The following is a 72089-nucleotide window of genomic DNA, read 5'->3' as shown; positions in this document are numbered from 1 at the left end:
ACAATAAACTTAGTTCCAACTTTCGCATCATTTCATGCATCAAAGCCCAAAAGCTCCTGCGAAAGGAGTTCCATGCATTCCTATCTCATGTAATTAATGAGAAACAGGAAGTTAAAGATCTCGAGAGCATCCCCGAAGTCTGCAACTTTCTTGATGTCTTTCCCGAAGAGCTCCCAGGAATTCCCCCCGAACGCCAAGTCGAGTTTTGCATCGACCTAATTCCCAGAGCTACCCCCGTAGCCAAGTCTCCATATCGCTTAGCACCAGCAGAAATGAAGGAGTTATCCAGTCAGCTTAATGATCTACTCAACAAAGTGTTCATCAGACCGAGTTCCTCACCCTGGGGAGCCCCGGTGTTATTCGTGAAGAAGAAAGACGGATCCTTTCAGATGTGTATAGACTACCGTGAGCTGAACAAGCTGACCGTTAAAAACCATTATCCTCTTCCTCGAATAGATGACCTCTTCGATCAACTGCAGGGAGCCAGTTACTTCTCGAAAATAGACCTAAGATCAGGGTACCATCAGCTACGAGTTCATGAGAGTGATGTTTCCAAGACATCATTCAGGACTCGATATGGACACTACAAATTTGTAGCGATGCCCTTTGGTCTAACCAACGCACCGGCAGTGTTCATGGAGCTGATGAACCAGGTGTGTTGTCCTTTTCTGGACAAGTTCGTTATTGTGTTCATTGACGATATACTTGTCTATTCCAAAAGTGAGGAAGATCACAAACAACACTTGAGATTAGTGTTGGAAACACTTAGATCGGAGAAGTTGTACACAAAATTCTCCAAGTGTGAATTCTGGACTCAGAAGGTAACTTTTCTAGGTCACGTGGTAAGCGAGGAAGGCATACATGTGGACCCTTCCAAAATCAAGGCGATAGAGAATTGGTCGGCACCAAAGACGCCCATAGAAATCCGTTAATTCTTGGGTCTCGCTGGCTACTATAGCAGATTCATCCAGAATTTCTCCCGAAGGGATGGAGGATTTCGTTGTCTACTGTGATGCATCCAATCAGGGCATAGGCTGTGTACTCATGCAACGGGGAAAAGTCATTGCTTATGCCTCAGGACAATTGAAAGCACACGAAATTAATTATGCAACTCACGACCTAGAATTGGGAGCAGTTGTCTTCGCATTAAAGATTTGGAGACATTACCTCTACGGAACCAAATGCACGATCTTCACCGACCATATAATCCTACAACACATCTTCGACCAGAAGGACTTAAACATGAGACAACGGAGATGGGTAGAGTTGCTTAGTGATTATGAGTGAAAAATCCGCTACCATCCCGGCAAGGCCAATGGGGTGGCAGATGCCCTGAGCCGGAAGGAAAGCTCAGGCAACAAGGCGAAGACACTGACAATGACCATCCATTCCCACTTATCCGCCCAAATCCGATAGGCTCAGTTGGAAGCCCTAAAACCAGAGAACGTGTTGAATGAAGCCCTGAGGGGAATGGATATGAATCTCGAGATTAGAGGTGACGGAGTCTATTGTTTCGTGAATCGAATCTGGACCCCAAAGTTCGGAGGTTTCAGGGAGGTTGTCATGAACGAAGCTCACAAGACTAGATACTCCGTGCACCCAAGTTCGGATAAGATGTACCTGGATCTCAAGAAACTATACTGGTGGCCAAACATGAAATCCGAAATCGCTACCTTCGTGGGCAAGTGTCTGACTTGCGCCAAGGTGAAGGTCGAATATCAGAAGCCCTCGACCCTGCTCCAGCAGCCCGAGATACCTGAGTGGAAGTGGGAGATGATTTATATGGATTTCATTACCAAATTACCCAAATCTCCGAGTGGGTACGATACCATCTGGGTAATTATCGATCGACTAACTAAATCCGCCCACTTCCTGCCAATCAAAGAAACTTTCAAAATGGAGAGACTCACTCGAATCTACATCCAAGAGATAGTCTGACTGCATGGTGTGCCTGCATCCATTATTTCCGATCGAGACAGCAGGTTCACTTCGAGATTGTGGCAGTCCCTTCAGAAAGCTCTTGGAACTAAGTTGGATATGAGTACAGCTTATCATCCTCAGATAGATGGATAGAGTGAAAGAACTATCCGGACCTTGGAAGACATGTTGAGAGCATGTGTCATCGATTGTGGAAAGTCGTGGGACACTCATTTACCCTTGATTGAGTTCTCTCCTATAACAACAGTTACCTCACCAATATCAAGGATGCCCCGTTCGAGGCCCTCTACGGTCGCAAATGCAGATCCCCATTGTGCTGGGTCGAGGTAGGAGACACGCAGCTAGCCAAGGGACAAGTCCCCGACAGTACTCTCACTGGTCCTGAAATCATCCGCGAAACCACGGAAAAGATCATTCAAATCCGGGAACGACTGAAAGCTTCACAAGACAGACAAAAGAGCTACGTCGATAAACGACGAAAACCCATGGAATTCCATGTTGGAGATCGTGTCATGTTGATGGTCTCGCCCTGGAAAGGCATGATACGCTTTGGAAAGTGCGGGAAATTAAACCCAAGGTACATAGGACCTTTTGAGATCCTTGCTAGAATCGGTCCCGTAGCCTACAAACTCCGATTTCCTCAAGAGCTTAGCAACATCCACCCTGTCTTCAACGTTTCTAATCTTAAAAAGTGTCTATCCGATGAAAACCTTGTGATCCATCTTGATGAGATCGAGATCAATAAAAATATGAACTTTGTGGAAGAACCAATCGAAATCATGGATCAGGAGATCAAACGAACGAAAAAAAGCCGCATCCCGATAGTGAAGGTTCGCTGGAATGCCAAGTGGGGACCCGAATTCACTTGGGAGCGCGAAGATCAGATGAAACAGAAGTACCCTCATCTTTTTCCAAATCCATGATTTGTATCCATATTTCTGAATTTCGGGACGAAATTCCCTCTAACGAGGGGATGATGTGACAACCCGAAACTTTTTATCATGGACAATTGATTCGTGTGTCAATATTTATCTCGAACTTATCATCGTCCGTATGAGTGATTTAGACTTGGAATATCATAGATATGAGTCTTAAAAAGGGTTAGAAAGTGTGTAGCATCACAAAAATCGAGCCAATACAACCAAGGAAGGTGTGTGCGGCCAGCCAGCTGCACACCCCAGCCGTACACACCCTCTAGCCTCACACCTAACCCGATATATTGGAGGAGACCCCCCCCCCCCCTTCATTCATTCTTTCCTCCTTTGGCTGCACTCTACTTTCTCTCTCTACTTTCTCTCTCTAAAAACTTCATCCAAGAACATCATTAAGGACTCAAAAACGTGAACCGCATCATCATTCAGCTTGATATAGTGGTAAGACACTTGAATCTAAGCCTAAAACTCATAGTGTTCTTCATGTTCTTCATCCTTTGAAGGAGTGCGGCCGCACACCTTCATAAGGTGGCCGCACACACTCAAATACCCTCCAAAGTGAGAGTATGGTCTCTATAATCGACATTTCAGGATCAAATAAGGAGTGTACGGCCGCACACTCCTATGTATGGCCGCACACGCCCTCTGTACGGCCGCACACTCCTGTATGCAGCCGCACACACAAGTCTGACCACACTCCCTAGCCGCACACTCACTTTTATGGCCATACACCCACTCTAATGCTCATATTTGTCCTTAAACTTGCAAGGATTACTACATAGGGATCCTAGAACACTTAGTTCAAAGAATTCAAAGACCTTAGGATGGTTTCCCATCATGATTAGTCATGAAATACCCTAATCTAATACATATATGTGTTACCATATGATTAATAGGGTCCATTTGCGTTAAGAACATCCGTTGACACACCGCATTCATATCGATCGTACTCTCGAATCCTACGTTAAACTGTGAGTTCATACCCATACACCTGTTTCTGAGTTTTTACATGCTCAGCATGCTTTTAACACAGAAAAACCGATTTACCAACCGATTAAGAAATTAACTTGTAGAGTTAGTTTTCAAAAATAAAACAACGATACTTGTAAATTTCATCATAAAATGTTATATTTTATGTTATATTTCATAATTTACAAAGCATTCACGCCAATCATAAAACGGGATTTTCCATATTATTACTTGTAAATTCGTTATTCTTAAGATTGGAGACATGTCCTCGGTAACACTCCACAGAGATACGCGAGTAGAGGACCGACCCTATAACCAAAATCTCCTGGAGGGAGAACGTGACTTTTTTGTATAGATCTATACGGGACTGACTACCCCGCACCTTGCTGCTGGCTACAGTGGGACCGACAGGTCTACGGGTGACAAAGTCATAAAATGATACGGGCCCCGTTACGAGCCATATCTAGTTTATTGTATGGTTATAGAACTCGCAACTTAGTTAATGGAGATTTACCTTCAGTAATAATGAACCTAATGAACTAACCTCAAAGTAATAACTGTTTTGATTACTAGAGGGTATTAGCAATACCCTTAGGAACTAGTTCACTACCTACTTATTAGTTTTATGTGTGTATTAAAATTAATGTACCACATCGAGAGTAACTGAACTTTCAAGGAAACTTCACCTAACGATACAAGTATGGCAGATACTTGTACACTTCATTTCTGGATCGATCACCAACCATTGATTTTTAAGGAAAATATGGGTTTTTCCTGGGATAACTTAACTTTTCATAAACAGGTTGTTTAACAAATGGATAACCAACTTCCTATATAAGAAAATATGGGATTTTCTTGGTTAACAACTTTTCATGAAATCAAAGGAACGTTTTCTTTTACCAGAACTCAACCACTTATGAACTCACCAGCTTTATGCTGATATTTCTAAAATTGCTTGTATTCTCAGGTTAACATTAGACAGGTATCTCGCTTACTTTTGGAGAAGACGGTGCATATAGAAGTCTCGTCTATACTTTTGTTATATATATATATATATATATATATATATATATATATATGTATGTATGTGTATATATATATGTATGTATATATATATATATATATATATATATATATATATATATATATATATATATATATAACTATGTATTTCTCCTCTTTCAAACAAATGTAAATATTCTTATGTAATGTAATGGTTGTGTTTACTATGCTTACTATGTACAATGGTTGTGATACTACGCATGACGTCCTCCGCCCGGAACGTTTCCGTTGTCGGTTTCGGGCTGTGACAATAGTGTCTTTCTATTTCACTCTACGAAGCTTTTTCCTATTTCTTTAAATCTTTGTATGGTCTTTACTCTGTGATTTTTTCACTTATGTTATGAACGTTATGTGATTATAGATTTCTCCATCAAACATCGACTATAGCTTTTTCTGCTAGTTTTTTTTGTTTTACACTACATTCTGATTTTTGTTTTACATTATAATTTGATTAATGTTAAAGAAGTTGGAGAAAGATAATAGACGATTTAGAATGATCAATGTTATGTTATGTTTGGTCAATATTTAACTGATGAATGTTATGTTTCGTGTCTTGCAATTACAGTTATGCAAAAATCGACCTTGCTATGCAAATATCATGAATCTTATGTTTCCTGTCATGGTCATTGTTTAACTAGTTGGTAACATATGGTACACTTTTGGGTTTTTATGTTTCCATTTTTAATGTTAATGTAACTTTCTTATCTCTTGGTCACTGTTTAACTGATGAAGCTTATTCACTGAAATATAATGTTATTTTGTTTATATATCAGTTGTGTAAGCGATTGATGAAGCTCTCGGGTCTAATGATATTCAAGCACCCCGTCAAACTACAAGAATGAGAGAACTTTTTGATGAAGATTTGGAGTCAGAGAATGATGGGCAAGTATTTGTAGAAGGTGAATATGAGTTGGATGGAGTTCAAATATTGGAAGAACTCAGAGAAGATTAGGAAAAAAAAATGAAGATTTGAATATATGAAAATATGTGTTTTTTTAGATTATATAACTTATTATGGACTAATAGTATGGTTCATTACTTAAATGTTTAAATACTAGATTATGACTTTTCTTTATATATATATATATATATATATATATATATATATATATATATATATATATATATATATAGAGAGAGAGAGAGAGAGAGAGAGAGAGAGAGAGAGTGAAGACAGAGAGAGAGAGAGAGATAGAGAGAGAGAGAGAAGAGGGTTCAACTGAGAAAAAAAGATTGACAATTGCTTAATCAATCTTAATCACACATTTATTTTGCCGCAAAATACTTGGTCGTACTAGCAGAAATAGGCAAAGATATACACATGTGTTTTGAAACAAAACATGTTTCCTTAAACTATGCTAATAATTACCCTAATATATATAAAAGCATAGTTTTTTTCCTAATTTTTAAGTAGCTGTTTTTATTGACAAATGAATTTAAATATATCAAACTTTAGAAATTTTTTATTCTCTATATATAGACATCCATATTTATATAGTTTTAAGATAAAACAAAAACTTTTTATATTTTCAGCTCTCACTATTCATACGTGAATAAAACTGCATCAAATTTTATTACAACACATTTGTTATTCAGTTATGGATAAAACATATGCTTAATTTTTTTATTATTACAGTTTAAGTATCATTTATATATGAATATAACGTATAATAAAGTTTTTCATACCTGGAATACATTTTTTGCCTCAACTTTCGCATATGCTATATTTATATATGAATAAAACGTGTATTATCTCATCATATGTTATATTTATATGTGAATACAGTTTTTATCTAATTTTTGTAATAGTTTATTTGTTATTGATATATGAATAAGTAGTATGTTAATAAAAAACAAAGTGTTTTGAAATTTTGAACTAAGTATTCATATGTGAATAACAAATGAACTATAACAAAATTTAAAAAAATATTTTATTCACATATAAATATAACATATGAGGAGAGCTAAGACACGTTTTATTTATATATTAATATAAAATGTGATTATTCATATATAAAAGATACTCAAGCGATTTATTTATAAGCGAATAACGAATGTACTGTAATAAAAATATGATACACTTTTAGTCACATATGAATAAACACATATTTTATGTGAGAAAAAACGTTGTTACATGTTATATTCATATATGAAGACACTTAAACTGTAAAAAGTTAAGCATATTTTTATTCATAAGTGAATAACGAATGTATTGTAATAATAAAAATCCGATGCACTATTATTCATTTATGAATAATGAGAGCCAAAACTAATATATATATATATATATATATATATATATATATATATATATATATATATATATATATAAATAATGAATTTTGATATATTTAAAATCAACTTAAGTTAAAAATAGCTTATTAAAATTTTAAAAAGCAAAAAATGAGTTGATTGAATATATTAAGGTAATTATTAATATAGTTTAAGTAAAGATATTGCAACTTTCAAAAGCGTACATGTATTTCTTTCCCCTTTCAATCAGTATGATGGAAGGTTTGTGACAAAAATAAATGATTAGTTAAGAATGATCCCCTCATTCTCAACCTTCTCTCTCTCTCTCTCTCTCTCTCTCTCTCTCTCTTTCTGTGTGTGTGTGTGTGTATCACATGTCTCATGTATGAGTTAATTTTTAATTTTTAAACTTTCATGTTAGGTGGCCATGACTGGTGGAGTTTCACCATGTAGACCATAAGAAGGACCAGATCTGAGCTTTGGAGCTCTTAAAATCAAAGGAAAAGAGATTAACCAATTAAGTTGTTAGGAAATCCTAATGCCCATGTCGTGGCCTTAGGTCGCCATGGTGTGGGGTGAGGAAAATCCCCATATACAATGTCGTTTATGGGCCACAACTTGGTCATGGATGGCCACTACCTGGCGGTCGACTCAAGACAACTTTGACTATTAACTTTTGAATTGAGTTGATTGTTGGTCAAACTTCTGGTTTTGGAAGGAGGGCTAAGAGGTTACCATGTGTGGCTATATAAGGGGTGAATAACATCTGCATTTGGGTTAAGAGAGTAGTAGCAGCTGTTTATCGTCTAAGAGGTGATTCTATTCACCATACTCCTGGGTTAAAGGCATCAATGCCGGCCCATTGGATTATGTTTGTAGGATGATAGTTGTCTTTGTGACACTTGCTGATATGCACGTATATGCTTTTGTCTTTGTGACTACCAAATATGCCTGTATGATTTATGTATGTGGGGTAAAATAGACCCGTTCGGTTGAAAAATATCAATTAAGTTCAAATAGCCTTAGGGGTGAAATAGACTCATTCGGTTGAAAAATACTAAGTTAAAACACACTCGGGTGAAGTACACCCGGAGGTGAAATAAACATGTTATAGCTTCAAGCTTATATGTATGTATGGTATGCGGTATTTTAGGGAAACACACTAAGCTTTGTGCTTACGGGTTTGTTGTTTTTTTTTCAGGTACTTCTGGTTTGAAAGGGTAGGGCCCAACAAGATCGCACGACATCCACGAGTGTTCCACATCCTATTATTTGTTTTGTACTCTCATGACTTTTGATATATTTTCCTTATACTTTGATTGAGTTTTAGAATGAACGAATGGTTGTTTTGGTTGTCTTAAAGAAAATTTTTACTTAGTATTTTTGGAATGTTACTCTCCCTCCCTCCCTCTCTCTATCTCTTTATCTCTTTATCTCTCTCTCTCTCTCTCTATATATATATATATATATATATATATATATACACACACACACACACACACACATTAATTTATGAGTCGGGCCATAATTCAACATAAATTGAATTATTTCCTAAATAAAGGGTAAATATATTGTTTTCCTAAGGCAAACAATATATAATATTTGCAAGTGATGTCCAGCCTTGTTGGGTTGATGCATTGGTTTTTATATCAATGTGGGGCATGAGGTTGAGAGTTCAATTCCATTAAACTACCTCTTGTGGTGCCACATGTGTGGTAATATTCCCTGGAAATCCTATGAGGGCTGAGTTTGCCCTGTATAGGAACTTGAACCCGACGTGCTCGCTAAAAGATTGCAAGTAGGTTTCCACTTAATTCGTTTGCCATTTCCAAAAAAACAATATATAATATTTTTTCTTCTATACAACAATTTATACTAGAATTTTTTTAAGCTTGAAATATCCTTCAAAATACTGTGTTAAGCCAAGTGCGTATGCCATATAATGGACACAAACTGGATAACCTTCAATTTAAGGCAAAAGAATACAACTTTGATAAAAACATAGGATAAAGCATTCACATGTTGTTTTGGATTTAAAAAATTAAAATTATTATTCATAAGTATCTTTTTTTAGAAAAACGCACAAATGGTTACTATGGTTTGCATAGAATTGTCACTTTGGTCCAAAAAGGTTTATACTAGCACCAGAAGTCCAAATGTAACATCCTAACGATGAGGTACTTCTAATTTTTTTACCCTAAATTTTAATTATATTTAATTTAGGTACCTAAGTATAAGAAAGAGTGCAAATGGGCCCATAGTGGCACTTTGGTAAATTCAAACTGTTGGGAGTATGTTGAGCGTATGTGTGTACGCTAAGCGTACAATGGCACGCCTTAGTACGCTAGGCGTACACCTCTTACACAGGGCGTACGTGAAGATCATGCAAACCATAATTTTTAGTGTTTTGGCCCTATATAAATGTAACCTGATGTCCCATTCCTTCTTCAGCTACCCTCTGTGAGAACGACCCCCCAAGCAAACCCTAAGTGTAATAGTGCCTTTTTGGAGCCCATTAGAGTGTTTAGAGGAGTTTTTGAAGGTGAAGAGTGAAGTGTGAAGAGTTTGGATTTGAGAAGCACCTTGGATCTGTGATTTCTACCTTGATTGCAACCTCTAGGAGGTATAAAGCTTGCAACTTTACCACTCCATCTTGTAGATCAAGATTTTTGTTCTTTTAAGACATTTTTTGGTCCCAAAATGACAATTCTTGAGAATGGCATGATCTTGGCCCTTTAAGTTGTCCTTTCACACATTAGGAAGGATCTTGAGTCTTAAAAATGGGGTCTTAATGGTTGGTTTTGCTCCATGCATTCTTAAAAGTTCTTAATGTATTAACACGTTGAGTTAAGCACTCAATGGGAATGCAATGTCATAAAGTTAGAAACTTTATGACTCTTGAGGATGATTTAGCCTTGGTTCTGAAAGTTGGATGTAAGAGCTTAAGGAATTAAGCTTTTAATGAAGTTTTGGGAAGTTTGGGTGTACACCCCGCGTAACTTCAGTATGTAGTGCATATGAGGTCAACTCTCCCATATGTGGTCAACGTTTGGTTACGCCCCTCGTACCTTCAGAGTACGCCCCGCGTAAGCGTTTTGTGTTGACTCGGCTGAGTGGACTTATTTGGGTTGACTCAGTTGACTTATTTATTTTGACCAATTTGTCTTTGACTTTGACCAAGTTTGATTTAAGGGTATTTTGGATTGTAGTTGAGAATTGGTCATTTTGTTGGATAGGTGACAGTTAGAGTTGAGATTCAGAGTCGAGACCTCATCAACTATTGTTCAGACTGTGAGGCGACTCTTCCTCACTATACTTACGGGTCGAAGGCACCAAGGCCGGCCCATTAGATTCATCTCGTGGTTTACCATATGTTGCTATGTTGTAGTGTTCTGTTAGATCTGTATCCTAGTTTCTAGGGTGTTTCTATGTTGTAGTGTTCTGTTAGATCTGTATCCTAGTTTCTAGGGTGTTGTTATGTGGTAGTTACCTGTAGATCTGCCAGTTTGTCTGTTGGCTAATTATATGTCTATCTGTGATATATATGTCGACATATTTTGAGTTGTGGTTGAGGCTTTACTGCTTTGTGCTTACATTTTGTTAGTTGTTGTTTCAGGTACTTCTGATGATCGCGGGAAGGCGAAGGCGTAACCGTACACATCCTCGGTTTATTGCATTATGATTTTGGGATACGCTGATATGGATAAATAATTTGGAAACAATGATTTTGTAAGCATTTTATGAATATGGGTTGTTTGTAGAAGATTTAATTTGTTGTGATTTTTATGGATGTTGCAAGTTAGTATCAGAGCCTTGGTTTGAGTGAATTGGAGGAACACCCACGTGAATCCAGTCTCAAACTAAGGAAATGAAAAGATATTAAAATTGATTTTCAAAATTGTCTTCAAAATAATCAAAAGATGATGCAATGTGTACGATCATCCAGAGCCAGTAAGTAGACCCCAAACTACCACACTGTAATTTGATATTATGATATGTTAGAACAACATGCTAGTGATAGGCTAGGGATCTTCAGGAATCGCATGATAGAATTGCCTGATTATATGATACCTGATAGCCTAGGGTTTTCCTTATATAAAATTGACATCATTGTTGTATTTGCTTAGTTTATGCATCAAAATTGTACATAACTAAGATTTTATAGCCTAAGAATGTTTGGTTTAGCCTTATTTCTTGTTCCTTGTTTGGTTGTGGGCTTAGGATAGAATCAAGTATTTGACTATCTATAGGATCGAATGTTATGTATGATTAACATACACGAGTTTCATGGATGAGTTATGTGGGGTCAGTCGAACAGTCGAGGGATGTCAATCCTTTCTCTAGGAAGTGAGAATAGGGCATATGCATATTTTTAGGGTTATTGTGATGATCTTCTGAGACAAATACGGGTAGGTGTGGAAGGTAGTATAGCTGTATGGTCATGTACTATCGGAAGAACATGACCAGTATGTGTACCAGGGAAGTAACAACCCATAGGTTTTTGTTTGGAATTGGTATCTATGGTATTATGTGCATTTATCTGATATCTCCTTTGTTTATTTTCAGTATGGCAGTTACGATGCGATTTCAGACATGATTTGGATTAGGATCGGGAGCGGGTGGCCAGGATAGGCCAGATTTGACAGAGGACCGATTTAGAGAGATCATTCTAGAGGAGGTCGTTTCTATCATCCATGGTCAGATACTGAAGTTGTTTGGGTTTATTAAGACCGCTATGATTGAGTTCTTTGATGATCGATGCGCTGCACTTTCTGAGACTGTTGCTATTGCAGCCACCAAAACCATTGTTGTTGTGGGGATTGGCAATGGGAGGGCTTTCTAATACTAGGTCCTTGATAATACGAAGCCCCCAGTGTTTGAAAAACTTCAAGATCTGATCATAGCAATGAGGTGGTTGTCTGTTGTTGATGGATGTTCCTTTACGTGCTCTTGACTAGTTGCCCAGAAGGTCAACTGCATGCTGAACCTTCTTTAGTCTAGAGTGAAGGATTGGTGGAGGCTACTAGATGGTATTCTCTAGAGCATAGGGCTTTCGTTACATGGGAGAAGTTCTCAGATATGTTATGTTCTCGACATGTTCCACTGGTGGAGCGAGAGAGGTTAGGCCAGGAGTACTTGGATTTGAGGCAGGGGACTGAGTCAGTAACGGAGATCACCAAGATGCTTACGGAGCGAGCTATTTTTTGCCCTAAGATTGTTGCTTCTAAGCAAGCTCATATGACTCAAAACTTGAGCATTCTTAACATGGACATCCGACAGTTTGTGACCACACAATGTAATGGTTCATTGATAGATTTGCAGGATGACGCTAGGTGACATGAAATTGAGATGGAGCTCCAGGAGAAGGACCATAGGCAGGCCCTGGCGCAATTGCGGCCTGTGCCAAAGCGATTCCAGGCCACTGATGTTAGATCTAGGAGTTATAGGGGCCGCACTTGTGGGAATTGCGGCAAGGTTCATGATAGGGTTTGTCGAACTTATTTGGGATGCCACAAATGTAGAAATCAGGGCGACATTATGAGTTATTGTCAACAGCAGGCTCCAGTATCTAGCATTAGGATTTGCTATCATTGTGATCAGGTGGGCCACATAACGGCCCAGTGCCCTTGCTTGCTTCTACACCGATGCAGGGTCCAGCACCGGCTACTCTGAGGATCACGAAGGGGAGCCAAGATTGGGCAGAGTCCCTGAGGGATCACGGTCATGCTTTTCATCTTACTGTCAAGGAAGCCAGAGAAGCACCACACATTGTGACCAGTATGTTTCTATTTATTGTTCTATCTATTATTTTATGGACTATTTATGTTTTTGATAGGTATGTTCTTAGTGAACTCTTTTCCTGCTCCAGTGTTATTTGACTCGTGCGCGAGTTGGTCTATGTATCGAGATCTTTCAATAGGGATTTTGGTGTGCCTCTTTGTGAGTTAGAGTGTCTGTTATGGGTTTCTATCGACAACAAACACGGGGTTTCTACATGCAGTCTATATCAGGGTTGTGTTTTGGAGATCTTAGGGATGCCTTATCCAAATGATTTGGTCCTTATCCCCATGGGGGATGTGTGTGTGATAGTGGGCATGGATTCACAGAGCAGGTTTGATGCCATGATCGATTGTGAGGGCTAGTCGGTAGCGGTTCAATCTCCAAGTGAGGGAGAACTGGTGATCTATGGTGAGGGTACCAGGGTTGGTTCATCGTTTTGTTCGGCAGCTAGGGATTAACAGTATATTCAGCATGGGTATATGGGTTATCTGGCTTATGTGGTTAATACTCGGGTTAGAGAGCATACTTCAGTTTCAGAGGTACCAATTGTCAGGGAGTTTGTCGATGTTTTCCTGGAGGAGTTACCTGGTGTGCCTTTCGAGAGGCAGGTTGAGTTCAGGATTGATCTAGTGCCAGGTGCAACTCTAATTTCCAAGGCGATGTACCGCTTGGCACCGCCTGAGATATGTTGTCCTCTTAGCTTCAAGAGCTGTTAGTCAAACATTTCATCAGACCGAGCAGTTCACCATGGGGAGCGTCGATACTATTCATCAAGAAGAAGGATGGTTCATAGCGGATGCGAATTGATTACCTGGAGTTGAACAAGTTAACCGTGAAGAACCGCTACCCTTTCCGCGGATTGATGACCTCTTTGATCAGTTGCAAGGTACATCTTGGTTCTCCAAGATCAATTTGAGGTGCGAGTATCATCAGGTGAGATTGAGAGTGGATAACGTGGAGAACACCGCGTTATAGACTCGTTATGTTGATTCCAGAATTCTATGATCAATGGGTTGATCGTATGGAAGATTATCTAAATCGCATCGATGAAGATATCTGGAAGTGTATCGTTGATGAAGTCTGTTCTCCGACTATGGTGCAATACGTCGGAACTTCTGCTACAAATCAAGATGTTGTTCAACAAGCAGAAAAACAAAAGAATAACGAGAAAAGATGCTTGCGTGAACTCCGTGGGGCTCCTCCATCGGTAGTTTACAACTATGTGCGTAGTTGCAAGACTTCAAAGGAAATATAGGATACATTAATATTAAGGTAGTGAGAAGACATATATAAGCTCTGTTAATTCAAGTAGAAAGAATGTGAATGCATTGAGCTCTATTACGATCGTATGAATGAACTAATCTACAAGTGCAATAGATATGGTGTCACAAGTTCAATAATGGAGCTCAACTTAACTTTCATCATGGGGCTTCGAAAGGAATGGCGAAATGTCAGCTTAATGATAAAAACTCAACACAACTTCGACTATTTTCTCTCAATGATCTCTATAATGTGTAGAAGGCACATGAAAGCGAAGTAAATGAGATAGCTGAAGAAACAAGAATTGGTTTGGGTGGTCCCTTGGCAATGATGTCGAAGGTTGCTGGTAGATAAGCTGAGAAAGAGACTGCTGAGAATGTGGGCTCGGAAGATAAAGGATTGATTGTCAATTCTGATGACGAAGTAGTTGCATTCTATTCGAACAACCGAGTGAAGAAATTCTTCAAAAAGCCATTTAATCCAAAGTCAAGAACGAGTGAGATGAAAGGTAGTTCATCTGGGAAGAATATGAATGAGGAGAAGAGAGCTGAGAAGAAGGAAGTCAAGACTAAGGAAGCAAAGATCAAAATGAAGCTCAAGGAAGATTCTGGATTTGACTGCAATTATTGTAATTGAGCGAATCACATGGCGAGTGATTGCATGCTGAGAAAGAGAGATGAGAAGATGAGTAGAGTCAAGGACAAAGCCTACTACCTGGAGAGGCTTGAGGAAGTGAGAGAAAAGACTAAGGGTAGTTGCGAAGGAAATGTATGATGAGGAGGGGACGTAGAAAATGTGGTCGTCAGGATCATATGATGAGGAGATGCGAAACCCGACTCATGGAGAGATTTTTGCAAGGTTTGAAGAAGAGGATAAGGAGAATATTACAAGGAAATGCTTTATTTTGACCACTTCCCATTAGTCTCCCATGACTTCACAGGTATGTTATCTTTTTCAATCCTTTAATATTCCTTCTAGTGCATATAATTCAACTTTATATGAGTTTGATGAAGCTATTACATATGTTAATGATCTGCTTATTTCTACTAGTAGTGATGCTGAGAGGACTAAGACTTTACTGCTAAAAACTCATAGGAATTTAGAGTTCAAGAAGTCTAGGATAGACAATTACCCAATATTATGTGTGATAGATATTGTCTTATAACTAATAACAGTATTTTGCTTAAACAACAAAATATATACCATAATTTGGCTAAACATTTTTATGGAAAATTAACTGCATTGCATCATTCATCACACATTAGCAAAGAACAGGGTAGGAAGCTTTTGCCCTTTTTGGCTTTCGAAAGTGAGAAAATTGATTCTACTTCCTATGACTGTGAAAAGAAAATATCTGAGTTTGATAAGGTCCCAAAAGATTCATATGCATATGGTGTGATTAGAATTGATGAATGTTTAGATGCAAATGATGTTGTTGATATTGTGAATGAGACATTGACCAAAAACGAACAAATAAAAAATTATAAAGAACTGAGAATTCAACATCTAAGTCTCAAAACAATATTGCTGACATTAAAGATGATTCTAATGATATTAGTGAAATTGAGGAGGAAGAACTTGTTGATTGTTCGCAGTTATCTGTCATTAATGTCACTTCAATGGCTAAGGGTAAAGAAATATGTAATGATTCTTTGGTTATAGTTGACACTGACCTATCCTCATTTTCGAAAGTTCATGATCTTGACCATGTGATTGTTGAAGATAGTCAAACAGTCAATGATGATGCTCCAAAAGAAAAAACTATATTTAGGGTTGTAGTTGATCAGGTTTATGGTGAAACTGAGAAGTTTGACAGTGTAATGAAGGAAAAAGGTCCTCATTATCTGGAATCAAATTCTATAGTTTATCCCAACTTCACCTGCACAGATGATGTTATTTTCCCAAAATCAAGTTTTTGTTACCTCAGGGAATAGAGATAAAGTTAAACCTGAAATCAACAAAATTGTTGAAGAGGATAACAAGAAAGTTTCGAAAGAAGGATTTTTCTCAAACCAAAGCACAGTCGAAAATAATCTCAACAAGAACTCGTCCACTTTCTAAAGACAAAAACCAAAAAGAAGTTGGGTTGTTAAAACTGAAAAACCAAACAAGCAAATGACAATGTTTTTCAAAAATCCAATCAAAATGCTCAAAGTTTCAAAGAACAAATTCAAAAGATTTCAAGAGAAAATGGAATTTCGATGACCAAAGCTCGAAAGAAAGTTAATTGGTAGAATTTTGAGTGTAAAAAGAAACAACATGTTTCATCAACAAAAATGTCTGAAAAAGAAAATATTGAAAATGTTCATACCAAGTCTCAAATCAAACTTTTGTTGCAAACAAACCTATTTCAAAACCTACTCTACAACAAAATGATTTTTCAAAAAGGAATGACTCAAAAACTCCACCAAAACATTGTGTTCAAAAACCACAAAGTAAAAATTTTGGTAAAAATCAACACACAAGGAATCATGTTCCTAATCAACATTCAAGGTTTTCATAGAAACATTCTCAAAGAAAAGGGTTACAATCCAATGAACCAAGTAATTTTACTCAAATCCAAAGTCAAACAATTTTTTAATACACCACAAATTTTTCATAAATCAAATGTTGGTTATCAAAAACGTTTTCAATCACAAAACAAAACAGTGCTTTCAAAACAATATTTTGAAAAGCTAAATGTAAGTGCAAAGAGATATATGGAATTCAAACCCAAAGAGCCTAATTTTCCCAATCCATCTTCGAAACAAAAATCTAAAGCTTCGTATGCCAAAGGGAAAACTGATGTGAAGAATATCAATCACTGGTTGGAGGGAAAAGGAAAGTCCTTTCAACCAGGGAAATTTTCCCAAGAACAAATCAAGCATGCTTACGAGAAATATTTGAATGAGTCTTCGAATGTTAGTTCTTCATCAAAAGAGTCAAATCCTTCATTTCGACAATAGAGGGTTGTTCCGAAAGTGAAAGTTGATTTGAAACGAACTGAGGAGAAAAAGGCGAAAGTCATTGTTGACCCTAAACCAATGAATGATTTCATTTCAATACCTGAATTAATTGATAGTTTGAAATCAAAAGTTCGTAATTGGGTCTTAGGATCTTCTTTTCATAGTGTTTTTAACTCTAATCACTAACGACTCAAAAAGCCTTGGGGACCTAAATTTTTTCACCGTTTGCAGGTTTTATGTGATGAGCAATATGATGACAAATTTGGCCACAATCAAAAATGTCAAGCGAAAGGTTATGGGAAAGTCACGAATGGCAAGCTTACTATTAACATGGTTGCATATGTCGAAGGTCTTCAACACAAATTGATTAACGTTTCACAAGTTGTTGTGGGCACTAGTAATTAGGTTGTTTTTGATGAAGAAGGAAGCGTGATTTCAAACACGGAAACAAAAAAAGTTTTGCTCAAATCCAAACAAAAAGGCGATATGTTTACCCTTGATATCAAACCAATTTTTTGTGTTCCTTCTGTGTGCTTACTTTTGAAAGCTTCATTTGAAATAAGTTGGTTGTGGCATCGAAGATTGTCTCACCTGAATTTTAGGAATATGAACAAATTGGTGGTAAATGATTTTGTTCGTAGATTACCTGTCTTAAAGTTTGATAATTATACTTTATGTGCAACTTGCAAACAAGGGAAGCAACATAGACAAGGTCATCCAATAGTCATTGATTCAAAGATCGTTGAACCTTTGGAACTTCTTCACATTGACCTTTGTGGGCCTTCGATTGTTGAAACTCTCAACAAGAAGAGGTGTATATTGGTCATTGTTGACGGTTTTTCACGGTTTACTTGGGTATATTTTCTTCGACTAAAATCATAAACAGCTCAAGTGATGATGGATTTCATCAAACACATTAAATTGAGTTTGAAGAAAAAGGTTCGTAAGATCAAGAGTGATAATGGCTCAGAGTTCAAAAATAAGGTTTTTGATTCGTTCGTAACTAACAAAGGAATTTTGCATAATTTTTCCTCTCCTTACACACCTAAACAAAATGAGGTACTCAATGTTCATCAAGAATTTTGTATGTTCAACGCATTTATTTCTAAAATTCAACCAAAGTCAGTAAAGGCTGCTATGGAAGATCCGTATTGGATTGTTTCCATGCAATCTGAATTGACTGAATTCGAACGACATAAAGTTTGGAGACTTGTTCCGAAACCTAAAGATGTATCGGTTATAGGTTTAAAATGGATTTTCAAATATAAAATTGATAAAGAAGGGAATATAGTGCGAAATAATGCTAGACTAGTTGTAAAAGGATATTCGCAACAAGAAGGTATTGATTATAAAGAAACATTTACCCCTATCGCAAGAATTGAGGCCGTTCGAATACTTTTAGCGTATGCAGCACACGGGGACTTCGATGTATATCAAATAGATGTGAAGTGTGCTTTTCTCAATGGAGTTTTGGAAGAAACAGTGTATGTTGAACAACCACCAAGTTTTATAAATTCTCAATACCCTAATCATTGTTTTGTTTTAGACAAGTTTGTTTATGGACTTAAACAAACACCACGTGCCTGGTATGCCACTCTTACTAATTTCTTAAAATCATTGAAATTTAAACAAGGATCTGTTGATGCCACTCTCTTTCGAAAGAAAGTTGGGAATCATCTTATGCTTGTTCAAATTTATGTTGATGATCTTATTTTTGGCTCAACTGACCCCAAATTGTCGAATGAGTTTGAAAATATGATGAAGAGTTAGTTTGAGATGAGCATGATGGGGGAGATCAATAATTTTATGGGATTGATCATTCGTCAAAGAAGAGAAGGTATTTTTATCAACCAGGAGAAGTATTCTCGCAATATGCTTGAAAGTTTTGGAATGACAAATAGCTCAAAGTTGTGAGTACCGATGGCAGTTGGAACAAGACTTGGTCCTTCGTTAGATAAATCCGTTGTCGATCTCACATTGTACAGGAGCGCGATTGGTTCGTTACTATACCTAAAAACTAGTCGACCTGATATCATGTTTTTTGTTTTCAATTGTACTACATACCAATCCAATCCTAGGGAACCTCATCTAACAATTGTCAATAATATTTTTTGCTATCTTATAGGAACAGTTTCATTGGGCTTGTGTCACCCTTCGAAAAATGGGTTTTTCATTCAAGCGTTTTTCGGATGCAGACTTGGGTGGTTGTCAAGTTGATCATAAAATCACAAGTGGCAGATGTCAACTATTGGATGGAAAGCTTGTGAGATGGAAATCAAAGAAACAAACCTATGTTTTTATTTCCACAACAGAAGCAGGATATGTTGTTGTTGCAGCTTGCTCTTCTTAATTCATTTTGATTCAAAGTCAGCTTCGTGACTGTGCAATAAACATGAATAAGATTTCTTTATATTGGGATTCCGAGAGTGCTATTTGAATTTGTCACAATCGTCTACAACATTCGAAGACCAAACATATTGCACTTCGCTATCTATAAGGGTAGTTTGGTTGTAATGAGTCGAAGCCTATTTTGTACTCTTCGTATAGTCTGTAATGTATTTTACTAGGGCTCTTTTGATTCGAAGCTTAAGTGTTTTAGCCTTAGTATGTTTTTTGTATGCTTTATGGATCCTATAAATAGTTTCATTTAATAGAGTTAGATAACGAGAACAGGATTGTCTATGCTCACTGTAAAAACTCTTAAAGCGTAATTGAGCTGAAGTGAAGATCTTATTTACATCGTGTGTTCAATTACTAATTGATTCTTAAACATTTACTCTGATTCTTTTCATACTCAATTCTTTGTTCCAACAATTGGTATCAGAGCAGGAATCATTTCTATGATCTGATTTTCAATTGTTCACAAAGTTTTTGAATCAACTTTTTGGTTCAAAAGTTTCTGCACTTTTTGAAATTGAAAAATTCTTTCAGATCTAAGATTGTGATTAGATTCTGCATTTGGATTGTGGAATAGAGTGATTTACTAAAATTTCTGAATCATTTCCGATTATCGTTTTTCAAATTCTCGTTGTAAATTCAAAAATCTCGAAAAACTTCATCTGTTCATCAATGGTGAATTTCAATATCAATTCAATGACTTCTTTTTCTCATCTGCTTGGATCATCAACCAAAATTCCTATGTTAATTCCTGAATACTATGATCAGTGGGCTGATCGTATGCAGGATTATCTCAATGGGATTGGTGAAGAGTTATGGACTTGCATCAATGGATTAGTTCAACCACCTGCAAATGTTCAAACTTTAGGATCGTCTGGAACTACTTCTACTGTTGGAGATCAACAAGCAAGACTAGACAACAAAGAAAAGAAATGCATGAGAGAGTTGAGAGGTGCTTTGCCACCTGTTGTTTACAACTACATTCGTGGTTGTAAAACAGCTAAGGAGATTTGGAATACTCTTAAAGAGAAGTATCAAGGAAGTGAAAAGACAAAGATCAATTATGTAAAGCAATGTTTGGTTGAACTGAAGGCGTTCAGACAGAAGGAAACAGAATCAATTGAAAGCTATTACGGCCGTCTGAATGAGTTGATCTACAGATGCAATCACTACGGAATAACAAGGTCCTTAATGTATTATAATCTTACTTTTGTGATGGTACTGAGGAAGGAGTGGAGAAGTGTAAGCATGATGATCAAAAATCAGCAGAGCTTCGATTTTTCGTCTTTAAATGATGTTTACAATCAGCTAAAGACACATGAAAGTGAAGTTTCTGAAATAGCTGAAGAGTCGAAGATGAGTCTTGGAGGACCACTGGCATTAGTTTCGAAGGTGTCTGAAGTGGAGGCTGCTGAAAAAGAAAATTCGGATGAAGAAGGTTTTTTGTTGAATTCTGATGATGAAGTTGTGGCTTTTTACTCGAATAATCGAGTTAAAAAGTTTTTCAAAAATCCGTTTAATCCTAAAGGGAAGAAGAATGAGTTGAAGGGAAACTCTACATAGTCTGGTGAAGAAGAGAAAAAGAAGTTTGAAAAATCTGAGAAGAAGGATGAAAAGATGAAGGAGTTTAAAGGTGAAAAGAGGTTGAAAGGGGATTCTAGCATCGACTGTCATTACTGCAATGGTTCGAATCATTTTGCAATTGACTGTATGCTTCGTAAGAAAGAAGAAAAGAAGAACAAAAACAAGGACGAAACGTATTATGTGGAGAAGTTGGAAGAAGTTCATGAGAAGGCGAAAAGTTTGTCTCTAGTGGCAAGAAGGGAGAGTGAAGATGAAGAAAGCGGCACGTATCAAATCTGGTCATCCAGTTCTGATGATGAAGAGATGAGGCTTCCGACTCATGGTGCCACGTTCGCAAGTTTTGAGAAGGAAGAAGAGGAAGAGATAAATGGACGTTGTTTTGTTATGAAGACAAGTGACAAATCTCCGATGACAACCAAGGTACATTCAATACTTGAATCTTTTAATATTTCGTTACATGCATATGATTCTGAAATAATTGCATTTGATAATATTGTTGCTTACTTTGATGCTATTGTTGTGTCTGCTAGTAACGAGGCCAAGAAACTTAATAATCAATTGCTAAAGACACGAAAGTTGTTAGACACGAAAAGTAGCAGAGTAGAATATCTAGAATTGCAATTACAAAATGTCAATAAAGATAGGGAAGATCTAGACAAAGATGTCAGGTTGTTGAAACAACGAAACATTTACTATAATTCAACCAAACGTTTATATGCAAAATTAACCACTTTACATCATTCTTCTTACATTAGCAAATAACAACATCGTAAATTCCTACCTTTTCTAGCATTCGAAAGAGAAAAGGTTGATGTCATGACATATAATTGTGAACATACAATAGCTGATTTTGACAAAATACCAGATGATAGGTTTGCATATGGCATTGTTAAGATAGATGAGTTTTTAAATGCAGATGAATTGGTTAGTATTGTTAATGAAATTTTAACAAAAGATGAACAAGTGAAAATTCTAAAACGAACTGAACATTCGAAACTTGATTCCCAAAACAATTTTGCTGATGTCGATGAGACTTCAGATATTCTTAGCGAAATCAGTGAAATTGAAGAAGAAGAAAGTATTGATTGTTCTCAGTTATCTATCATTAATATCACATCTAAGGTCAAAGGTAAAGAAATTGTTAATGATTCGATGGTTGAGGATGACATTGGAAAACCCTCTACTTCAATTTTTTTTGACTTTGATGATGTGGAGGTCCGAGACAGTCAGACTGATAGTAGCGATGATGAGGAGGACGAAGATATAGCTTCGAATGTTTGTAAGGAAGATAAGAAAGTTTTAAACGAAACTTTAATTCCTAGATTTGTTGTTGAATAAGTGTATGGAGACACTGAAAAGTTTGACAAAGTGATTAGTGACAAAGGAGCACATTTTTTGGAAACTAACACAGTTGTATATCCAAATTTTTCATGCACTGATAATGTAGTGTTTCCAAATCAAGTCTTCGTCACCACTGGAAATTCAAAGAATATAAAGCCATAATTCAAAAAATTGGTCGAAGAGAACAACAAACGTTCAACAGACGAAGGATTCTATGCAAATCAGAATATTGTTGAAAACAACCTCACTAAAAATTCATATGTTTTACAACAACAGAAACCAAAACAAAAATGGGTTTTTAAATCTGAAAAGGAAAAGGAAGTTGTTACAAAAGAAGTTGTTGATTCAACTCCAATTGTGAAACTTAATTCAAATGAATTCAAAGACCTTGTTGATAAGTTTTCGAAAAATCATAAAGTTTCAAAGAGAAAAGCACGAAAGGTAATTTTTTGGCAAGTTGTGTCTAATGAAAAATTTTCTTTAACCAAATCCAAAGATCCAAATAAGAAAAACAGTGTTTCAAAAACCAACTCAAAATAAATTGCAAAATCAACGAGTGTTCAACAAACATTATTCAAAGAAAAAACAAGAAACACATCTTTTCATCAACCAATGAATGTAATAGACACTTTTCCAATTAATCAAAAGGTTGAATATGCTCGAAAATCTAAAAACATTCGAAAGTATAAGACTTCACAATACGTTGTGAATGATCGAAAACTTAACAATGTTCGAAAATCATCGAATAGTCAACCACCTTTGCACGAAGCTTTCAAATCATCCACAAAATTTACTCCACAAAAGCCAAAATTTCCAGATCCTTCAATCACAAAACCAACAAAAGTTTCAAGCACAAAAGGAAAATCAGAAGTTCATACAGTTAATCATTGGCTTGAGGGACAAGGAAAACGGTTTCAGTCTGGAAAGTTTACTCAAGGTCAAATCAAATCAGCCTATGAAAAGTATTTGAATGAGTCCTCAACTGGAATTTTATCTTCTCAAGATTCGAATACTCCAATTTAGAGATGGAAACCAATCAACAAAGTAACAAAAACTGAGAATCCCGAGGTACAATCTAGTGAAAATCCGAAACTATCGAAAAATTACATTTCAATATCTTTAGAAAATGATGTTGATTTAATTGACAAGATCAAAACACAAGTTCAAACATAGGCTTTCATTTCTAAAAGTCATTCTCTGTTTCAAGCTAATAACCAAGGACCCAAAAAGCCTTGGGTACCTAAATTTTTTCAATTATTGCATGTACTTTGTGACGAGCAATACAATAACAAATGGTATATTGATAGTGGTTGCTCTCGTCACATGACTGGAAAGAAGGAGAACTTGAGAGATTTTCGAAGCTTGAAGAATGCTGGAGTGGTTAAGTTTGGAAACAATCAAAAGTGTCAAGTCAACGGATATGGGAAAATAACGAATGGTCAATTTATAGTGAATCAGGTTGCTTATGTAGAAGGTCTTCAACACAACTTGATAAGTGTATCACAACTTGTGGTGGGCACTGGTAATCAAGTACTTTTCAACGAAGAAGGAAGTATTATTTTGAACATCAACACAAACGAAGTTTTGCTTAAATCTAAAAGAAAAGGTGACATGTTTACATTATACATCAATCCAATTGTAGGTAAACCAGTTGTATGTCTACTTTTGAAGGCTACATCGGATCTAAGCTGGCTTTGGCATCGAAGACTTTCTCATCTCAACTTTCGAAATATCAACAAACTTGTTGTGCAAGATTTGGTAAGAGATTTACCGGTACTTAAATTTGATAATGATTCTTTATGTGCAGCTTGTGAAGTTGGTAAACAACATACGCAAGGTCATCCAATCACAATTGATTCGAAGATTGTTGAACCTCTGGAGCTTTTACCTATTGATTTGTGTAGACCATCGACTCTATCTACTCTCAACAAGAAACGGTACATTTTAGTAATTGTTGATGATTTTTTAAGATTCACGTTGGTTTATTTTCTCAAGCTTAAATCCGAAGTTGCACAAATCATGATTGACTTTATCAAGAAAATGGAAACGACGCTGAAGAAGATGGTTCGAAAGATAAACAGTGATCATGGAACTGAATTTAAGAATAATGTTCTTGATTCATTTTTGGTGTATAAAGGAATTTCGCATAATTTTTCATCTCCATATACACCATAACAAAATAGTGTTGTTGAACGAAGAAATAGATCTCTATGCGAAGCCGCAAGAACAATGTTGACATATGCGAATCTTCCACAATATCTTTGGGCTGAAGTTGTATTCACTGCATGTTTTACTCAAAACAGATCTTTTATTTATCGTCGATTTAATATCACTCCATATGAAATAATCAATAATAGAATACCTAATGTGAAAATTTTCCATGTGTTCGGATGCAGGTGCTTTATTTTGAATCTTAAGGAAAACCTTTCGAAATTTCAAGGAAAAGCTGATGAAGGGATTTTCCTTGGATATTCACATAATTCAGTAGCCTATCGCATGCTAAACAAAAGAACACGAAAAGTGGAAGAAACATTCAATCTTACATTTGATGATTATTATATCAAACAAACTGAAAAACATTTTGAAAATCATCCTATTTTGAAAGAAATTCCTGACGAATATGTACCTTTAGAACCCTTGGATATTAATTATGATTTGAAATTTGGTATTTCAGATCAGGCTATTGATGTTGAAGTTAATGCCAATGACAATCACATTCTTGAATCATCAAAGTTCAATGATCGTTCAACATCACATCATCAACCAATGGACGAAAGTATGCATATTAATCCAGTGGAGGGGGAGCACTTGGATTCGAACACTATTATTGAGGGGGAGCATTCTTTCGAGGGGGAGAATGAGAGAGTGAATGCTGATGTTGAGGGGGAGAAAATTGAACAAAATGAAGATTTTCATGATCTTAATGATGCATGTTCAATTGCGGGTTCAGAACATGATGATTTGTACGAAGATGCACCCTTGGAATTTGATTCAACTTATCCACCAATGGAAAAATGGACAAAAGATCATCCAAATGAGCAAATAATTGGTAATCCACAAGAGGGAGTCTTAACAAGAGCTCAAATTAGTGCGAAGAATGAGGTATTAAATACTCATCAAGAATTTTGCATGTTCAATGTCTTTATCTCTAAAATTGAACCAAAAACAGTTAAGATTGCAATGGAACTCTCAGATTGGATTGTTGCAATGCAATCTAAATTGTCTGAATTTGAATGAAATAAGGTTTGGAGATTAATTCCTAAGCCAAATGATGTTTCGATTGTCGGGTTAAAATTGATTTTCAAAAATAAAACCGACAAAGATGGAAACATTGTTAGAAACAAATCCAGGCTTGTTGTTAAGGGATATTCTCAACAAGAAGGAATAGATTATGAAGAAACTTTTGCCTCTGTCGCAAGACTCGAGGCTGTTCGTATATTTTTGGCTTATGCAGCTCATAAAGACTTTGATGTTTATCAAATGGATGTGAAGTGTGCATTTTTAAATGGAGAGCTTGAAGAAACTATTTATGTTGAACAACCCCCAGGTTTTGTTAATGAAGAACATCCTGATCATGTTTATATCTTAGATAAGGCAGTTTATGGTTTGAAACAAACACCACGAGCATGGTATGCAACGCTGACTTCGGTTAGCTGATATTTTCACAAAACCATTAGATGAAAAATCGTTCGTGAGAATTTTGGAAGGACCTAGAATGATCAATGGAAATCGAAAAAGGAGACTGATGGTCAGAAAGAATTGATTCAGAGACACGTCATCAAAGAAAAAGGTTACTGTTCATAGTCAACTCTTCGAATCCTTCGAATTCGTATAATTGTCATTTTCTTGAGTGTTTTAAATTTCGTATGTTTGCAACAAATACAATTTTTTTCGAAAAATATAAAAATACCAAAAAGATTTTTTTTTTTTGTTTTCAAAAATTCAAAAACAACAAAAATATTTTTGTTCTTTCTTTCTTTTTAGTTGTTTGTTGCAAAGTTTCATACTCAATTTCTTGGAGCAGTGCTTGCATTTCTAGGGTTAGGTATTTTTATCACACACTGAACTAGTTAAGATGTCCCTAGAAGCATGTTGCAGCATGTTGACTAAATCCTCTAATTGACTCAATGTTCGAAAGCCTTAATGAAATTTTCATAGGAAGATTTCTTCCCAAGTAGGCTTGCATTCACATTAGTCTTCTGAGCTACCTGACTGTTCTCACATGAGTTAAGAGTTTACTGTTTGGTCCAAAATAACAGAGGTACATGTTCTTTCTTATACCAATCTTTTTCATCTCAAAATTCTTACACTATCACACATGAAGACATATGTCCAAGAGGTTTCTGATCAAACCAATCGAAACTTAGATATATCACAAATTTGTGTTTATGATCAGACGTCATGAGACCGTGATGAAAGTGAAACCCAAATCAATCAACCTTTAAGGAATTGACGGGGAACTATGTTCCAGGCTTTAACGAAACATTTTTTTTTGTACCTTCATTCGAAACTCCAAATAATATTCATTTCTTATGAGTGGTCTTGATCAAACATTCGAAACCCACGATGTTTGTTACCCAACAGGATCCAGAATACAATTTTTTCTTGAATATGATTTCAGTGTGAGTTTTATCAGAAATTCCATGTAACTTAAAAGTTTTTCAAAGCAAACTTGTCATAGACTACACTGGTCATACAAGTGATTTCTGTTACACTTACTCGCATTATGTTTAGATTGATATGTAACGGAATTCATTAAACCACCTCAAAAGCTTTTTTAAAAGAAGCCCTTCGATACTTCTTCACAAGTATTCGATTGTAATTCACGGGAACATACAAAAGCTGTTGATTATCTCTCTTGATAATTAACGAAGCAATCTTTGCCCGGGGTTTTAACTGCCTTCGTGTCAAATTGAATTTTTGACATCACTGAATATCCAAAAAAAAATTGCTTCTCATCTATATTCTTTGAAACACTACACACACGAAATCCTTGAGGTTCTGAGTAACACCAACTTAGGCTGATGATTTCAAGAATCTGGAAAATGACTTTACTTTGAAACCCTAAAGTAAAAGAGCCTTACTTCCATCCGAAGGGTCCCGACGGTTACTATTCCTTTGGGGCAAACAATCCAGCCTGTTTAAGGGGACTGTTTGTATTCTGTGCGGGTTTTGAGGAGACGTGATAGTTACTTTATCACGCATGGTTACTTTTTCATCATCATGACGCGGTTTTCTTGGTGACACGTCACAGATCATTAAATGCTTATCCCGCTTTGATTTCAAAATCAAGAGTTACATATAAAAAGGGATTCAAGGGTTCATTATCAGTTTACACTTTCATATTCCCAAATACTCCCTGATAAAAATCCAGCTCTTAAACCCTAACAATGGCGACTGCTAATCCTGATGCAACTCTTTCTCACACCACATATGATGTTACCTTGTTGCCCATTATGAAGATTCAGGGAACAAATTACCAAGTTGAGGCGAATGTCTCTCTATATCCTGAAGAACTTAAGTTGCTCTTCGTTGCTCTGAAAAGCTCTGTATTGTCTAAATCCATGTTCAACTCATTCTCTGTTCCTCTTTCATGGCTCTCTCAAGCTGGATCAACAGCTACTTATTTGAAAGCTTTGGATGCAGTTCTGTTTAATCTGGTGACTGATAAAAAGGTTGGACTCTCAAAGAAGCTTTTTTGTCAGATTCTCGATATCCCTAATTCTCCACCATATGTTAATTTTACCTTCCCACAAATTGTACATATGTTCAATGAAATGGGTCATCAACCCCAACTGTCAAAGATAAGTGATTTTAATAAGTCAGGTCTTCTAGGTGTTTGGAATTTTTTGTTTGGCATTTTCCTAAAGTGTTTAACTGGAAGAACCGATGGGTTGGACAAGGAGATAATGGAGGTTTACACTAGGGTCGCAGGCTTATATTATGATCTTCAAGTCAAATACTCTACTCAGTTATGGAAAGAATTCTTGAAGAGTATTGAAAACATGAATGCTCTTCATGGCATTTCGTGTGTCGGATACTGGAGCTTAATTCTACAATATTTCTATGAGAAGGAGGGGATTCTGGTTCTTGCAGATGAAGAAAAAGTTGTGTTACATATTTATAGTTGTCTGAAGGATGCAACTGATGATACTGAAGAGTTTCCAGTTGTTGCTCGTATTCCCGATGTCATGCTTAAACGAGTTGATCCTACCAATACAGTTTTGGTGACTTACTTGCAGACAATCGATACCACTGTTGAAACTGGAATTCTTTTGCCAAGAGAAGAAGAGAAAAAGTCTAAATGTTCGAAGAAGACTGTTGCTGGTTCTTCTGAGAAACAAGTCAAGGAGTCTAAATCTACAAAGAGTCCGAAGAAGTTACCGATTATAGAAGCAGAGCTAACAAAACCCGAAGTTCCCGTTGCTAATACACCATCAACTCAAAAGGAAATCATTCCTTCGAAGACTGGTGTCTTTCGCAGAATAAAAATGAAATCCAAACATAAGAGTCGATCTTCACTCACAAATGTTGTCCGAAAACCACAAGTTTCTCATCAAGGACTTCTATTTCGTGAAATTCCTACACCTGCTTCACCATCTTCGAAGAAACGAAAGGAAACTGATGTGGCCAAACATATTTCTAAGAAGAAAAAGAAAAGCAAAATGATCATTTCCTCTGAGTCAACTACTGATGAAAATGAAACAATTCCAGAAACTCCAGAAGCCGATCTTCACAAAGAATCTTCTACTCTTGCACCAACAGATGTTATACCCACCCGAAGATTCGGTTGCCAAGTCAGTTTCTGAGGAGGCATGAGCTTCTGACATTCTTGTAAACGTATCTAATACGGATGCAAATGTCATCATGGGTGAGGATGCTTCGCATAAAGATGGCCAAGCTAAGACTTCGGATGTTACCTCAGATGTTGTTGTTTCTTTACCTCCACAACTCACACCTATCATTTATACTACATCCACCACTGATTCTCCTACCTTTGAAAACATAATCAAACAACCAATTACATCTCTTTCTTCTTCACAATCCACTGATCCACCCACCACAACTTCACCAATTTAAGATTCTTCTTTTATGGAAACTGAGCATGAGTCAGAAGGATTTGGAGGGACGTTTGAAAATTTGGAGTTTGATGAAGAAGAAACTGATATCCCAGATCACATGCTAATGACCATGAAGCAGTTCAAGATATTGAATATGAAGCTCAATTCAATTCTTCAATCACAGGCAGATCTTGGGGAGGAAATTCTGTGACCAGTCTAGAAGTTGATGGTCTGTTAAAATTGCTTGAAGGGAGGATTACTTCAAAAGTTTTGGGAATGATAAAAGATTCTGAGTCTCGTCTCCTGGAGAAAATTGATATTTGTGATCATAGCAATGAGATGAGGGTAAATTCTCAGATATCAACTTTTGAAGGTGATTTGAAAGAATTAAAATTGGTGGCAAAGGAACGTCATGTCTTATTTGTTCAAGATGTTAAGAAGGTGCGAGAAGATGTGAATTTTAAGCTTCAAGAGCTTCGCCAAGACATGGAAAAAGAGATTGCAATTGTTCGCACTGAATTTGCATCTCTCAATTAGAAGGTGGATATAATCTGTGACGCAGTTACAAAATTTGCCAAGTTGTATGAAAGTATGAGTCCTCAAATAGCTCAACTTTCTACAACTGAAAACAAGAATTTTTTGGAAGTTTTCACACTTTTAACGGAGCTCAAAGCCTTATCTTCAACAACAGCTTTGTCTTCTCCTCTATCTTTAGAAGATCTTATAAAGAAATTTTCTCCATTAGAAGCCTTACTTCTCCAACAATTGGCTCCTCTTTCACGTATATCCAGCCTTCTTCCCATAACAAATGCCCCACCTGCTAGTACAGGGGTACAAGGGGGAGAAAGAAAAAGTGAAGTTCGAAGGCTGGAGGTGAAGATGCGAAAGTGGTGGGAAAAGTGTTTCCTTCAAAGATCCCAACAACAAAACCAGTTATAGCAACTGTTGGTCCTGTTTCTTTGACGGTATTAACAATTGTGCCAATCACAAGACCAATTTCGAAAGGAATTGTGATTGGTAAATCTATTGACACTGGTGGTAGTGATTCGAAGGCAAAAGAAGTGATTGAAGAATCAGCTTTGAAGGTAAGGGGAAAGTCAATTATTATAGAAAAATCTAAAGAAGAAAAGAAGGCTGAGGCTGAGGCAGAACTACAAAAGATGAGACTGATTCAAATTATAATGACTCAAAGGGCTAGTGATCCTCCTGGCATGAACAAGTGTGATCCATCAAACCACTACGATTATGAAAAAATTGAAGCCAAGGTTGCATTTAATCACATGGATTCGTTTGAAAAGAAGCCAAAACGGAGTTACATTGTCACGAATACGGATGCAAGCCAGTTGGACTTTCCAATTAACGAAATGATGTTCATAATGCCTCAATTTAAAGTAGAAAGCAAGTTCAAGGAGAAGGATGAAGGAACTCACATGAAAATCAGGTTTCATGCGGTTCTTGTGAAACCTGCTGAAGAAGTACGGTCATTGACGAAGATAAAGAAGGTTATAAGCATAAACAAGGATGTGGATTTCGAAAATACAATCCAAAATATGAAATATATGGTGACCAGGGCGAATGGGAATGTTTATGAGTTTACAATTGCTGACTTTCCTTTAATGAACTAGTATGATCTTATACAAGTTGCATTACTGCTGAAGGAAGGGTCTTTTTCGTATCTTCAAAACACAGATCCTGATGAGTACAAGCTGGGAGTTACTCTCATCAAGATTTTTATTGAAAATTATTATGAATGCTTAGCATTAACTGATGTGGAGTTGGCTACAACTAAAGGACTGGAAATTACAGCACCCATGGCTCCTTCGAAGACACAAGCAGAATTAAAGAAGTATGCTGATGGTGAAATCTGCTTGAAACCATTTGGTTTAGTCTTCTCTCGGAAGGACAAGTCTGGGAAATCAAAACGTTTTTTGTTCCAGGCGAGTGAGGTAGAAAGGTAGCCAACTTCGCAATATACGAACTTAATTGTTCGTATGAATCATTGCAAGAAGAATAATGAAGGGGATAAAAAGGAACTGAAGAAGATTATCTCATGGTACACTGAGATACGAAGAGTAATGTTGTACTCCAGTCAACTGCTTACGAACTGAAGTTTTCAACTCTGTTTACAAAGGGGGAGAATGTAAGGGTAGTTTGGTTGTAATGAGTCGAAGCCTATTTTGTACTCTTCGTATAGTCTGTAATGTATTTTACTAGGGCTCTTTTGATTCGAAGCTTAAGTGTTTTAGCCTTGGTATATTTTTTGTATGCTTTATGGATCCTATAAATATGTTCATTTACTAGAGTTAGATAACAAGAACAGGATTGTCTATTCTCACTGTAAAAACTCTTAAAGCTTAATTGAGTTGAAGTGAAGATCTTATTTACATCGTGTGTTCAATTACTAATTGATTCTTAAACATTTACTCTGATTCATTTCATACTCGATTCTTTGTTCCATCACTATCACTTTATTAAAGATCATGTTGAGGATGACAATATTGAAGTTCATTTTGTAAACACAACGGATCAATTGGCTGATATCTTTATTAAACCATTGGATGAGAAGACTTTTCTAAGGATTTTGACGGGCTTAGGCATGATTGATGTGAATGCTATTATCGGTCTGAATTCGTTATAAAATCAAGTCATGTCGAAACATCACTGAATGATCCAGAAGTTGTTGTTTACTATTCAGCATTTGACACGCTTCGTTTTTGAAATTCTTTTGAATGATTCAGAATATGCTTCGTGAGTCTCATACGTTTGTTGTGTCAATATATCACATCTTTATGTCGGTACTTTACACTTCATTTGTCTAGTATATTTTTTTTGTTTCAACTACACAAAAACAACAATAATATTTTCTTAATTTTTGTTATTTCAATTCAAAAATCAATAAAAGGATTTTCTTATTTTTGTTATTTTCTTTTCAAAAACAAAAAGCCAAAAATATTTTCTATTTTCATTTGTTTTGTTAACTTGTTTGTGTAGCTTTCTAGCAAAGAACTCTGGTGGTACATGTTTTACAACTTTAAGGAAAGGTATATCTTCAATACTTTGCACTAGTTAGGTGTCCCTAGAAGCATGTTGCAGCATGTTGTCCCAAGCCTCCACGATTCAATGTGTTTCGAAGCCTTAATGGATATTTCATCATGAGAAATCCTTCCCAATCAGACTATATTCACTTTAGTCATTGGCCTAGTCTAGCTGTAGCGAGCAACTCAGGTGTGGGGTTGTCAACCCCGTAAAGATCTATACACAAACTCTCGCTCTCTCTCCAGGAGACTCTGGTTATAACTACATGACTTAAGGTTGTACACTAGGTAGGTACGAATGAAAGAACGTCTCATAAGAACCTTAACTAAATTTACGCGAACAGTGTATCACATTGTTTACCGTTTCAAAAGAATGCTTCCATGTATGTATTTAGGTTATAAGGTCCAATAAACATGAAATGAATATACAAGACCTATCAAGCATGTAAATGGGTCATTAAGGCCCAATGACATGTAATGAAAGTATCAGGCCCAATACACATGTAACGCATGTATGTGGACTACAAAGGCCGAATATAATGAAAAGGGTAGACAAGGCCCCAAAAAAATGAGAATAACGTAATTAGCCCGTTTGTTATTATATTGCTTGTTTTAGCTCAAATATTTACCAAAATGACATAAAAGGCGCATTTGTTGTAAAAATGATATTCTTGGCCCATAAGCCAAAAAATTTACAATTAAGGCACATTTTTGGTAAAAATGACACTTTAGGCCCATTAAGACCGAAAGTTTACTTTTAAGGGCTCATTTTGTACAATAAGACATTTTCAACCCACTTTTGATAGAAATAATGTTTTTGGACCAAATTTAACAGAAACGGCATTTCCAGCCCATTTAACCGAAAATTTACATTTTTGGCCCATGTTTGTTTTAAAATGACAATTTAATCCATAAAAAGTCAATAATTTCCTTTTTAGGCCCTTGAAAACCGTGAGTAGCTAAGTAAAACCCATTTTTGTGAAAATGGACATATTTAGACCATATAAAACCGTGAAGGCCCAATTAGAAGCCCATTTGTGAAAATTTGCACTTTTGCCCCTTTAAAACCATGAGTATCATAAAGATCCATTTTTGCTTAAAAATGACTGTTTTGGTCCTCTCAAAACTGTGAGTTCATCATAAGGACCTCACTTTTTGTTTATTTTGTCAAATATGGCCCCTTCTGCGATTTTATTTAGTTTTCATACATTTTTAGCATGTTTAATTCTTTCCACTTCATAGTAAGTCACATAAGATGGTTTAGTTTAAAAACATCACCAAGTAGGGTAGGTATTTCGAGTTTAGTAGAGATCTAGCATGTTTTCGTAATATAATCACTACATATAACATGAAAACACACATATACATGCATAAATACATAGATCTAACACAAAGCAATTTGTATCCTCCCCCAAAACATAGTAAAAATCGAAAATAAGGGGGTATGAGCTCACTTTGGGAGATGGGTTTGGTTTTTGAAGAAGTAAAGAAGATGTTTTTGGCCTAGCTTGCTTCTTGGGAAGATTTTTGGTTTCTTGAGAGTTCTAGGAGCATGGATCACAAAAACATGTGTGTATGAGGAATGATTTAGCTTAAATGGATGGTAATAAACCTTGAGTTTGGTTAAAACTTACTAAGAATGGTTAAGCTTTGATGAAATGTTCTTGAACACCCACACAAACATAAACAAAAATTTGGAAGAATGGAGGGAGGTATTTCTTGTGCTAGAGAGGAAAGGATGAGAGAATATTGTGTTTAAATGAAGTATATTGGTTGTGGTGGTGGCTCTTATGGCCGTAAGTGAGAAGAGAAGAGAGAGAGAGAGAGAGAGAGAGAGAGAGAGAGAGAAAGAGAGAGAGAGAGAGAGAGAGAGAGAGAGACTAATCTTGTTATTTGTGTCGTAAATACCTTGCCTAGAAACATGAGATTTCCCCATGCATACATGAAGGTTAAACATGTTTTTTCATGCACATGTTTAATTTTCCTCCATCTCCTTTTGTTATCACAAACCGAGAATGGGTGGAAAAGAAAAGGGAAAGAGTATTGGGCTTGATATAGTTTTGGCCCACTAGGGATTTTTGATCCATGTGGGCCCACCTATGAGTTTACGCCCCAATAAGGTCCATTAGGAGGTTTATGGCCCAAAATAACAAAGGAAATGTGTTTTCGACCCATTAGAATTAAGCAAGTGGTTTTCGGCCCAATAAGTCCCAAAATCAATTACTTAGCGAATGTGAGTCCAATTAGGTCCCAAATGAGGTATCTTATCCCAAAATAATCAAGTTGGGGGTTTATTGGCCCATTAGGCCCAATAAATGATTACTGGTCCAATTATATGTTTGAACCGGAAAGTTAGGGTTACAACCCAAAGTTTGAGTGAATGTAGTGTATTGAAATAGGTTTTTTGGGCTTCACGAGTGAGTTTTGATTCGAATAGTTGTTTTTGAATTGAGTAACATGTATAGCATCAATCTTAGAGTTACCAGATACATCAAGAGTTGATCATACATAGACACAATTTCCTAGCCCAAATATGCTAGTTGTGACATGTTGACTCGAGATTTCGGTTTTCTGAGCACAGAAAGAACTCGACGAGTTTCTAGATGCACTCGACGAGTTGGGTCAACATAGACTGTTGACCTTGACTGTTGACTTTGACCTTTGACCTTTGACTTTGGGCAAGTTAGTCCCAAGGGGTGCTTCGAGTAAAACAAATGATAATAAAGGATATTATGGGATTAGAGTAAGGCTCGTAAGGGCTTGGGGCCCAATTTGGAAAATTGGGCCATTGATGGATTTATAGACATTATAGTGTTGGGCTGTTATTTTGGGCTTGGGCCTCAGTTTTGGATCATAAAGGGTCAGGGGTAGAATGGTCATTTTACCCCATGTATGGATTAAGGATTATAGTATGGAACTTAATTGCTAATTGAGTATATTGATTGTTATTAACAGCTCGGGAAGTCGGCGGGGCAGCAGTTAAGGATGTTATTTGGGAAGCTTTTGCATTTGAGGTGAGTCTCCTCACCATACCAATGGGTTAAAGGTACCAAGGCCAGCTCATCCAGTTAGTTGTGATGATTATTATGGAAGCATTATTAATTTGCCTAGTATGTATATGATATGTGGTATGCTAGTTGTTTATGTGATATGTGATATGCTAGTTTTCTTTGTAATACTTGCATCGAAGACCCCGGAGGCATGACACTTGGTTGTCAAACAATGTGGGGGAGCCCATGGCATTCCAGGTAAAGACATGGTGGAGCCCATGACAGTTTGTTGTCGGACCATCTGGGGGAGCGCATGGCATTCCAGGTAAAGACCATGGGGAGCCCATGACACTTAGTTGTCAGACCATGTGGGGGAGCCCATGGAATTCCAAGTAAGACCATGGGGGATCCCATGACATATAGGTGTAAGACCCTAGGGGGAGCCAACGGCATCCTAGAGTAGGACCCTAGGGGGAGCCCACAACATCCCTATATGTTTATATGCATGGCTTATATGATTGATATGGTTTATATGGCTGATATAGCTAATATGGATTATGTGGTTATGTAGATTGTGTGGGGTATGCTCTGGGGAACTCACCAAGCTTCATGCTTACAGTTTTGTTTATGGTTTCAGGTATCATTGGTTTTGAAAGGAAGGGTCCGGCTTGATTGCAGCACACACACCCGTGTTTTCCGTATTATGTGATTTTGGGAAGTAACTCTGATAAATGTTTTAATTAAGCAATGTTTTTAAATGGTTGGATTATGTAACATTTGTATTTGACTATAATAAAAATGAAATTTTACCCTTGATTTTTGGGTCGTTACAAATACAGTAAATTCAAAACTATGTCCCCTTGCTTGACACATCCTTTAGTCAAATATGCCCTCCTTATTTCATTCTGTTGATTATGATTATAATATGTAATCTCTGGCCTATCTCCGGTGTCTGAAGGAAGATCATTCAAATAAAAAGATTGTGTCACTTTTGGTTTTTGAGTGGGTTCATTAGTTTGTGGAACTTAGTTACTTTCATTAGCCCTATTATTTTAGTAGCTTCAAATCTTTGGCATAGGTTGATTAGTTTATAGAACTTGGTTACTTTAATTAGCCCTACTTTTTTTTTTGGAAGTTCATTCACCATTGTTGTCTCCGACATCTAATTATCTTTTGAAAAAAATAATAATAACAACCTACAATAAAATTATATGAACTATAAACTTGATTTCATGTTTCAACAGCAAATAACAATCTATAATTGAATTATCATTTATCAAGATATATCAACTACAAAGTTGATTTCAAGTTTCAACAACAAATGAGCAAATAGCAACCTACAATCAAAATATATCAACTATAACTTGATTTCAACTTTCAACAACAAATAATCATTAATTATTAATCCTAAGTCCCTAATTTAACAAACCTAATTGGTAATTTCTAATTTTTCAACATAATGAGAAAAAAATTGGAACTTGAATTAACCTAACAATAGATAATAGGATTGTGTATTTTTTTAAATTAACTTGTTTCATTGTGCAGGAGGAGCCGAGTAGGAGGTCGCCAGATTTCTCCCTCCGGCAAGAGGGCATGTAGTGGCTGAGGGTTGCGAAGTAGGAAATGACGAATTGACGATCACAGAAGATGAGTCAACCAAACACATAAGTCCATGATCATAACACACAAGGAAAGGACGTCCGATTTGTTTTCATTAAACCAACCGAACTTATAACTCTTTGTTTCAAAAAACTAGTTGGTGTGGGATTAAAAAATTTGGATCATTTGAGCTAGTTTGTATTTTGAACTACTTAGAAATAACCTGAAATTTTTTAGAATAGCCTAATTTTTTTTCCTGGTATAAAACCGCAACATAAAACGAATTTTTCCGAAAAATTTTACACTTCTAAAATTTTTTTAAGAGGCATCACGAGATACCCCGAGATCTATTGTGGATCCGCCTATGCTATCATTGATCTATAAAAAAAAACTCAACGTGTGGCTAGACCCGTAAATAAATAGATTTCTCAAATTACATATAGTATATATTTGTTAAAAAATATACATACAACTATATTTTTTCAAATATATGAGTAATAATTTTGATTTTTTTAAACCAATAATCATAATCATGTTTCAACATATCTTCCTATTCTAATCAATATATCTTCCTATTATAATAAATGAATATATTTATTAGTGTCACAATATTAACAATCTATATTAATATTATATGTCATCTATCATATCACGTGTTACCCGTATTAATTCTCCATTTTAAATTTTAAATTTTAAATTTCCCACTTTAATTACATTAAATTAATAACATTAGAATAAAAAATAAAATAAAATTAATATATATTATAAGGTGATAGTTTCAAGTATTTATTTAAATCAACGATTATAATTTTATATAACTAAAAATATATCTTAATTAATAATTTATTTAAAATATTTGATTAATAATTTGAAGATTTTACTACGAAATTTTAATTAATTTTATAACCATAGTTTTCACAGTTCCATATAAAATTCTTATACTTTTACATATATTATAGCGAAGTTCATTAATTAAATATTGAAATATAAAACTCATGCACACATTCCAATTAACGTGAACTAAATTAGTGAAGTTCCAATTTGATAAGAAGTTCCAATCAATCTTTTTATATATATATCCTCCTTAATAAATGAAGGTTTTTTTGCCACATGTCAATCTCTCATGAGTTTTGACACTTGTCATTTTGTGGTATTTTTGAAATAAATATTATCCACTTGTCAATTTTTGGTTTGTTTCAATTTTTAAAATTAAAGTCATATACTATACATGTAAAGTATTAAATATCATATATATGATATTAAATTGCAATAAATACGTTTATTCATTTCTTATTTTAAAGTTGTACATTAAAAATATTTTCTATTTACACTTTAATTTAATGTTTAAATTTTTTTTAAATCAACCCGTGTAATACACGGGTCTCACACCTAGTAAATTATATATAGAACTCAAACAAAAAAAATCCGTTGAACATGATGCGAATATCACTTTATTAGCGATGAACGATAACAGAATAATCAATATAAAAGAACAAGAATTGGTAATTTCATTAACGATACTAGACTCCCACCAGGTTAGTGCTTCTTGTTTAATGTAGCTAAATTGATTGCTAGGTAACTACCTGATGTCTGATATTTAGCAATATTTGTGCATATGAACATTCTAACATGGGCTTATAATGTGTTTTGTAGAGAAAAATGCTTGCCAAGTGGCCTAAACACTTTGGGCCTAGGCAGGTCTATTCCGTAAATAACCCAACCCAAAACCCTCACTTTGGGCTAAAAACCAAATGCCAAAGCGCATTAACCCCAAACGAGGCCCAAATTCCTTATAAATAATATCGGATTTGAACTTTAAACAAAGTTTGACATATTCGAAGCTAAACATACATAATTTACCACTAAAAAACAACCATATAAAGTTAAAGACTTTTACATTTTTTATTTAACCTCGTAATTCTCTTAAGCAGTAGATAAAACATAACGATCATAAATCTCATCCTCCCTCTCTTGTTCCGAACCACCCGTTTCCATCGGTAACTTTGGTGCACCAAAACAAAAGTATTGATTCACTGACGACCTCCTATTCACAACCCCATGTTCTTTACTCGCAAACCCATCATCAATCATCTGATTCGAGCTAGACCCACCCGGAAACTCAATTCCGCTTCCGCTTCCGAATCCGATTCCGGTGTGTGAAGCATGAGAAGAAGCGGACGACCTCGAGAAGGAATTAGACCGTGATCTCCGGTTCACATTCGGCATCGCTTGCATAACTCCATTCACCAATCCCGAAGCAAGCTTCTTCTTCGCGGTCGGACTCGGAAGATTACTCCGAGCCGCTAGCGTCCGCTTGTTGTTCGGCGGCGACACCGACACTGACACCGACGCCGGTTTAGAGTACCGTTGCCGGAGTGGAATCGGTAATTCCAGTTCCGGTTTCTCTTCGGCTTTTCTCGGTTTCGTCCACCGAAGGAATCTCTTTATCCCTTTGTGTTTCTTCTTGCTTGGAACGTCGACAACATTCGGAATCTTCGATTCCGAACTCGGTTCGGTCAACACCGGTGTGGCCACACTCTCGGTACCGGAAAGCAAGAAGATTTCGGAATCGGAAACGGTAAACGCCGTTCCGGGGCTTCCACCAGCGCTTCCTTTTCTCAAATGGGAAGCAAGAATCTTCCTAGCGGTGTAATCATGATTCCCGAGAATTGCTCCGGCGGAAATGAGGTGTCGTTTTAGCGATTCCGATGACGGAGACACGGGCCGTTGTTTTAAAAGATCGAGAGGTGTCAATCCGTGATTGTCACGTTTATTGACATTAATCATTCCAACCATCATGAGCAATTCCACCAGATTGACATCGATGTTGCCATGGATTGCTAAATGAAGCGCGGTTCTTCCTTCGTTATCTGTACTATTTATGATTTCTTCAATGTTGAAGGCTTTTGAGGAGACTAATTGTTTCATGAGAACGATCTGGCGGTCAAGTCGCCGGAATGTTGGAGTTTGGAATCCGGTCACCGCCGCGTGGAGGAATGTCTCACCGGAATTGTTTTTTGAATGTATGGAAGATGGAGAGGATTTGACTAAAAAGTCAACTACTGATATTTGACCACGGGAAGCGGCTATGTGGAGAGGTGTATTGCCTTGTTTGTCTGTGGAGTTTATCATTTCATATGTAGAGACAATATATTTCACCACCTAAACATCAAGAAATAGCAACGTACATTAATTTATTTTTTTTTCGAAATTCTACCTAATTATAACCTTATATAAATTTTCAAAAATACCCTTGTACTTATTAGCTTTTATATATTATATTATTAGACAATTATAACTAAATAAATCATTTGCTATAGATGTGTTAAAAAGTATTAAATTAATACACAATTTTACAAAGAAACTCATACCTCAACTTGTCCTCTTCCAGCTGCTGTATGCAAGATAGTCGACCCTTGAATATCTCTATAACTCAAAACCTGATTATCATCAATATCACCAAGAAGCTCCATTAAAATATTCAAATTACCACCTCTAGCCACCGCATGAACAGCTCGATTCTTCATCTCCTCCTTGTAAGCCGCCGGAATTCCCCCAAGATTTCCCTCCAAATTCCCACCATTACCACCACCCATGGCCATAAACCTCGGAGACAACGCAAAATCATAAATCAGCCTAAAAACCTCCGTATTCTTACCTCTCGCAGCAGCATATAACACATCAGTCACCCCATACTCCCCTTCTCCAAACACCAAAAGCGGATCTTTATGCAATAATTCTTGAACAAACGGGAAATCGCCGGCGGAGGCGGCGGTGTACAGGAGCCACCCTCCGTAACCAGACCCAATGAGTGAGTTTTTCCCCCTTTTGGCGTCTCCTTCGTGTAAGAGTTTTTGGGCGACAAAAGAACGGTTTTTGGCGACGTCGTCGAACTGTTCTTCGTCGTCCCAGACTACCTCGAGGCGGCGGATTCGCCGGAGAGATGATAGTTTGATTAGGTGGTTGCTGTCGAGGCGGAGAAGCTCACGGACTAAGTCGTAGTGGCCGTTTGCGGCGGCCCAATCGATTGGGGAAGCGTACCACCACTGGTCTCCGGTGCTCTCCCACCGGAGAGGGAAATAAGTTGGCGGCGGCATCTAGCGAGAGTGGTGAAATTGAACTGGAAAAAAGTAGCAAAACTTTTAAATTAGAGAGCTTAAAAAGACATTGAACAAACAGCATGTGAAGCTAACCACCATATCGTATATCAGAGATAAATAATGACAACTCATAAAGGTAACTCCAAATCATAATTACAAACAGTCGAAACGTACGCAAAAGTAACATAAATTAAAGCCCTAACGAGTATGAACAGAAGAATCACATGACAAACAATTTAAAAATCGATTAAAGAGAACACTAACTAGGATCAGAGAATCAAACATTAGAGATTCAATAATCATGAGTTCAGTAAAAGCGAAATCCAAAAAGGGGAAAGCGATGTAGTAAACAATAAACACAAAAGTTGGAATTTTTTCTTCGATGGAAGCTAAAAAGTAAGGAAGTAAAAACCCCAATTTTGATGAAAAAGAGTAAAGCTTGTGTCTGCATGTGTGTCGATACTCGACAGCAGAATAAGGAAAGATTCAATTGTTCAGAACCACTAAAGTGGAATGATTAAAGATGGTGATACCTGGAGAAAGTTGTTGCAGATGAAGTGCTTGACAAAATGGCGAAGAGACGAAAGGGTGAAAATCGAGAGAATGGAGAGTTTCGATGAATGATAGTTTCTAACTTTCTATGGTTTGTTTGGATCATGAGAATTGCTATTTGTTCTCGCGCCATGTCATTGTCGTGGCATTTGTGTTAGTTTTTTATGGTCCGCAAAATTGCAATAAAATAAGGATATATTTTTTTTTTTTTTTTTTAGTTAATTTATGTTGTGTATGTTTTTTTGAAGTGATATAATCTAGCTATTTTATCTATTTAGGGGGTGTTTGGCTTAAGATATTTGGCAAAACTGGTTTTAAAAGTTAATTTTGAAGTTTTTATGCAAGAAAAATAAACTTTTTGGAAAAGTCATAAAATCCTGACTTTTTGTAGCTTTTCCAAAAAGAACTTTTGGGTTTTTAAAAGCTAAGCCAAACACCCCCTTAATATTAGAAGAGTATATCTTATCTTCGTCGTCTCCTTTCAGCTTTTTTGTTGTCCAGATTTTTAAAATGGAATTCTTAAACTATCTTTATGTTACTATAAACTAGGGGGTGCATTTTGGTTGGTCTTGACGGCTCTTGGATCGGACCGTTTCTTATTTCCTTTTGAAAGAGCTTGGATCGAACCGTTTTTAAAGAAATTGGTACACATTTGATCGACATATTGAGGTTTATCAAGTTCAGGTTTAATTCCTGGTTCTTAGGGTCCGTTTGTTTACCTCTTAATAGCAAAATTAAGAGGCAATGTCTGAAAAATTCAGATTCAGATCGTTTGTCTGCATCTTAATTTTGACCTCTTAAAACTCTATTTGCCTCTTATTTTTTCAGATCTTGAGCAGTGTCTGAAAAATAAAAAAAAAATAAAAAGAAACGCGTGCCTATTTTGCCCTAATACCCATCAAAAGCATTCTGCCGTTTTTCTTCCATTCGCTCCCAGCAATCGCCGTTTTTCTTCCATTCGCTCCCAGCAATCGATCCGAGCCGCTCCAATCTTGCCTGTCGTCGACGAACGCAGCCGCTGGAACGCAGCTGCTGCCTGATCGTCCCTGGAACAAGCCCGCTGCCACCGATCGTCCTCCCACCTCTCGCCGACGATTCAGGTATGTCGCTACTCCTCTTAAAATCGATTTATTTGCTATTCTTCTTTCTTCCTTCTTTTGAAAATCGTTTTCCTTGCTGCTCCCAAACCTGGAAATCAAAAATCAACATCATCTTATGTTATTAGTTCCTGATTTGTTAAAAAAACGAAATCAAGTATGTTATTTGTTTCTGAAAATCGTTTTTTTTTTTTTGCTATTCTTCTTTCTTCCTTCTTCTGAAACCGATTTCTTGCTGCTCCTAAACATGAAAATCGAAAATCCATATCATGTTATGTTATTTGCTCCTGATTTCTTAACCTTCCCTTCGTGAGTAAATTTCACAGCCAGAAAACGAGATAAAATTTTATAAAAAAAGGTTCAGTAGTTCATTTATACATACATGGAATATGTAATCTTTCATGTACAAATAAATAATTCATTTGGGAGATATGCATTTATCTTGTGTTAAGAAACGTAGTAGTAATAATACCTGATCAAGTTGGTGAGAATTTGTCGAATTCGTAGAACATCACCAATAACCTGAAAATGAGTTATGATGTTAATGTATAATTACTTATTTGCCCTTTATATATAATCATTTCAAATAAACAGAGATGTAATAAATTTTTTTGTATAGCATCATAAATTAACGATTTTTCATGTGCATACACTTCCAAATAGAAATTACTAAGCGTAAAGGGTAAATATGTCAAAAAGAACTTGCCTCAATAGGGACATCATCTGCTACATTTCCTTCCAAAATTAGCATCTTTTTCAGCAATGCTGCGGCAGTTTGTAGTACATGCTTGATCACCTCACGAGGCTACATTTCCTTCCAAAATTGGCTCCAAATAATTCGGTCTCAAATGTAATTTCTCTTTTTCCTGGTATTCCTTTTTCAAGAACTTCCCTTTTGAAATCTTGGGATTCCTTAACTCCACCACCTTTGAATATCTCAACGTCTGTTTTCCCAATAATATCCTGAAAATTTTCAAATATTTAATCATGAAAAGTGTTAGATTAGATGAATTAAGTAGCAACTTACTTTACGCGATTTTTTCCTATTACAATATTGTACTTTGAAATATTTTTTCAGAGTTATAACATTGTAGTTTCATTTTAGTTTTTCTTATTAGGATATTGTACTTTTAAAAAATCTACCTAATTATAAAAATTGCTCAGGGTTTCAATGATAGCGTTATAATTGAGTAGATTTAAAAAGTACAAATGAAAATAGAATGCTACAATAAAAAATGATATCAAAATACATTGCTACTTCTTGCATCTAACCCTAAATAAATATATAAAAGTATCTTACTATTTGTAATCATATTACCTCCTCTCCCAAACTTGGAAAATGATTATAAATAAAGCGATATCTCAAATCTTTATCTTGATGACCAATAACAACAGGCGCATTTTGAAGAACAAAATGTAAAAAATTATCTGCTCTTTTCAAGATTTGCGAAAGTTCTTCAACTGGGGATGATTGTTTCTCGAGCTTTTCAATACTTTCCTCCAATTTCTCCAATAAAATATGTTCCCTATTCACGCTTAATTCCAACAATTTCTCCAAATTCAAAGCTCGTTGTTTCCAATACTTAACAGTATCTGTATCATCTTCCCCATCAATTTCCAATCTTTGATCTTGATAAATCACATCATTTCGTCGTTTGGGAACATCTGGAATAATCTCATACACTTCATCGAGTATAGAAATCGAACGTTTATCACCCCAGTTTTTTACGAGATACGATAACTGAAAATCGTTTTTTTTTTTGCTATTCTTCTTTCTTCCTTCTTCTGAAACCGATTTCTTGCTGCTCCTAAACATGAAAATCGAAAATCCATATCATGTTATGTTATTTGCTCCTGATTTCTTAAAAAAACGAAAAAAAAAATTATTTCCCTGCTATAAGTTCCTGATTTGTTATATGTTGATCTTATTTGTTCAATGTTGATGTTATATGTTGATATTATTTCCCTGCTATGAGTTCCTAATTTATTATTTTCCTGCTATGAGTTCATGTTATGTTTGATTTTTTATATTCAATTGTTTATGTTCAATGTTTTTATGTTTTATTATTATGTTGAAATGTTGTTGAAATCATATTTGTGTTTGATGTTGTATTGAAATCATATATGTTCTTGTTGTTATTAGGAAATGTGCATTATATGTTGATGTTATACGCTGAGTTTGATGTTATATGTTGATGTTATGTGCATTTGTAATGCATTATATGTTGATGTTATGTGTATTTGTAATGCATAACTTGTTGCTAAAACATGCATTTTTTTTGTTGAATTGATCAAAGAAATGGGAGAAAAGAAGGATAGGATTAGTTGGAAGGTAGAAGGTGTAGAGAAAACATTTCTAGAAGCTTGTTTACGTGAAGTTACGATCAATGGACGGGAAGGGAGTAGTTTGAAAGCACTTTCTTGGAGAAATGTAGCTGAAACACTAAAAATTGAACATAACTTTATTGCCGACCAAAAACAAATGAAGAACCGTTATGACTACCTAAAGTCAAAGTTTGGTGCTTTTTTGAAGTTAAAAAACAAAACCGGTAATGTGTACAATTCAACAACCAACAGCTTCAATCTTTCCAAAGAAGAATGGGAACTAGAAGCGAAGGTATTTTGTTAATTTATAAAAAATAGATTATATTGTTTTTAAATAATAAAATATTTTTTTTCCAAACAGTCAAACAAACATGTGGCTTCTTTGAGACGCACACCATTACCGTATCCCGACCTTTGCACACAGTTGTTTGAAGGCGCGACTGCGACAGGCATGCATAGTTGGGGACCAACTTCTACCCTTCCCCGTCCTACTCAAGACTCAAGCCACTATAGTTTGCATGACTTTGATGACATCGATTGCACTCAACAAGAAACTGTAGGTCTGAGCGACGAGTCATCTGCTCAATCAAAAAAACAAAAGACTACAGATACGGCAAAGAGTCAAAATAAAAGTAAAGATAAGGGTAAAGATAAGGGTAAAGATGCATCAAACTCAAGATTGCTTGAAATCGGGGAAGATATTGCCACAGTTGCTAAAATATTTGTGGAAAAGCATTCTTCTTCAGATTTGGGTGCGTGTATGGAAAAGCTGGAGAAGTTAGGATGGAGAATATTTGATCCAAGATACACTACTGCTGTTGCTCTTTTTGGTGAAGGCGTGGATAAGAGGCACGTATGGTTAACCATTGATCCAGCTATTTGTGAGAATTGGGTCAAGACTGTTGGAGCGCATTATGGAATGTTTCGCTAAGTAGATTTTTTGAATTTGTTGATGGTTTTTTTTGGATAACTAGATGGTTTTTTTTGGATTACTTGATGTTTGGTTTGGATTACTTGACATGAATGATTTGATGTTTTGGATTACTTGATGTTTTGGATTACTAGATTATTATATGATATGAATGACTTGATGTTTTGGATGAATTTTTATGTTATATGTTGTTAATATAATTGTTATGTATTTTCAAAATAACAGATTGTTTATGGATTCGGATGAAGAAATTGCGTTTTTCCTGTTACTATGCTGCTATTGGTTGAATCTAGCATCCAATAGAATTGGAAGGGCAATTGATAATGATTCGGAAATGAGTGGTCATCAACATACGCAAGAATTGTTACATGGAACTTCTACACAATGTAAAGACCTGATGCGTCTTTCACGTGAAGCATATGTACTTTTATGCAATCATTTTAGACGAAACAATTGGTTGCAAAGTAGTAGGCACATAAGCGTTGAAGAAAAGATGGCTATGTTCTTAACTACTATAGCACATAATAAACGGTTCAGGATTATCAAACGAAGGTTTCAACACTCCACAGAAACAGTTCATAGATGCTTTCATTAGGTGCTAAATGCAATGATGATTTTTGCAAAAGAAGTTATAGTGCCAACGAATTCTAATGCAACTGTGAATTCCTCAGAGAGGCATCGTAAGCTAAAAGAAATCTTTCCTGGAGCAATAGGTGCGCTAGATGGAACTCTTGTACATGCAGTTGTGCCTGCTGATCAACAAACTCGCTATAGGGGAAGAGGAAAAGGTGAATGCTTTCAAAATGTTTTAGGAATTTGTGATTTTGATATGATGTTCACATTCGTATGGGCCGGTTGGGAGGGTATAACACATGATTCGCGAGTTTTGAAAGAAGTTGCATGTAACCCGACTTCAGGCTTTCCGTTCCCTCCTCCAGGTTTTTAATTCTTTTTAAGATTATTCTAAAATACGATATTAAATTTCTATATATAATACTTCCTTTACTCATGTGTACAGATAAATATTACCTTTGCGATGCTGCATACACCAACACTCGTGGATTTATGACTCCTTATCGCAACACGAGGTATTGGTTAGCCGACTATCGACGGCGACGTCCGTTAACTAAGGAAGAAAAATTCAATCATGCACATGCGCAACTCAGAAATGTTATTGAACGTGCTTACGGTGTTTTGAAGGCGAGATTCCCAATTCTAAAGCGAATGGCTCCTTTTCCTTTTTCAGTGCAAAGAGATATAGTCGTTGCTTGTTTTGCAGTCCACAATTTCATAAGGAAATGCGATATTCATGATGAGTTATTTATGGCGTTCGAGGAGAACAATGCTCAACCACAAGGGGGACAAAATGATGGCGAAAACGTACACGATATGGAATGGGGTTCACAAGGAAATGAATACATGGATAATTTACGTGACCAGATTGCGAATCAATTGGGGTGAAATTAAATTTGTAGGATTTTATTTGGATTTTAGTATGATATTGTGGATTTAAAAATATTTATGTTTGATTTGGATTTGTGTTTAATTTTGATTTATGCTAAATTTGGATTTTAAATGGTGTTTACATATTTTTTAATACATAATTAAGAATTTTTATTAGGTTATTTTCTAAATAAACAGTTGAATTTAATAAAAAATAAAACAGAAGGGTAAAATGGTCATTTTAATAATTCAGCAGAACAATTCAGAGGTCCCAACCAAACAGCATGTTAAACATTCAGCTCTTAAAATTTCAGACCCTCTTAGAAATTCAGACCTCTTAAAAATTTAGATCTTAAAAATTCAGATCCTGCCAAACATCCCCTTAGACGTAAAAATGAGCTGAAATTCCTGCTTATTGTATGCATTTAACCAACAAACTTGTTAAATGTTCACATGTTATTATTATCATCTGAGATAGCCGGTGACATGTCTAATTCAGATAAAGATAAATCCACAAGTTTGTATCCTTCTAGAATTCTCTTTGCTACCTATAAATAGATTACTACGGTTAAACCCCAGAGTCAGTAATCCCTTTTTAGAAATCATCCAGACTATCTCTCTCTCTTTCTCTCTCTCTCTCTCTCTCTCTATATATATATATATATATATATATATATATATATATATATATCTTTCCTTCAATGAAAATCAAAATCTCTCTTCCATTGTTTGGTGATTTTCAAACAAAGCCTAACTTAGGTTTAATCTTTTTTTTGTTTTTGGTGTTGCGGGTCCGATTCCATTAGATGGATGTTACGTTGGATTATTCATCCTTGGAATAAACTAGCACTCACAAGATCTCAAGCAAGCAATTCTAAGGTTAGTAATTCTTACTTTTGTTAAATTTTAGGGTATGTTATTATAACTAGTCAAACCTAAATTATATGATGCATGTGTACTAGGTATATCTTTTAGATTGTTTTTGTTACCTTTAGATAATGTACATGATGCAATAAATCATCAACAATGGTATCAGAGCCTAATTGGTTTTGGTTAATAGCACAACTTTGTAAAAAATCGAAAAACAAAAGGAACATGTTAACCAACAAACACGACACGCCCATGGCTGACGCAGATCGCCTGTCTAGATTTTGACTGATTTTGAAAATCTGGGGATAAGCCTCTATTTTATAATACTACCTTAATTGTTTAAATATGAATATTCAAATTTCGTAATTAATTTAAAATATTATTTAATTAAAATTAAATCTAAATATTAATTAATTACTTTGAATATTATTTAAACTTGAATTTAAATTTGAGTATTTACCTTGAACTTTATTTAGTAAGAAAACTAAAGAAGAAAGACAAGATTATGAATTTAAAAGGTTTAAACTTAGTATACGTGTAACACCAAGAATTTTAAAACAATTTTTCGCATTTTATAAAGGCAAAATTCATTTAATATTCATAAAAACATCATTGTTTGTAATTCATTTCATAACATATAAAAACCCCAAGATCACATAATATAAAAATCCCGCGTGTGTGCACTGATCAGGCCGGCGCCTTCCCGCGATCCTCACTAGTACCTGAAACAAATAACACCAACACTGTAAGCATAAAGCTTAGTGAGTTCCCCAAAATACCACATAAAACATATTAGCCACTCGAGGCTATAACTCTGTGGGTCCGTGCACCCATATTCTGTGAACCCTCAGGTTCTAACTCTGTAAACAAGCATAACATAAATCACATAGAAGAATGCAGTGCAACACATAACATACATAACATACAAATACTCTATCACATAACTCTGGTTACCTACTCAAGGTAAAGTATAGTGAGAAGACTCACCTCGCGTGTCTCGATATCTCACAATCCTGGGAATCCCTCGTGCCCGATTCTCCGAGCTCTAATCCTCCTATAACATCATATGTCCCTAGTTAACACTTTATATCTCTAATGTTGACTATCCGTAAGAAGTCAACACAGGTCCACTCTGGTCAACGGTCAACGGTCAACGGTCAACGGTCAGCTTTGACCGGACTCGGCGAGCGCTAGGGCGACTCGGCGAGTCTAGACGTTCTCACCAATTATCTAAGATCCCCTTTCTACACGTCGAGTATCCCCCTTGACTCTACGAGTTCCTCCTGGAAGAATCGCGGGGCCACCCCGACTCAACTCGCCGAGTCTGAAGAACAACTCGGCGAGTCCCAGTTCGACTCAGACCACCTGTTAACCCTCTCTAACTCGCCCTGACTCACCGATCCAACCCATAACCCGGACAGGACCACTCTAAGGCAATCTTCAAGCTACTCGCCGAGTCTGTTCATCGGACTCGGCGAGTCCATGCCATGCAACCGCTCAAACTGCTTTCTAAGGTCAGATATGCTCCGACAATTCATAGGTCTGGCCTTCCTAGACTGGTTCATCACGTAAAGTCCTCATTTCGGTGCTCATAATACACCCCATGACTCATAATTTACGTTTTGACCTAAGGCATAAGGATTCCAATCCAAAACCTCCATTGATTCCCGAAAAGCTCAGGCATGGGACATTCTGGACTTCCAAGGGTCCCAATATAGGGTTCCAATCGCTTGGGGGACTAAGGAAACACTCAATCTAACCACAAAAGGGTTCAATAAACCCTAAATCCATATACACATCAACATAGAAGGGAACAACTCGAAAATATTACCTGAATAACGTTGCTCTGTGTCCCCAACCCTCAGAATATGGCTTCTCCTGTTGTTCCCTTGACCAAGCCTCCTCCTCCTTGCAAAATAACACTTCCAAGATCAATAATGGTCTTCTATCTTGCTCCAGATGCTCACAATCGAATTAGGGTTTCACTCAAAGGACTAGGGTGAACAATGACGACCATAAGGCCCCTTATATATGTCCCAAACCTGGACGGTTAGGGTTTCGCTAAACAGCGCGGACTCGCCGAGTCCATATCCGGACTCGCCGAGTCCAGTCGCGAACCCGCGACCAGATTCCGCGATCCTATTCGGCGAGTCTGAGCTCCAACTCGCCGAGTCCCCTCTTATAACACCCAAAATCATAAATATAACGATACCTGGAATTCCGGGCTGTTACAATACGGTAATATCTATTATACGTATAATGATTCTATCATATGTGTCATGTCACACCCCCAAACCAAGGATGGCGGAAACGTCCGGGGGTGGAGGACTTCATGTATAGTATCACAACAACGAGTATAATAGTGCTCAAAGTAAATACAACCATCATAAATATAATTGAAAAAGTTACACCAAAGTATATGTTTACATGATTCAAATCAATTATATTATGATAACAAAATGAACTGTTTGACGATTTATCGTCCCAGCCTCAAAATGCTATTGATTTCCTATTTCACTGAATTCCTGAAAATACAAGTAGTTTTGAAAAAGTGCCAACACAAAGGTTGGTGAGTTCATAAGCTTTTGATAGTAAGAGTTTGAAAATCGATCTTTGTAAAGAGTTGTATGTAACCCAGAAAAATCCAATATTTTCCTTATAAAAGTTATGTGGTCCTAAATCCCAGAACCAAGAATGAACAAGTATTTTCCATACTTAATGATATAACTGTGGTTTTAAATCAGCATAAAACCCTTTTTGTTTTGAGGGAAACATCCCGTAATAAATGGCGTGTAGTCTTAAATACCAAGACCGAAAGTGTACAGTAATATCCGTACTTATTGAGATAGAAAGTGATTCTAAATTGTCATAAAACCCTTTTTGATATGAAAGCGTACAAGTATTTTTCCACACTTAAAGTAACTTCTATGAGCTAAATCCACATAACTCGCTAATTTAAACTTAGAACCTGTAAATCTTATGATTTGTTAATACCACATGTGAGCTATCATAACCATACTTGACATAGACGGCCTCGTAATACGACGTTCTTCAGGCGTCGCCGTTAAATGACACTTGTCACCACAGACCTGCCGGTCTAGCTGTTGCAAGCAGCTCAGGTGTGGGTTTGTCAAACCTAATATAGATCTATACACAACTATCACGTTCTCCCTACAATAGACTCTGGTTACAATTTACAGGACTTTTTGACTTGGTTACTTTGGAAGTAACCCAAAGCGAATGACTCACAAATTTATTCATTAACAGATTTACGTGAACTAAACTGAAAACCTTTGATAAATAAGTTTGAAAAGTAAATGATACATAAACTATACCTATTATAGTTTATCCAAAATGTTTGTAATGTATAAGAACTCTTTTATGAAAACACATTAATGTTATGAATCCATAAACTATGCTTATTATAGGTTAATATATGTGTTCTAAATGAATGAATAATCTTATCATGAATGACTAAGTTTCAGTTTATGATGATAAACTAACAAGGAAACACATTCAATATTTAGAACTTATTGTTATACACTTTGCTCAACATAATACAAAGTGTTATGAAAGTTATAAGCTGTTAACTAGTTTTTAACCTTTCTGCGCTGTTTTAGAAAAGTCATAGAAAAATCATATGAAGTTGAAAACTAAATCCGTAAATTCTGAGAGTTCCTAAAATGTGTCTAGTTTACTCATAATTTTTATCATGATTTTTGGAAGTCTTTAACGTGTGTTAAAATGTCCATATTCACAGACTTGTCCGGATTTGTTCTTGAAATGATAGGCTGTTTTGCAAAAATCACCATAAATTGTAGAAAAATCGTGTGGAGATGTGCAAGTAGTCATTTGAAAGCTAAGAACTGGAACTACTTGCACCTAAAACAGTTTTGGAAACTAAAATGTTTAAGTTGTCCAAAACAGTCCGTGAATGGAGTCCAACTTTTCTGATGAAAGCTGTTAGAAAAGTTTAATTATGTTCTTGGTGTTTTAACTTGTATTCCCCCCCCCCCCCCCCCCCCCTAAAAACTTGAGAAAACATGAAAATGTAGGGGTATGAACTCACCTTGAGTGTTTTCAGTAGATGAGTGATGGAGAAAAGAAATGTTCAACTCAAGAACACTTGAGAGGTGCTTGAAGATTTGAAGATCTAACACAAATATGACGATGTTTGTGTAAGTAATCTATGGTTTGGATGAAAGATAGTAGAATATCTAAGTGTAGGACGAAGATACTTACCAAATGTAGAAGAAAATCTTGGAAACAATCCTTGAATCTCGAAATCTTAGAGAGGGGGAGTGAGAGAAATTGAAGTTGTCACTTGGTGGGAAAATGGAGTAATGTGAGGAGAGATGAAGGTTTTCCAGCTTTTGTTCAACATTATGGCTGAAAAAGAGTGGGAAAAGGACAATGATTGACTAGGTATGGGTGAATAGTGACTAGGGGTTGTACTATGAAGGTATGGGGAGGTTGCTTGTGTCATACACTAAGGCAAAGTTAACACTCCACCCATCTTACCTACTAGATTTTATTCTTAGACAACGATTTCCCCCCAAAATATAATTAAAATATGAATATTTGGGGTTTATTATGTTAAAATACGAGTTTGGGTGAAAATCCTGCGTTAAAATCTCGAAAAACGGGCTCAAAACGTTAAAAATATTGAAAACCGGGCAAAAACTGCCAAATTCCAAAATTTGGGCCGAGGATGCGATGGTTCGGCTCCTTAGGAGCTTGGAACCGAGAGCAGGAGAAGAAACCGAGAGAGGAGGGTTCGGCTGCGCGGGTCGCCTCTCGGACCGAAGGTGGGGCTCGGATGCATGGGAACCGAGAGGTCTCACATACATGCTCATCAGAAGGGACCGAAAGTCAGGTCCTCGGACCGAAGGTCAAGCCTTCTCGGGCCGGAGGTGGGAAAGGCAGAGTCTCGGTTCGAAATGATCAGGGGACCGAAATAGACCGAGTGCTCGGTCCATTTCGGTTGAGAGGGTTTCGGTTCTCAGGAGGTTTGGCTCTAAGAGGTTCGGTTCCTAAGAGGTTCGGTTCCTAAGAGGGGTTTCGGCTCCTAAGAGGGGTTTCGGCTCCTTAAGGTCGTTTTTCGCGTAGACTTCCGTTTTCGAGCGGTTTTTGACCTGGTTAAGGGTCGGGATGGCCCGAAAGACTACAAAAAGTTTAAGGAACTTTTGAGAGAGATTTGGGAGAGATTTCACATTCTTGGAGAGATTTCTCATACAAAGAGGGATTTGGGAGAGATTTCACATTCTTGGAGAGATTTCTCATACAAAGAGAGATTTGGGAGAGATTTGACATACTTAGAGAAATTTCTCATACAAAGAGAGATTTGGGAGAGATTTGACATACTTGGAGAGATTTCTCATACTAAGAGAGATTTGGGAGAGATTTGACATACTTGGAGAGATTTCTCATACAAAGAGAGATTTGGGAGAGATTTGACATACTTGGAGAGATTTCTCATACTTAGAGAGATTTGGGAGAGATTCCTCATTCTTGGAGAGATTTCTCATACAAAGAGAGATTTGGGAGAGATTTGACATTCTTGGAGAGATTTGGGAGAGATTTGACATACATGGAGAGATTTATCATACAAAGAGAGATTTGGGAGAGATTTGACATACTTGGAGAGATTTCTCATATTAAGAGAGATTTGGGAGAGATTTGACATACTTGGAGAGATTTCTCATACAAAGAGAGATTTGACATACATGGAGAGATTTCTCATACTTAGAGAGATTTGGGAGAGATTCCTTATTCTTGGAGAGATTTCTTATACAAAGAGAGATTTGGGAGAGATTTGACATTCTTGGAGAGATTTGGGAGAGATTTGACATACTTGGAGAGATTTCTCATACTTAGAGAGATTTGGGAGAGATTCTAGATAAAGAGAGATAGAGTGAAAACGATTGAGAGAGGTTTCGTGTGTGACATTTGTGAGTGTTTGGCTCCACAACGCAAGGTCCGTAAGCCCCGTTAAGCCATGTTCAAGGACCTTACACACTCCCGATGAGTATGCAATATTGTTTTATCGGTTTGGTTCATACTTAACGCATTTTTAGATTAATGAAATCTAGATATACGAACTTTTCAATTGATGATTTCTCATTAGCATAGCGAGTTGTATAGAAATAACACAGCGTAAACCCTAGTACACAAGGGTTAATTAAGTCGATTGGTTTGACTTGTTGACTTTAGTTGACTTTGACTTGACTGGAATTTGACGGTTGTCACATGTCCTACATTGTTAATAAAAGACATTGTCATCAAAACAAGACCAGGCTCACCCACTCTAATCCTGGTTTAAGGATGTCTCTTTGATTCCAAATGAAGTTGGTTTTTAAAATGTTTTACACTTACCACCCTCACTGCCATTTGTATTTTGAAAGTGGAGTTACTGAAAGGGTTCGATCTGATTATGTATTTCAAGATTAACAATATTAATCAAGTAATATAAACAATTTCGTTTTATATTTATTGAAAAATGTGAGTTGTGTGTTACCCATGAAAAAGCATATTTTAGTTATATTTTGGTGATGGAGTGTGTCTGATTAACCGACACGTCATTACAAGAATATATGTTTAAAATGATACGTCGTTCGTAAAATTATTATGTTGATGGAGCATGTGTGGCTAACCGCTAAGTCATTATGAGAATAATTTTATGTCGAGGATTAAGTGATTTTGCATAGTTGCTTCACCATCTATTTAATGGTTCGCGATATCCCATCACTAAATTTGAGATAAGCACAATCGAGATTAATATGCAATTGAATGTCAATGAATCTCAAATGATCTAGGAGTTTCAAAAGTTTGAGACTGACAAGTTGCATTGCCTACCTAAATAACTTTGTTGTGTTATTATGACATCCTTTTAGACACTAAAAAACCATGTCACTTGAGCTTTTCATGCATCTCGATCCTACATAAGGAGAAACTCACCAGCCAAAACTATTTGGATTGGATTTGTAACCTAAGAATTACATTTAAGTACGAGGGAAAAGAGTATGTCCTCGATGAGAATCTCCCTTTTTGGATGAAGATTCACCAAAAGAAAATATAGTTGCTTAAAATAAGCATGACAAAGAATCTACTAATGTTTCTTGCATTATATTGCCAACCATGTCACTTGAGCTTCAATAGAGCTTTGAGAACATTAGGCATTTGAAATAAATGAGCAACTCAAAAAGATGCTCCAAGAACAAGCTCAGCTATAAATATTAAAGAACAGAACATCCTTGATGGCATGTAAACATCAAGGTGGGAATTTTGTGTGTATGCATGTTCAAAAGATGAAGTCTTACATTAACATACTAAGGAATTTGGGTGTCAATTTCCAATGTAGTTAGCTCTTGACATGGTCTTGAACTAACTTTCTAATTCGTATCATCCGTTCGTCATGAACTATAATATAAATAATCTCAACAAGACCCTCATGGAGCTTCATGGCTTGTTGAAAACAATCTAAGCTAGTTTGTTAAGACTAAAAATTCCAACCCTACTGCTCATTTCGTTGCCATTGGGCATGGTGGTACTTTCAAGAAGAATAAGTTTTATCATGGTAAGGGTAAAGCCAAGGTTGGATCATCCAATGAAAGCCTTAAGAGAAAAGTTGTTTCTGAGATAGCACCTAATATTAGTCCAAAAGAGGATGTTTGTTTTTACTGCTAAGAAAAAGGTCACTAGATACGTAGCTACCTAAGATACCTTGAAGACGTGAATAAGAACAAGGCCAAGGGAAATGGAACCTCATGTATTTTTTATGATTGAAATTTATAGTATGTCAACTTCTAAATCTTGGGTTCTTGCCACGAGATGTGGTACTCACATTTGCTTAGATTTGTAGGGACTATAGGGAAGTAGAAGACTGAAGCATGGGGATTTGAACCTGTTCATGGGTAACTGAGGAACTATACATGTTACAAAGATTGTGGAATACAAAATCATGTTAAATAATGAAGTTTCTATTAGTTTACTTAACTGTTGCTAAACTCTAAATATGGCTGAAACATTATTTCATTTCATGCATTGTTCAAGGAAGGTTTTCATTACGCTTTTGATAATAATAATAATGGTGAAATTTTAGTTTATTAAAATGGTTCCTTTATTTTTAAAGCTAGTTCTTGTAAAGGTGTTTATGAAAGTGTTGTTTGTTTGGGAAACACTAATATCTAAAGTTAAATGTTAGTTCTTCTAATTCTAATTTATTTGATAAATAATGTTTATGGAATTTTTGTCTTAGGAATATAAACAAGAAATACATCGCTAAGCTCCAAAAGGATAGGGTCTTGGAATCATTTGACTTGGAGTCAAATGATGTTTGTGAGTCTTGTTTACTTGGCAATATGAAAAAAGCACATTTCATAGGAAACTGTGAATAACACAAGGATCTATTGGAACTAATCCACGTTTTTCACAATCTGAAAATTGTTAGATCCAGCAAAGTCTAAACCCAACCTAGTACAAGTGAAACCACATTGCAAACCTGGTTGCATTGTATCCTCTATTTCTTTAAGGGCATGTTTATAAGCTAGTAACTAAGTGTGGATGGAAACCTAAGTTGATTTAAACTAATATATGTCAATTTAAGCCAAAAGTAAAAACTTAAAACCATGAAATATCCCACCATAAATGAGTTTTCAGCCTAGGAATTAAAGATCATGTAGTTTTCGGTCCAAAACATCTAAGACATGTTGATTTTGGTCTAGGAATCTTATCCCAAAATGAAAACCGAAAACCATCCTATGATTAAAGCCTAAACTGAATTCCTTTTTCCCATTCGACTAGAAACCGAATTCGTTATCCATTTGACTCAAAACCGAAATCCCTTTCTTCATTTGACTTAGGACTGAATTCCCCTTTAAGGCCCTTTAAGTATGATTGAAAACACACTCTTAGGGCCCATTAAGACTAAAATACCCCTCTTATATATATATATATATATATATATATAGTTATAACTGAATACATATCTCATTTTCTCATTTGTTGCACCGAAAACCTTCAAGATTTGCTATCAAAACTCATTCGAGAACCCTCAAATCTTCATAAAAATTTACCTAGATCTTCTTATTTCCACCAAGAATACCAAGAACACCAAGAACATTCATCCATATCTTCAAATCTTCAAGCCTCCAGCTGAAAACACTAGCCTCCACCGAAAACGCCACTTGTGCACCGAAAACGTCTAGAATTATTCCAAATAACTCCTAAGACTTTTGTAAGTAATTTTCTTATTTAATTAAGTGTTGTCTAACACTTGATTTATTACTTTTAGCCATTACTTAATTATTTAAATTAATATCTTATTAATTTAAATATGACGTCGGGTATAATTATTTTTAGGATACGGCTACTGTCATGTATTCTAATTCGAGGATCATCGTTAGCACTTCGCGACTCAACCAAGCACACACATTCGAGGTGAGCTCATACGTCTACGTTTTTACCGTTTTTCTATGTTTTTAGGGGGGGGGGGGAGACTACAAGTAAAACACAAGGAAATCTTGTGTTAACATCTAAATGATTTCAATGTGTTTTAACCGAATCAAATTGTTTTAAACTGCTTCAAACTACTTAATTTATTTTATACTTTGTTTTTCCAAAAATAAAGCTTTAAACATTTTGTAGCATTTCGAGCAAAAGGGTACCTTTCTCAAGTATTTGATTACTAATAGACAAACGGTTAAATTACTAAGATTTTCACTCCATTCCGAACACGCACATAGACTATAATAGGTATAGCTTAGGGAACATATATACTAAATTTTTAACCATGAAAAGGATAATACAAACCGATTATTATTATAAAATTTTTTTTCTCTATTCTACATGTAACCATCAATATAGCTTTGTGAGACTTCCCTTCTAGTACTTATCTAAGTACGAACAAAAGCCATAATTTTATAACCAGAATCTCCTGGAGAGAGAGCGTGAGTTTGTGTATAGATCTATATGAGACTAACAATCCCGCACCTAAATTGTTAGCTACAGTTAGGCCGGCAGGCCTGGGGTGAAAAATGTCATAACGTTTTCGACGCCTGAAGAACGTCGTATCAGGCCGTCCTGGGTCATCAAGAATGGTTATAAAAACTCACAATTTGGTATTAACAGAACGATTAGTGTATGAATATAAACAAACTTCACTTAGTTTTATTTAATTATAAAACTACAACGCAAGCCTTTACGAAACAAGGTTTTACGAACTTGCAGATCATAAAGGGTCCTATTGCTAATTCTATGATTCCTTAGCTTATACGTCAGGGTTATATATAGATAATATCTGATAGGCAGTAGGATGGGTGTTTTTCGCCTCAATTCTTGTTTCTTGTTTGGTTGTGGCTTTAGCGCAGAATCACTCAATCAACTGTAACACCCATAAAATTCAAGCCAAAATTAAACTTTTCAAAAACATTTTTAAGTCAATAGTTATTACACTTTGATTCCAAAATAGTCTATATTAGAGTTTTTTCCCAGAAACCATAACAAAAGATGAGGAGCTGTACGATCACACATTTGCCTTGTCGCGATCCCCTGATGTACCTGAAACGATAAACTGAAACTATAAGCCTGAAAGCTTAGTGAGTTCCCCCAAAATACCTATACTCACAGTAATACACATAGAATCACAAACAACATACTTTGGGTCCAGTCAACCATCGGGTTGGAATACCCCAGGCCCACGACCAACAGGTTGGAATGCCCACATACTATAATCATCCTCGGGATGGAATACCCCAGGCCCACAACCGACAGGTTGGAATCCCCACATACTATAAGTCCAATCATCCTCGGGATGGAATACTCACGGCCCAAAACCAACGGGTTGGAATGCCCAGGTCTATTGGCCTCCGCACAAAGCAGATAAGCCTCAAACGCCAAAGAAACATGTGCATATATATATATATATATATATATATATAACAAACAATCACATAACGGTCTATAGCCAACAACTGATCTAACAGATCATACAACATAGCACATAATACCATCCTATCTACCAGGATACCGATCTAACAGATCATACCTCATACTACATAATATTATCCTACCCTCTAGGATACCGATCTAACTGATCATACCACATACCACATAATATTATCCTACCCTCTAGGATACTGATCTAACAGATCATACTAGCATAACATAACTAGATAACAATCCAAAGGGTCGGCCTTGGTGCCTTAGACCCTTGAGTATAGGGAGAATAACTCACCTTGCAACTGCCGACTGGAAATAGAAAGCACAACTCCCGAATCACCGCCACAAACTCCCACCTATATCCAATACATTACAAGGTTCATAAATTCCCAGATACCCCCAGAAGTCAACTGGTCAACCCTTGGTCAAAGTCAAAGTCAAAGTCAATTGCCCGGGTCAACAATCCATGTTGACCAGAACTCGTTGAGTGTATCCAGCCACTTGCCCAGTTCCTTTCACAACTCGTCCACTCACCGAGTCACCAGAGTGACTCATTGGGTTCCTAAGATTCCCGGTCAAAGCTCCTTGGCCACTCGTCGAGTTTTCCCCCTTACAACTCGACAAGTTCACACACATCCAACTGTTGGGAAAAACACTAACCGACTCGCCGAGTCGCTCTACTGACTCGCCGAGTCTACGACAATCTTCATCGGACTCGTCGAGTTTAGGACCAACTTCATATGACTCTCCGAGTCGACTATGCGACTCGCCGAGTCCCTTCAATCATTCATCCATACAGATGCTTTTTAAGCCATGCAAAGGTTCCAGATTACAAATCCAACCTTCCAACGCCTGCTTATCACATAAAGCTGCAAACTTTCTGTGCATGAAAATCTTTAAGGCCCTAAAATGACAAAACTAAGCTTGAAATGAAGTCCAACACTTGAGGGAAGGCTCATACTCATCCAAGCTACTATTTTTATGGATCTAGAGACCAAAGGGAGTCCAGATTGGAAGTTGCAACTTCAGTTCTTGGCTCAAACACCAAAAGCCTTTCTTAAAACCCACCCAAAAGAGATTAAAAGAGAGATGAGCCAAAGAGGCAGCTTAATACCTTCCAGAGAGTGACAACTAATGAATCTCTTAGCTTCCCACGAGTTCCTAGCTTTGATTTTCTTGCTTCCCCAAGTGTTCCTTACCAAGATCTCTCTTCCAAGCTCTATCACAACAAAGGAACACACACACACACACACGATTTAGAGTTTAAGAGTGCCAACAAGCTATAAAAGGGAGGTTGGGGAAGGCCAATGATCCTTTAAATAGGGCGCAATAGCTCGGGATTTAGGGTTTCGCCAGCTCCTACTAGTCAAGTCCCTTCTTGGACTCGGCGAGTAGATCACTAAAACACGCAGACCAACCCGCTACTACTCGACGAGTAGGGCAGCCAACTCGTCGAGTAGACCTTCAAATCAATGAAATTCTCACATAACCAATACCTGAAAAAATTGGGGCGTTACAATTCTCCCCCACTTGAACTAGACTTCGTCCTCGAAGTCTTCCGCGACGAACAGCTCCAGATAGTGCTCCCGTATCTTTGCCTCTGGCTCCCATGTCCACTCGGATCCCTTCCGATGCTCCCACTGCACCTTCACCAAAGGTATTTACTTGTTCCGCATAATTTTCATCTTCCTCTCCAGAATAGCCACAGGCCTCTCCACATAATTCAGGCGCCCATCGACCTGAACATCATCCAATGACACTACTGCCTCCTGATCCATAATGCACTTTCGTAACTGTAAAACGTGGAAAGTGCTGTGAATTTGGCTAAGCTCCTCCGGTAGTTCTAGCCTATATGCCACCTTGCCAACCCTGGCAAGGATCCTAAATGGACCAATGAAACACGGACCCAATTTCGCTCTCTTCCTGAAGCGATCACACCCTTCTAGGGTGAGACCTTCAGGAGTACTATATCACCCATCTGAAACTCTAACTCAGATCGGCATTTGTCGGTGTAACTCTTCTGCCGACTTTGAGCGGTCTGCAATTTCTGCCTAATCTGCTTAATTTTCTCGGTAGTTTGCAGAACCACCTTCGTCCATCCCATCACCTTGTGTCTAACCTCACCCCAACAAATGGGGGTGCGGCATCTCCGCTCATACAACAGCTCGAAAGGTGGTGCGCCAATGCTGGAATGATAGCTGTTATTGTAGGCGAACTTTGCAAGCGGTAGGTAGGAATCCCAACTCCCACCGAAGTCAATGACACACACCCTCAACATATCCTCGAGGGTCTGAATGGTCCGCTCTCTCTGACCATCGGTCTGAGGATGAAAAGTTGTACTAAAATACAACCGTGTGCCCAGTTCCTTGTGGAACTTATGCTAGAAACGGGAGGCAAATCTAACATCTCGGTCAGAAACAATGGAGACCGGAACCCCATGGCGAGTGACGACCTCGCGAACGTACATGTCAGCCAACTTCTTGGCCGAAGAACTCTCCCGTATAGCCAAGAAATGAGCACTCTTGGTCAATTGATCTATGATGACCCATATGGCATCAAACCCCTTCGCTGTCCTTGGTAGTTTGGTAATGAAATCCATCGTGTTCTGTTCCTATTTCCACATGGGAATCTCTAGAGGCTGCAGCATACCATGCGGGCTCTTATGCTCCGCCATGACCATCCTATAGGTCAAGCACCTCTCGATGTACCAAGTAATTTCTCGCTTCATACATGGCCACCAGTAACTCAAACTCAGATTCCTGTACATCTTGGTGCCCCCCCGGGTGAATAGAGAAGTGAGACTTATGAGCCTCCTCCATGACTGTTTGTTTGACCCCTTCGGACATCGGAACTCAAACCCGACCGCATCGGGTCAACAATCCCCGTCTATCCTGCACAAATCGAGTATTCTCACCCTTGGTCCTCTCCATCTTCCAGTTCTCGATCGCATGCCCTCAACCTGGGCATCTCTGATCGAACTCACAAGCGGAGAATCCACCGCTATCCTCATACATGTTTCTGAGGTGGAAGACCCAGCTGAATTGAAGCTCAAATCATCCGCAACCACATTCGCTTTACCAGGGTGGTAAATGATCTTGCAATCGTAGTCCTTTACTACATCCAACCACCTGTGATGCCTCATATTCAGGTTCGGCTGATCCATGATATGCCTCAAGCTCTTGTGGTCCGTATATATGGTACAATAGACCCCATACAGGTAATGTCTCCATATCTTGAGACCGAACACTACCGTTCCCAACTCTAAATCATGAGTAGGATACCTCGTCTCATGCGGCTTCAACTGTCGCGACGCGTAGGCTATCACCCGTCCCCTCTACATGAGGACTGCCCCCAAACCCGTGATGGATGCATCACAGAACACCACAAAATCCTCCACTCCCTCTGGGAGTGTCAAAACTGGGGCCTCGCACAACCGTTGATGGAGGGTCTCGATGCCCTCTGCTGCTCAGGACCCCACCGGAAATCCACCCCCTTCCTTGTCAGACGCGTGAGGGGTACCACAATCTTGGAGAAATCTAAATCTCCGATAGTACCCTGTTAAACCCAAAAAACTCCTGATATCCAAGGGAGATCTCGGCACCTCCCACTGCATGACTACCTTGATCTTGGCAGGGTCGACCAAGATTCCCTCCTGGTTGACGAGATGTTCGAGGAACTGGACCTCTCGTAACCAAAACTTGCACTTCGAGAATTTGGCATACAACCGTTCTCGTCTCAGAACTTCCAATAACTCCCTGAGGTGCTACTCGTGCTGCTCTCGGGTCTTGGAATATACCAAGATATCATCAATAAACACGATGACTGATTGATCAAGCATCAGTCTGCAGACCCGATTCGACCCGATTCATCAGGTCCATGAATATTGCTGGTGTGTTGGTGAGCCCAAACGGCATCACCACAAACTTGTAATGACCATAACGAGTTCGGAACGCGGTCTTCTCCACGTCCTCCTCTCTGACCTGAACCTGATGATAACCCGACCTCAAATCAATCTTGGAGAACCAAGATGCACTTAGTAACTGATCAAAGAGGTCATCTATCCTTGGGAGTGGATAGCGGTTCTTCACCGTTAACTTGTTCAACTCCCTATAGTCAATGCACATTCGATGCGAACCATCCTTCTTGTTGACGAAGAGGAGTGGTGCTCCCTATGGAGAACTGTTAGGTCGAATGAACTGCTTGCCTAGCAGTTCCTGCAGTTGTGACGATAGCTCATGTATCTCTGGCGGTGCCAACCAACATGGCTCCTTGGCGATAGGGGCCGCACCAGGCACCAGGTCGATCTGAAACTCAACCTGCCTCTCCGGAGGTATTCCTGGCAACTCCTCCAGAAACATGTTTGCAAACTCCCTGACCACAGGAACTTCAGAAACTAAAATCCGATCCCTGGCTCGCGTATCTACTACATATGCCAGAAAGCCTGCACACCCGTGTTGAATATACCGTCGAGCCCTGGCAGTTGAACAGAACCCTGATCCTATTCAGGTGCCCTCACCATAAACAATCAATTCTCCCCCACTTGGGGTTTGAACTACGACTCACTGGCCGTTACAATCTATCATGTCACCAAATCGACTAAGCCAGTCCATCCCCACAATCACACATACTTCCCCCATAGGAATCGGAATCAAATCAATCGGAAAGGACACTCTGAAGATTTCCTACTCGCATGCTCGGTAGATAGAAAAAGCAGAAACTCCATGTTCATTGGCGATAAAGACTCGTAACGGACACTCTAGCTTACCTACTGGCATACTGAACTCCCTACTAAAGGCCTGAGATACGAAGGACCGACTCGCCCCGAGTCAAATAGAACCAAAGTGGGCAATGAGTTCACTAAAAACGTACCTAAACACAGGTACCACAAGTAAGCATAACACAAATATAATAAATGAGGTAATGAATAGAAACATACCAGCAACCACATCCGGTGCTGCCCTGGCCTCCTCAGCCGTAAGCTGGAAGGCACGACCCTGAGCCTTTGGAGGCTCCACCTTAACTGGCCTCCCATCTGCAATCCTTAGAGTAGCCGATGCTGAAGCCTGCACCGGCTTGGTGACTAGAAGAGGGCATTGGGCCTTCATATGGACCACCTGCTCACAGTGATAACATAGTCTGACTCCGGAGGCCGGAGTCCTTGTCTGCAATCCCAGTCCAAATGGTCCTGCTTGCCACACCGGTGGCACCCTCTCCCTGAATGGCACGTCCTTGAATGAGCCTTTCTGCACTTTCCATAAGTGCGGCCTGGCTGTCCCCCAACTCTGGTATCGGCGATCTTGGACCGCTTCGGTGCCGATTGCGACTATGTCGGAGCGTGCTGCTGCTCCCTCAACTGTATCTCAATCTCCAACTCACGCCGCCTCGTGGCCTCCTGTAACTCCAAAAGAGTATCACATCTCTGGGTAGACACAAACTGTCGGATATCGGTCTTGAGCATGCTTAGATAACGAGTCATCTGAGCCTGATCGGAAGCAAACTCTAGGCTAAACATCGCCCTATCAGTGAACATGCGAGTGATCTTTGTCACCGACTCTCCATGGTGTCTCAAAGTCAAAAACTCTTGAGCCAAACGTTCCCGCTCAACCTGTGGAATGTAACGGGCGCGGAACAAGTCCTGAAAGTGCTCCTAAGTAACAACAACTTGTTGCTCGTCAGAGTATGACCCTACCGTCAGCCTCCACCAATCCTTGGCCCCGAGCCTGAGCAGGTTCAGGGCACACCTGACCTTCTGGTCAAAAGGACATGAATAGGTAAAGAAACATCCCTCCACATAGGAAACCCACCGCATAGCCTTGATGGGGTCTTGGGTCCCATCAAAAGTAGGGGGCTTTGTGTTGTCGAAGTCCCTATACTAGAAGCCCCTACCGACTCCCATTCCACCTCCTGTCGTGGTTACAGTTGATGTAGCTGCAACGGCATCCGTCTTCGCAAGGGCTACGTATATGTCATCAAAGTACTCCATCATGGCAGACTTAATAGTCCCAAACAACTATGGAATCTAACTTCGGACAATCTCGACCACCTCCTCGCGGATGATCTCCCTGACTCGATCCTCAGTCAACACTGGCTCCTCCGGACTGATAACCTTAAGGGCTACTAAGGCCTCATGATCACCCTACCCTGATCCCGATCCGGATCCCGACATGAAACGCCTCATAACCACCATACTGAAAATACAATAGGAGGATATTAGATAATCCGTACAAATAATAGGGGACTAAATCCCGACCAAACCCTAGGGGTTGTGAATTCCTTGCTACTAGTATGGGTCCTATGCTTTCAGTAGTACGGGCCCATACTACCTTCCACACCTACCCATATTTGTCTCAACTATCACCACAACACCCTATCCATATAAATAAATATAGAGAACGCTCAATCCTCACCCCTAGAGGAATAACTATCTCATAATTGGCCTCCGGGCCTCTCGCAACCCACACATGAAACTTCCACCAACCCTGTAGCACTAATGTCTACTACCCATACATAATGTTGGACCCTATATGCTTTCGAATATCCAATCACACCCTAATCCCTACTCAATAGGAACAGAACATAAGGCTAAATCAAACATTCTCAGGCTATAAGATCTTGATTATATACAACCATGATGCATACATAAGTAACTACAATAATGATGTCAATATCATGTAAGGAAAACCCTAGGCTAGCAAGCATCATGTAATCAGGCAATTCTATCATGCAATTCCTGAAGATCCCTAGCCTAGTATTAGCATTTTGTTCTAACATATCATATAATCAAATAATTGTATGGTTTTTTGGGGTCTACTTGATGGCTCCGGCTGATCGTACACTCTGCTATCTGCATTATACTTTACTTATTTTGAAAACCATTAGAAATTATATTTAAAATCCTTCCTTGATTTGAGACTTCATTCACACGAGTGTTCCTCCAATTCACATAAATCAAGGCTCTGATACCAACTTGTAACACCCACAAAATTCAAGCCAAATTTAAACTTTTCAAAAACATTTTTAAGTCAATAGTTATTACACTTTGTTTCCAAAATAGTTTATATCAGAGTTTTTTCCCAGAAACCATAACAAAAGATGAGGAGCTGTACGATCACGCATTTGACTTGTCGCGATCCCCCGATGTACCTAAAACGATAAACTGAAACTGTAAGCCTGAAATCTTAGTGAGTTCCCCCAAAATACCCATACTCACAGTAATACACATAGAATCACAAACAACATACTTTGGGTCCAGTCAACCATCGCGTTGGAATACCCCCGGCCCACGACCAACATGTTGGAATGCCCACATACTATGGGTCCAATCATCCTTAGGATGGAATACCCCAGGCCCACAACCGACAGGTTGGAATGTCCACATACTATGAGTCCAATCATCCTCGGGATGGAATACTCATGACCCAAAACCAACGGGCTGGAATGCCCAGGTCTATTGGCTTCCACACAAAGCAGATAAGCCTCAACCGCCAAAGAAACATGTGCACATGTATATAACAGATAATCACATAACGGTCTATAGACAACAACTGATCTAATAGATCATACCACATAACACATAATACCATCCTATCTTCCAGGATATCGATCTAACAGATCATGCCTCATACTACATAATATTATCCTACCCTCTAGGATACCGATCTAACAGATCATACCACATACCACATAATATTATCCTACCCTCGAGGATACCGATCTAACAGATCATACTAGCATAACATAACTAGATAACAATCCAAAGGATCGGCCTTGGTGCCTTAGACCCTTGAGTATAGTGAGGATAACTCACCTTGCAATTGCCGACTGGAAATAGAAAGTTCAACTCCCGAATCACCGCCATAAACTCCTTTACCTATATCTAATACATCACAAGGTTCATAAATTCCCAAATACCCCCAGAAGTCAACTGGTCAACCCTTCGTCAAAGTCAAAGTCAAAGTCAACTGCTTGGGTCAAAAGTCCATGTTGACCTGAACTCGTCGAGTGTATCCAGCCACTCGCCGAGTTCCTTACACAACTCGTCCGCTCGCCGAGTCACCAGAGTGACTCGTCAAGTTCCTAAGGTTCGCGGTCAAAGATCCTTGGCCACTCGTCGAGTTTTCCCCCTTGCAACTCGACAAGTTCACACGCATCCAACTATTGGGAGAAACCCTAACTGACTCACTGAGTCGCTCTACTGACTCACCGAGTCTACGAAAATCTTCATCGGACTCGCCGAGTTTTTTATCCAACTCGTCGAGTTCAGGACCATCTTCGTATGACTCTCCGAGTCGACTATGCGACTCGTCGAGTCCCTTCAATCCTTCATCCATACAGATGCTTTTTAAACCATGCAAAGTTTCCAGATTACTGATCCAGCCTTCCAACGCCTACTTATCACGTAAAGTTGCAAACTTTACGTGCATGCAAAGCTTTAAGGCCCTAAAATGACAAAACTAAGCTTGAAGTGAAGTCCTATACTTGAGGGAAGGCGCATACTCGTCCACGCTACTATTTTTTTTGGATCTAGAGACGACCAAAGGGTGTCCAGATCTGAAGTTGCAACTTTAGATCTTGGCTCAAACACCAAAAGCCTTTCCTAAAACCCACCCAAAAGAGATTAAAAGAGAGATGAGCCAAAGAGGCAGCTTAATACCTTCCAGAGAGTGACAACTAATGAATCTCTTAGCTTCCCACGAGTTCCTAGCTTTGATTTTCTTGCTTCCCCAAGTGTTCCTTACCAAGATCTCTCTCTTCCAAGCTCTATCACACCAAAGGAACACACACACACACGATTTAGATTTTAAGAGTGCCAACAAGCTATAAAGGGGAGGCTAAGGAAGGCCAATGATCCTTTAAATAGGGCGCAATAGCCCGGGATTTAGGGTTTCATCTGCCAGCTCTTGCTCGTCAAGTCCCTTCTTGGACTCGACGAGTAGATCACTAAAACAAATAGACCAACCCGCTACTACTCCACAAGTAGGCCAGCCAACTCATTGAGTAGGCCTTGAAATCAATGAAATTCTCACATAACCAATACCTGAAAAATCGGGGCGTTACATCATCTCTCCGTTCGATCTTGATTATATATATAACTCGTATGCACCAAGTAATTATAGGAAGAGCAGATATAGGTCATACGAATACGTACCAGTATTGTAACACCCGTTTATTTATTAAATAAATAAATAAAGAAATAAAGGACTCATAGCCCTAAAATAAATAATTATGTATAAAAGGATGGTCTCGAAGAGCTAATTGCCAGCATTTTAGAAGTCGACGGTTAAAAGTGTAATTTTCGGACTTAGTTTATAATTATTTATGAAGATAGGGGCTTCGTGGAAATTATTTGGATTTAATTTAAATGGGAATGAGGTGGAAGGGCTGATTATGTCATAATTAAGATAATAGGGGCAGTTTGGTAAATTTTGTACCTAAGGTGTAAAGGATTTTAATGTTGATGGTTTAAATGGTAATTTCTGGATTTAATTTGAAGAGATTTTGGAAAGTAGGGTGCTAATGGTAAATTTTGGACTTAAGTTGAAGGGAATTTAGATGGAAAGGGTAAAAAAGGTAAAATATTGATCTATTTGGAAATAAATGGGAGCTGGAGGGACCATTTGTGACATTATGGAATAAGTTTGATAATGGTGATCGGGTATATAATCTACCGAGTAACCCTAACCCTAAGGAGTGTGTATGCAGCCGCCAACCCCCTAAGTATCGGCCTCCACTTCTCTTCCCTTCTTCGACTTGCAGCGCCGCACCCACACCTTTGTTGAGGTCTTCAACCACCGGACGCCGCCACAACGTTGCTGTCGGATGCGTTGGGCCACCGAGACCAAATCTTGAAGTTGTAATGGAGTCTGCTGCCACAACCTCTACGTCATCTCCTTCCTTTACCCGCTTTCGTCATCTTCAGGCGGACGGCATCATCATCGGTGCTACTCCACCCGTCCATCGCCACTTATGTCCAGTAGACATCACGGTTAAGCCGTCACTGCCGTTCCTTGCTGTTCACAGCCGTGGGCTTTTCAATCGCCACCTTCCTCCGACGGTGAGGCTGCTGCTTTATTAGGGGATGATTTCTGTCGTATGGGTGTTAGTATTAACTCATGTCTCGGTGGGATTCCGTTAAGGTGGTCGGGAGACGCAAGAAGACCACCATGGCCGCCAACCATGGTGGCTGTTGTCATGACTGCTCTTCTACCGCCACCAGCCACCGCGAGAGGTGGCCGTGTGCGTGTCCAATGGTGTTGATGCGTGTCATGCAAGTTGATTGTTGTTTTGTGAGGTGTTTCTTGGACGAAATTGTCGAGAACCGCTACCACCACCACCATGAGGTGGTGGCTGCCGCCGTGTACCACCATGGGTGGGTATATTTTCGTGTGTATGTGTTTGTAATTAGATTAGGGTGTGCGTGTGTTGATCGGATGGGCTTTGTAACTGTAAAAAAAATTTTATTAATGAAAGAAAACCAAAAACCACCACCTTAGGGTAGTAGCTGCCGCCACCGGCCGCCGTGTCGGGTGGCGGTGTGCTTAGCTGTGTTGGGATTGCAAGTTTGGGGATGTTTGGTCTAGGGACTAAAACCCTAATGGGCCTTGAAACCCTAATGGGCCAAATGAGGCTTAATGGGCATAAAAGCCGAAAGATGTATCTAATGGGCTTAATGGACCCTAATGGATCCAAGGACTTAACTAATGGGCCTATTGGGCTAAGATGGGTTGGAACCCTAACTAGGGTTTAGAAAATCCTAATATTGGATTTATGGGCTTGGACTTATTGAGACCCACTTGTGGGCCATTGGAATAATGGAATTATGTAATTAAGCCCAATCACACCATATGACTTATTTAGAAGAATGATGGACTTAATGGATTAAGTCCTTAATGGGTTAAGTGACAAACACTTAACCCTAATCATCATTTTATGTGAAACCCTAATTTCACATGGGTGAATTGTTGGGCCTTCTATTAGGCCTTGATGATTGCGTTATTAATGAGCCATCCAAAGTCAAGCAAATGGACTAGAATACTTAATGGGCCTAGGGTAAGGCCCATGTAAGGGGTTTGGGCCCAATTTGCAAAATTGGGCCATAGATGGGCCATAGTTTGGGCCTTAATGATTATATGATGTGGGGCCTTAGAATAAGACCATGTATAGGCCTGGGACCAATTTGGAAAATTGGGCCATGTGTTGGGCTTGATTCCTAATTGACTTTGGGCCTATGGATTGGGCCTTGGGCTTGAATGAGCCAAGCTTGGGGGTAATGTAGTAATTATACAAAGAATGTACTATTGCTTATGTGTTGGGGGCCCAATTATTAATTGGGTAATGTTTTGATATTGCTAGATCGGGAATCTGTCATCCAGCAGCTGGGGTCGAGTCTACGTGACTTCAGCAGTGTGGGCTTGAGTCTACGGGACTTCAGCAGTACGAGGTGAGTTACCTTCCAGTCAGAGTGGGTCTACGGCCACAATGCCGACCCACTAGTAGGAGTTATTTCTTAGATGATTGTCTTTGTGATAATTATCTGGTGTGTTGTTATCTGATAAGCTTTATGTGCTAGGATGCTATGACATATGTGATAGTGGTAGGGGTGAAATAGTCCCCAGTTACCGGTTGAAAGATACCGAAGGCAGTTACCGGTTGAAATATACCGAAGGGGTAGACAGAACCATGTATGATATGTTATTAAGTGACCAGTATGGTTATGATATGCCATTATGTGATTCAGTATGTTTATGTTATGTTATCATGGAACCAATATGTTTATGACATGTTATTATATGATAGTGGTGGGGGTGATATATTCCCCGAATACCGGTTGAAAGATACCGATGGCAGTTACCGGTTGAAAGATACCGATGTCGGATTACCGGTTGAAGGATATCGATGGCAGTTACCGGTTGAAAGATACCGAAGGGGTATACAGAACCCATGAAATGCTTATCTGTTTGTTTATGATATATTGGTATGTGATCCTTATGTTATGATGTTAGTTTGTGATCGATATGTTATGATGTTAGTATGCGATCAGTATGTTATGATGTGTATGTTTACGATAGATTATTATGTGATGGTGGTAGGGGTGAAATAGTTCCCGGTTACCGGTTGAAAGATACCGATGACAGATACCGGTTGAAAGATACCGATGGTATTATGTGGTATGTGGTATGATGGGGGAACTCACTAAGCTTCGTGCTTACGGTTTACAGTTTTGGTTTCAGGTGCATTGTTTGCAAAGGAAAGGAGTCGGGTTGATCGCAGCGCATCACACTATGTTTTCCGCACACGAGATCCTTGGGATTATACTCTGATATGGTTTCATAATATTATATTTTGATTATTCATACTTTGGTTTTATGTAATAACCTAATTAAAAATGAAATTTTTGGCCTTGAATTTTGGGATGTTACAAGTGTTGGATTAGTGTCTAAGGCTGTAACTATATTTGGTAAGTACTTGACCCGATTGTGCGTGGTCCTTTTGGGTTGCCTTCACCATAGCAACTTGATAGGGTGATTTAGAAAGAAGAGATATTATTATTAATGTATTATAAGAATAATATGTTAAAAGAATAATAATATTATTGGATTAATATAAGTCATAAATTAATTAGGAATTAATTTAGTGACTTAAAGAGATTAATTGAATAAAGGGGTATAAACTGTTAAATGTGTGAA

The 72089-nt window shown here is 37.7% G+C and overlaps 2 protein-coding genes across 2 annotated transcripts; one reads left to right on the top strand and one right to left on the bottom strand.

The window, feature by feature from the left end:
* Nucleotides 1–38933: 38933 nt before the first annotated feature.
* On the bottom strand, nucleotides 38934–41938 carry LOC145093487 (uncharacterized). Its single transcript, XM_079031623.1, has 3 exons — nucleotides 41781–41938; nucleotides 40519–41267; nucleotides 38934–40309 (listed from the first exon to the last, which is right to left on the bottom strand). Exons 2-3 carry the CDS (start codon nucleotides 41242–41244, stop codon nucleotides 39071–39073), a joined length of 1965 nt encoding a protein of 654 aa, XP_078887749.1. The 5' UTR covers nucleotides 41245–41267; nucleotides 41781–41938; the 3' UTR covers nucleotides 38934–39070.
* Nucleotides 41939–46755: 4817 nt separating this feature from the next.
* On the top strand, nucleotides 46756–47704 carry LOC145094774 (uncharacterized). The gene is made up of 2 exons (XM_079032824.1): nucleotides 46756–47090; nucleotides 47171–47704. Exons 1-2 carry the CDS (start codon nucleotides 46760–46762, stop codon nucleotides 47611–47613), a joined length of 774 nt encoding a protein of 257 aa, XP_078888950.1. The 5' UTR covers nucleotides 46756–46759; the 3' UTR covers nucleotides 47614–47704.
* The last annotated feature ends 24385 nt before the right edge of the window (nucleotides 47705–72089 follow it).

Source organism: Lactuca serriola, chromosome 3 (genome assembly GCF_051521515.1).
Source record: "Lactuca serriola cultivar US96UC23 chromosome 3, Lser_US96UC23_V15, whole genome shotgun sequence".
NCBI lineage: Eukaryota > Viridiplantae > Streptophyta > Magnoliopsida > Asterales > Asteraceae > Lactuca > Lactuca serriola.
Note: the sequence above shows the minus strand (reverse complement) of the source record. Positions and strands in the feature narration are given on the sequence as shown.

Excerpts from the sequence above, each read along its gene's own strand:
- LOC145093487 (XM_079031623.1), bottom strand. The coding sequence starts at position 41,244 with ATGCCGCCGCCAACTTATTTCCCTCTCCGGTGGGAGAGCACCGGAGAC. Across the intron at positions 40,310-40,518 it reads CTGGAAGAGGACAAGTTGAG|GTGGTGAAATATATTGTCTC; the intron begins GTATGAGTTTCT and ends CTTGATGTTTAG.
- LOC145094774 (XM_079032824.1), top strand. The coding sequence starts at position 46,760 with ATGATGATTTTTGCAAAAGAAGTTATAGTGCCAACGAATTCTAATGCA. Across the intron at positions 47,091-47,170 it reads CTTTCCGTTCCCTCCTCCAG|ATAAATATTACCTTTGCGAT; the intron begins GTTTTTAATTCT and ends TCATGTGTACAG.